Below are 72,089 nucleotides of genomic sequence, written 5' to 3' on the forward strand. Positions count from 1 at the left end.
GGAGTAGAAAGGAAAAATTCAAATAAACCAGCTTGTGCTCAAAAACCACGCTGTAGGCAATTGATGATGAGAGATTTTGCAACACAGGCAGGTAAGATGGGAAGCCTATGAGTGCAGTTCTGGAGATTCTGGAGTAATGACGAGAATGTGGGAGATGAGGAAGGAGAAAAATAGTTGTAACAACTAAATTTCTGAATTTAGTGGTGACATTATATAATGTTATTCACCAACATTAGAAGTATAAGTGAATAAAGGATAAAATGCCTATTTTCAAAGTTAGAGATATGTCCATTACATGAAATTAGACATTTATTTATATTCAATTTGATATCTTTGCTGTGTTCTGTCAGCTAGAGTTTTAATGGCAGAGGGAGGTGTTTTAAAATCTCTAAATGTGGTTATGGATTGTATATTTTTATTTGGAATTCTGATAATAGAAGTTTTATGCACTTTCATTCTTTGCTTTTAGTTACATATGAACTTAGAATCATTGCATCCAATTAATCCAAAATCCATTCACCAACTAATCTCACTAATTTTATTTTCTGTTATTTAAAAAATCCCTCTCTATTAGTCTACTTGAGCCACTGTCTCTTTGTTGTTCGCGGGATACGTCTAGCTCCTTGTTTAGACCCATTCTCTCCCGTCTTTCTAAACACTGTTTATTATCCACGACTTTCTGGAAGTGTCTTTTCAAATGTCAACTTATTGCAGAAATCTTTTCTCTGAAAACCTCATAGAAAACAGCATTTCACTACATCAAAATCCATTCACTTGGCATGTTTTACTTTATTATCTAGCTGTTATCAATGATTTATTTGTTTATTGTTTGTTGATCCTCATTAGAGTGTGAGCTTTATGACAACCAGAACTTAGTGTGCTTATTTTCTGTTGTATTCCTGGTGTCTCGCATGTTGTAAGTACTTAGTAAATATTTATTAAAGAACAAATCTGAATTAAATATTTTAACACTATCCGATAGCTCTCTTAAAGTGCATTTATAGGTTTTGTTTGAAATATATTTTGTACCGTATTAAAGTAACCCAGTGGTTCTCAACTAGGTGCATTTTGTAATCCAAGAGTCATTTTGTGATGCCTGGTGACATTTTTGCTTGCCAACACTTGGAGTGGGGGTGGTGCTATAGGTATCCAGTGCTTAGAGATCTGGGATAATGCTAAACAAGCTACAAGAACACCACTAAAAAACAAATAATTATTCAGTCCAGAGTATCAATAGTACCACTGTTGACAACCCCGATATAGTTAATACCACTTTCATTTTGATTAGAATTTTTGTATAATTTTACATTATTTTACTTTCACCCCTTTGCTATTTTATGATTTAATTGTAACTTTAAAAATAATTCCTAGATTTTTATTTCTATATTATAATTGAAAATTATTCCTTTTACATTCATTTGATATATTTGGACTATGTTTTATGTATTAATTACTTCTTTTTTGTTTTCTTATTTTCTGCATTTTTAAAGAGTTTTTTAGTGATTTGAATTACTTTGTATCAAATTACAATATACAGACAAAAATGCACATAAGTGTACAACTCATTAAATTTCCACAAATTGAATGCACGCATATGCCCAGTCCTCAGATAAAGAAAAAATATCAAAGGGCCACGGGAAAACTTATTTCTTGCCCTCTAAAAGTTCACTGAAACATCAACTGAAAAAAAAAAAAAAAAAGATTAATAAGAGAAAAGACACACGAATTTCTTAAGATGTATGAGAGTCATATGAAATATCAGAACTCCAAGAAATGGCCAGATAGTTGACATTTTTATACCATCTTGAAGTTACAGAAAGAATTGGGGCTGGGAGCAGAGCCAAATACGGGTTATGATAGTAAATCCCGTTGTGGGGGCAGGATACGATATGGGAGGAAGAGAAGAGGCGGCTTGGCTAGGAAACGTGGTCCTGTTATGTAGATAACGTGTTACAGGTAGCAACCGTCAGAGAAAATGGATGGTAAATGTTTTTGTCAGACCTTTAAAGATTATAGACTCAGATATTTTCTAGATCTAGACAGGGAAGGGCCTCAGAGAAAGCCCAGCTATTTCAATGCAGGTTCCCTACAGATGCAAATCTCTCCCACAAAAGACAACTTTGCAGGGCTACTTCTGTTTGCAGACCCTCGGAACAGGCATCGTATCAAAGAAGTATATTCTGGGATGAAATATTTTGGCTTCCTTCATCGCTATCATTCCAGAAGCCCCATCATGCTTCCTTCCAGTCTTTAGACACAAAAGGAATTACTTTTCAGGTTTCTAGCAGCACAGATGAGATTTATCATTGTTTGTACTTTAGATGAATAGATTTATAAGGCGTGTATCCTTCAAAGTCTGTTTTCTCTTAAATATTATGATTGTAACAGTCATCTTTATTCTTCCATGTGGTCATAAGTTGTCTATTCTTGTTGCTATATTGTATTTTACTTGTGAATATACTCCTGTTTACTTATTCAGTCTATGATTGCTGGGTGTGATGGCTAGTTTTAGGTGTTGACTGGATAAAGAAATCTCTAGAGAGCTAGTAAACCGTTATTTACCTGTGAAAGTGTTCCTGGAAGAGACAGGCCTGTGAGTCAGTGGACTGAGTGGGTAAGATCCACTTTGACTGCGACTCCAGAATGAACAAAAAGGCAGAGACGGGAAGAATTCTTGTTCTCTCTCATCCAGAGATGGGAACCTTCTTCTCCTGCCTTTGGGTATCAGAACTCCAGGTTCTCTGGCTTTCAGACTCTGGAACTCACACCAAAGCACCACTCTTCCACTCCCCTCATTCCTCCAACATCTACCCTGCTTTATGGCCTTTCACCTTGGACTTAGAGTGATACCATAAACCTCTGGTTCTGAGGCTTTTGAACTTGAACTGAGCCATGCTACAAGTTTCCCTGGTTCTCCAGCTTTTAGAAGCATATTGTGGGACTACTCAGCTTCCATAACCATGTAAGCCAATTTCGTTAATAAATCTCCTGTCTTCTTTCTATCTATCTATCTATCTATCTATCTATCTATCTATCTATCTATCATCCACCCATCCATCCATCCATCCATCCACCCACCCATCCATCTGTCCTAGGTTCTTTGGAGAACCCTGAATAATATGGTAGGCATTAGAGTAGTTAACACTTTGAGATCATTATGACCAGTACTACTACGAACATGAGTATGTATTATTTGATAAACCTATGTCCACATTTAATTTAAGGATAGACCTTGGGATGAAACACAGGTCACCCCTTGTCTGTGAGGGGTATGTTAGATGCCTCCAGTGGATGTCTGAAAGTAGGGATAGTACTTAACCCTATATATATTATTTTTTCTCCTGTATCTAACTACTTGTGATAAAATTTAATTTATCAAGTAGGTACAGTACTTTTGCATTTGGGGGTCATTATTAAATAAAATAAGAGGTAATTTAATACAAACACTTTGATATGGTGAAAGCTAGTCTGACAATGAGACATCTACTAAGTGACTCAAGATTCACCAGTGGGTAACATGGACATGTGGATATGCTGAACAAATGAATGATTCACGTCTCAGCTGGCAAACAGCAGAGCATCGTGAGATGTCATCATGATACTCAGAATGGTGTGTAACTTACCACACAAATTATTTACTTCTGGAATTTTCCATTGAATATATTTGGACTGTGGTTGACCGCAGGTCACTAAAACCTTGGAAAGTAAAACTGTAGATAAAGGAAGATCACTATACTGTCAAGTAACTTTCCAAAGTGGTTATATAAATGTCTAAAGGCATACATACACAGTAAAAAATGGATTGTACAAATGACAAACAGTATACAGAATTCTAGGTGGTCTGCATCCTGACTAACATTTGGCATTTTTCATCATTTTTTACATTGTATACATTCTGGTGCTTAGATTCATGTTACAATTGGCATTGTTGATGCCTAATGAAGTCAATACCTGTAGATATATTGTCTATTTTAATAATATTTCTTTTATCCAGATTACTATAACAATTAAATTTAATTTTTAAATTTTATTTATTTAAATTTCAACTTTTTATAGATACAGAGGGTACATCTGCAGACTTGTTGCTTGGGAATATTGCATAATGCTGAGCTTTGGGGTATGTATCCTGTCACCTAGGTAGTGAACATAGTACCTGATAGGTAGCTTTTTAACCCACACCCTCCCTCCTCTCACCTTGTAAATAGTCCAGAGGGTCTATTGTTCCCATTTTTATGCCCATGTGTAGTCAGTGTTCAACTCTCTCTTATGAGTGAGAACATCTTGGGTTTGGTTTTCTATTCCTTTGTTAATTTGCTTAGAGTAATAGCCTTCAATTCCATCCAAGTTGCTGCAAAGAATGTGATTTCATTCTTTTTTTATGGCTGCATAGTGTTTTGTAATATTTCATGTGAAATGTTTATCTTCCTTCTATTGGGATGTGTAATTTTTTTCTAATCAGTTGATTGGCATTCTTTGTATGTTCTTGTAACCACCCAGTGGATTTATCTTGTCCACTGCTCGGAAAAGCCAATGCACTGAGAACTGCAGGTTTTTGAAATAGAGAAAATGTTTAATAAATGTAGAGGCTGCTAAATGGGAGAATAGAGATTATTACTCAAATCAGCCTCCCTGAAATTTCAGGGACTAGGGTGTTTAAGGATAATTTGACATGCAGTGAGCTAAGGAATGTGAAATGCTGATTGGTTGTGTGAGAGATGAAATCATAGGGGCATCAAAACTGTCTTCTTCCTGTTTCCTGTTCCTGGGTGGGATTGCAGAAGTAGTTGAGCCAGTTTTCTGGTCTGGGTGATGTCAGCTGGCCCATCAGAATGCAGTGTCTGGAAAATATCTTGAACATCAGTCTTGGGTTTTACAATAGTAATGTTAACTGTAAGAGCAAGTGGGGAGGTTGGTAAACTTGTGACATGTGGCTACATGACTCCTAACCCATAATTTCTAATCTTGTGGCTAATTTGCTAGCTTTACAAAGTGTTCTGGTCCCCAGGCAAGGAGGGGTGTTGTTTAGAGAAGGGGCTGTTGTCTTTGTTTCAAAGGTAAACTATAAACTAAATTCTTCCTTTGGTTAGCTCAGCCTACACCTTGGAATGAACAAGGGCAGCTTGGAAGTTAAAGACAAGATGGAGTCAGTTAGGTCAGATCTCTTTCACTCTCATAATTTTTCTATATCATGCTTTCTCACTGTCATAATTTTTGCAAAGGTAACTTCATTCTGAATTTATCAAATATGTGTATTGTGAATGTCTTCTTTCTGTCCTTGAGTTGCCAATGAATTGGTTTTTAACTATTTTATTTATCCTATTTTTTTGATTTAGAGTATATGCATTCTATTTAAATTACTTTAATGATTACCCATAAAAATTTAATATACACAAAATTCTATAGTCAATAATTTTCTCTACACTGTTTTCAAAGGATATATGTTGTATATCTGTTCACTCACCTCATGAGAGGTATGCTATTTTTCCTAGTATTTTATTTATATCTTTGGTGTTTTAGCTCTACAAATTAGACATTAGTATATCATTACTTTATATTTTCAGTGTTACCTAAAATTCACTCACATATTGAATATTTTCTTGTTTCAATTCTTCTATGTTAAATTTGCTTTTTTCTAAACTATCTTTTATAGAACATTTAATCTCAAATTTACCATATATAAGAATAAAATGGAGGATTTAATAAAATACAGATTGTTGGGCACCAGCCTACAGTTCTGATTCAGTAGATCTGGAGTGAAGTCTGTTAATTTGCATTTCTAACGAGTTCCCAGGAGATGCAGATCCTGTTGATTTGGAGACCATATTTTGAGAACCACTGCTTTAGAAATTCTTTCAGTGAGAATCTGTTGATGGTAAATGTTCTAAGATGTTGTTACTTGCTTTTTTCTTTTACTTATAATTGTCTTCTGTGTCTAGCACAGTTTCCAAGACAATGTAGGCACTCAAATTTAAATATTAATTAAATGCTGAAACTGAGGTATGATGTAAAATTGATTTTTAAGTATAAAGGCCTCACAAAATAAGTGATTGGGGTTTTTAAATTCCTTGTGAGTTTATAACACTAAACTTAAGCCACAAAATATATGTTCAATATTTTGAAAACAGTTCTTTATGAATTTGCCTTAAAGAGAGAATGCATTCTAAGGAAGCATATAGATACTTTCTCATTCTGCATAGAATTACTTAAATATTTCATTTTTTCTTATGTTTATCTTAAAATCTCTTCTTGGTAATATTTTACATCAGTTATATTATAGAATTCAGAATGGTTAAAAGGTGGGAACAGATGCAGGGTGAATTTCTGGAGGCAGTGATAAATGGTGGAAACAGAACATGATCAACATCAGAGTAGAATATATAAATAATGTAGATATTCTTATGGATTGTTTTCATTAAAAACTAATTTAATTTTATATTAAGAACTACAGAGTTTATTTTATAAGTAGGATTTGCAGAACAATTTCTAAAAATGTTTTATATACATTATAAAAAAGTATGTTTGCAGGGATTTTTTTTTTTTTGGTGTGTAAATATTCCCTGAACTTCAAACTTTTAAAAATCCAAGTATACTAGGACCAAGGATAGAAATAAATATGAAAAGAGAAATAATGATACAATGAGAGTTTATTTTTAAAGGCACATATTAGAGTTACAGGTCAGGACTTTATGGATTTTAAGAATCTTCTGGAGGGACACAGGGGCTCATATCTCTAATTCCAGCACTTTGGGAGGCTGAAACAGGAGGATCACTGAGGCCAGGAGTTCAAAATCAGTCTGGGCAAGTCCCAGTATTTACAAAGAATTAAAAAATTAGCCAGGCACAGTGGTGTGCACCTGTAGTCTAAGCTAGTAGGGAGGCTGAGGAAGGACAATCACCTGAGCCTAGGAGGTCAAGGTCACAAGTGAGCCAACATCATGCTACTTCACTCCAGCCTGGGAGACAGAGCAAGACCCTGTCTCTCCTTCTAAAAAAAAGAAAAGAATCTTCTATTAGGTTATTAATAAGCTACCTGATTCAGAAACTATTGAGGAGAGGATAATTTTAACAAAGACAACCTCTTATGCTATCATAGTTTAGATATGTTCATGTAGTTATAGGCCAATTATTTATGTAGACTTTCTTTATTGCTATCACATGATAATTACTTTACTATCTACTGAAATTTCTGCATATTACATTGTTGTTATTCTTAATCAAATTAATTTTCAGCTCAGTGCATTTGAATATAGTCATAATTAATTATGAAAATTGCTATACATCACTTACAATTTACTAACTTGTTATGAAATTTTGTATAGTTATAGAGTAACTATTTTGTACTTTAGAAGAAAGAATTTCAAAATAACATAGCAATTTTTTTCTCATTTGTCATGGAAAACTATTTAGCAGTTAGTTAACATTATGCAATGAACAGTAAAGATGAAGTCATTCCAAATATTGTTGGAGTATTTAAAGAGAATTTATAAGAACACAGATAATTATAGTAGGATGAAGAAACTAATATAATGTGAGATTCAATAATTCAATGGCAAAAAGAAATGGTAGAGAAAAGTATGTGCCTTGTGTTTCTAACTGAACAGAATTAAAGATTTAACCCTGTTAGAAAGTCAGATATAACCAGGATCATAATAAGTATAAAATGGATCATTTAATGAATTTTACTCAATAGTTAATTCTTATTTTATCAGCATTTGTTTTGTACTGATATATTAACGAGAATTATTAGAAGAATTTATGGAGTTCTTAAATTTACAAAGGCTTTAGCTCTTTTATTATTTTCACTTATAGTATTTTATTTCAGTTGGAAAGTACATCTTATTATGGAATCATTAACTGTTGCAATTTTTTCCTTTTTCTTTTTCTGAATGTTTTAAGACTACTCTCACCAAAATATATACTAACCCTAAAGCAATCAATAAAATTTTGAATGTAACTATTGAAAAACTTGAGATTATAGTTGTGGATTTTTATATTTAAAAATATTATTTTATTTCATTAATGTTTTCTATGTGTCTCTAACAGAGGCAGTGGTTATCAGCCTACATAATAGTTGTTTTTGCTTTGTATTATACCCTTAGAATAGTCATTCAGATAAAGGCTTTAATAATATATTGTCTTCTTCCTTCACCTCCTTGTCTTCCTTTTCTTTCTCTCTCCTTCCTTCTCTTTCTCCTTTTCCTTCTGTTTGATTAATACTTCAGTTTGGATTTTTCTATTGACCTGACATATAGAGGCCATGTATGCAATCACCTCATATATAAAATAGTCTTCACCCAAATTTCTATAGGTAAGAGGAGTATAGGAGAATCTATAGCAAATTAAAAAGTGAAGATCTCTTTGTTGGTATATATTAAAAATCACCTTCTACAATTTAGTTTGTCAGATAAAATTTGGTAGTACCAAAACAAAAAACATATTTATGAAAGAAACCTACTGTGGTTAAAATATACTGTGATAATTTACTTTTAAAAATTGTTCTCTTTTTTGAGTTGGTACATAATTGTACATATTTATAGGGCAGAGTGTGATGTTTCAATACATGTATATGATATGTAATGTTCAAATCAGGGTAATTTGCATATCTATTACCTCAAACATTTATCATTTCTTTATAGTAAGAATATTCAAAATTTTCTCTTCTAGCTATTTTGAAATATCCAATATATCATTATTAACTGTAGTCACTCTACTGTACAATGAAACAATGAAACACTAGAACTTATTCCTTCCAAATGTGACTTTGTACTCAATGACAAACCGTTCCACATTCCTCCTCTCCCTCATTTCCTCACCAGCACATGGTAACCACTGTACTATTCTCTGTTTCTAGATCAACCTTCTTAGATTCCACGCATGAATGAGATCATGCAGTATTTATCTTTCTGTCCTTGGCTTATTCCACTTAACATAAAGTCATCCAGGCTCATCCATGTTGCCACAAATAACAGGATTTTGTCCTTTTTTAAAATGCTGAATGATATTTCAATGTGTACTTATACCACATTATCTTTATACATCCATATGTTGATGGACATTCAGGTTGACTATCCTAGCCATTGTGAATAATACTGCAATGAACATGGTAGAGAATATATTTCCTTGAAATATTGATTTCATATGCCTTGATTATATACCCAGTAACAGGATTGCTGGATCTTATGGTTGTTCTATGTTTAAGTGTTTTAGAAACTTCCATGATATTTTCCATAATGGTTGTACTAATTTACATCCCTCCCAACAGTGTATGGTTTTCTCTTTCTTCACATTCTCACCAGCATTGCATTTGTTATTTCTTGTCAGTTTGAAAATAGCCATTCTAACTGGGGTGAGACAGTAGTTCATCGTGGTTTTGATTTGCATTTTCCTGGTGATTAGAGATACAGAACATTTTCTCATATATCTGTTGGCTGGTTGTATGTCTTTTTTTGAGATATGTCTATTCAGATCTTTTACCCATTTCTAAGACAGATGATGATGATGATGATGATGATGATTTACTACTGGGTTTCTTGAATTTCTTATATATTCTGGGTATTAACATCTTGTCAGGTGCATAGTTTGTCAATATTTTCTCCCATTCTGTAGTTTGTCTCTTTGCTATGCTGATTGCTTCCTTTGCTATGCGGAAGCTTTTTAGTCTGATGTAATCCCATTTGTTTGCTTTTGTTGCTTATGCTTTTGATGTTTTATCCAAAAAATCCTTGCTCAGACCAATGTCATGAAGAGATTCCCCTACATTTTCTTATAGTGGTTTTATAGTTCCAAATTTTACATTTAAGCCTAATCCATTTTGAGTCGTTTTTAGTTGATTTTTGCAACTGGAGAGAGATCAAGGTCTAGTTTCATTCTTCTGTATGTAGATATCGAGTTTCCCATAGCCATTTATTAAAGAGACTCTTTCTTCATTCCCAATGTGTGTTTTTGGCACCTTTGTTGAAGATCAGTTGGCTGTAAGTGCATGGACTTATTTCTGTAATAATGTACTCTTTAAAATATCATTTATATTTCTTAATAGACATTGATGATTAATACAGTTCTATTAAGTACACCTTTCCTGAATCCTTACTATCTAATTGGCATTTTGGTAGGCACAGAAGATATAAAAATTAAATAAGACATATTACTTCAAGAAGTTTATATTTCAGTGAGGGAGAGTCAAAGATATAAGCAAAATGTCCTATTCAGTCCATGAATATGTTCCAAGGGCTTCCCTCTCCAAAGTCCTTTTCTTGATCACAGATCAATCTATGTGGTCTATTTCTATCCAACCTAATTTAAGTGTCTTGAAGGAGCTAAGCTTAACTTCACTTTACACTTTGTTATCTCTCAATAACCCCTTTAATCAATGACACTATGTTTTTCCCCTACATTGTTCTTAAAGTGGTAAAAATAAAATCACTAATAACATAGTAATTGCCAAAGTCAATAGCCATGTTTTGACCTTTATCTTCATGGACATTTTGCAGTGTTCCGTCACAGTTAATGATTACCTTCTTTCAGACACCCTTTCCTTTGTTACCGTTCTTGTTATTGTACCTGCCTAGCTCTCTTTTCATGAGTATGAAAATTCCCATTCAGTCTCCTTCATAGGGCACCTTTTCTCTGCCTTTTTCTCACATTTTGGTATTCTGAGTTTCATCCTGATTTCACAGTTCTTAGTAATTCTGTATGCCATAACTATGTGAATTTGCCTACTCAAATGGATGCAAGTTCCACACAAATAATAAAAAATTCAAATTTTTACCTCTGACCAGACTTCTTTTTGAGATTTTATTCTTAAGTACGATTTTATTTAAATGTCTACCTGTATCCCTAATAGCAATCTCCATCTAGCTCAACATATTCCAAATTCTTTCCTTCTTAATCGTATCCTATTTCCCTATTATTTATCTCAGTGGCATCGAGTTTTTAATCTAATCATTGAAGCTGGAAATCAAGAACCATCTCTAAGCTACAATATCCTTTTAAAAAAATCATCAAGCTATGCCTCGTTACTCACCGAATGTTTCTACACGTTTCAAGTCACTCCCGACAGAACCATTAATAACCATCTTGACCACTAAACCTCTTCAATATAAACATATTCTTGTTTCTTCATATTTATCCTCTGTGCTCTTGTCTATTTAAAATGCAAACTTGACAATATACCTGATAAAACCTTTTTTGCATAAAAGCCTTTTTCTATGTAGATTTAACACTATAGAATTCACATTCCTAACTATAAAGTTAACAATTATATGAATGTCCCTTTACTCTTCAGCCTCATATTTTGCCATTTCCAACCACACAGTGTTTAAGGGGAAAAACTCTATGCAAACTGTGTCTTTCCTTTGTTCCCACAGCACAACAACAATCAACACAGAAGAAGACTACTGTGACTGAACGTGTGTAGATTTTTCCCCATATGCCAAGCAACAGACATCAGCTGGATGTCCTCCCATCCCTCTCCAACACTATCTTTCTGGAGAAAGAGCTGGAGTTCCCACTTCAGACACTGCTCCACTTCAGACACCAGCGGCAAGTCCAGCCCTCCGGAACTTCTGACCAACTGGTTTCCAGTTGAAGTTTCTATGGCCCCCTCTTTGGGCTTAATTAATCTGCTTGACCAGCTCACAAAACTCAGGGAGACATGTTTGCCTTTTTATTATAAAGGATATTACAAAGGAGACAGATGAAACAGTGCTTAGGGCAAGGTATGGGGGAAGAGGTGCAAAGCTTCCACGCCCTACATAGAGAAGTCAGTCTCCAGTAACCTGCACTGTTCAGCTACCTGGAAGCTCTCTGAACCCAGTCTTCTTGGGTTTTTATGGAAGCTTCAAGACATCAGCTTCAAGGGTATCCTTCCTCCAGGGTATAGGGAGGACTTTTTCTGGGGAGGGTCTTAGAACCCACAATCACGAAGATGGGGAAATTAGAGTCCTGCCTTAAGGCAGGTGAATGGACTGCAGGAGAGATTCTGATTCCTGAGGCCTGTCCCTGAAGCCTAAAACATCCCCCATTCTAAGTAAAGACTTTAAGATGGGCTATTGCAGTTAAGAACTAGGAAATGTGCATAAAACCACTGCATATTGTAATACCACACAGAGACTCTGTCCTGTGTGGACAGGACATAAGCAAAACTAAATAGCTTATGGTTATACACCAAATATCCTTTTGACCCCTGGCTTTAATCCTGATGTTTTGTTTGCCAGGAGTTTGGTTTATTTCCACTTATCCATTTAGCTTCAGCAGAAGCAACAATGCAGTTCTACAGAATTTATTATCTAAGTCTTTCATGGTAGGTTCAGAGATACCTTTTCATCCATCTGTTAAATCATATTTGTACAGTGATCATTGTATTTAACCCATTAAATGTTGAAACAATGTTATTTAAAAATGGAAAAGTTTGGAATAGCAGAAATAGGAAATTACAGAACTTAATTCATATTTTCAGCACAAAGTGCAGATCTTCTGATAGATGTAACAGTCGTTAAATGAAAACAAACAAACAAATAAATAAATAAGGAGCAGGGAGGCATGTAACACAGGTGAAATAGAGCCTGGCATAGAATTAGGTCTGGGAAGACAGATTAGAGATTCACTATGCAGGATGAGGGAGCAGGAACAAAGACAGATTCAAATAAGAGAAAGACCATGGCCAATTTTGGTACCTGGAGATACTCAATAGAATTGAGGTTTAGAATATAACTTAGGAGCTAAAATTAAAGGAGATGAAGCAGCAAATAAAAGCAGAAGCAATGTCATGTAAGGCCTAGCATAACATTTTGAAATGTTACCCTTTACATATTGAAATATTACAAACAAAGAAACAACACAAAAGAGACGACAAATTGAAATTGGACAGGGGTCTCTCCAGTCACTTTCTAAGTCTGTATTTGAGTATATCTCAATTTAAAATAAGTCATTTTGTTAAATGTTAATAAGTCACATGATTTAAAAAAAGTAGACATGGTAAGAAGAGGGATGATTTACTAATACTGAAGGAGTGTAATTGACCTGAAGAGGAGAATGGCAAAGAATTCTTGCTAGGTTAGAGGATTAAATATGCTTTTCGTGTTGCTAAATATTAACAGTGCATTAAATAGTTTTTGGAGAATATATTCTATTTTGGACATACTGAGTTTGACTTGCTTGGAACATGCAGATTGGTGACAAAGATGAGAGTCAGCAAAATAATCTGGGTTGGAAATGGAAATTTGAGGCGTCAAAGCAGACAGATGGATGGATGAATAGATAGAGAGAGAGAGAGAGAGAGAGAGAGAGAGAGAGAGAGAGAGAGAGATAGTAAATTCACGAGAGTAAATGAAAGTACCAAAGGAGTATCTATCAGTGGGAATGAAAGAGCTAAGAATGGATTTCTTGATAACACCAATATTTAAAAGCCAAAAGATTAAATGTAGAAAATAGGTCAAACATGCAGAAAATAACAAAGAAATTGTGTTCAAGGTCCTCTCGGTGATGAGTGGCGTTTATATTTTCTGCTCATTGAGCACTCACCTCTTGAATGCAATAGTCAGTGGAGGTCATGATTTAAAAAATATAATTGTTATAACCCAATTCAGATGGGTTATAAAATCTGAATTATAACATAATTCAGATGTTATAAATATTATATAACATGTATTATATATAATATAATGTTTATATTATATATAATATAAATTATTATGATTTAAATAATAGAATATAACATTGATATTATTTATTATATAATATAAATATTATAATTTAAGTATAATATTTATATTTACTCCATTTATTTATAATATAAATAAAATATAAAATGACATAAATATAATTATATTATGTACTATATAATATAAATTTTATAATTTAAATAATATAAATATATTTATATTATATGTAATATAAATTATATAACATAATCTAGATGTTATAAATATAAATATTTTATATAATTTTAAAACATTATAAAAACACTAAAGAGTTTTTTTTTTAACTTAGAAATGCAGAAAGAAGAGTGTTAGCTACACCAACCAACCTCTCCACTGAGAACTATAAAAGCTAGATAAAATATATTTAAATCATTCTAAGTGATGACATTGAAAGACACCAAGGCAGGGAGAAATTGTGGATTCAATCATCAAGAAAAAGGAAAGCCCAGTGGAGTAATTCATTAATTTGACTTCATCCTCAAAGTAAAGTGAAATTTCTAAAAGCTGCAGCCAAAAGTTCAAAAAGATAAACAGAACTTTTGGAAAATAAAGCTGGAGTAGACGATAAATAAATAACTAAGAATTTTAGTCTCACCAAGAAAGAATTTTACTAAACACAGTAGGCTAACCAACCGATAGCATAAGAATAGCTACAACTTAGGAATAGGAGTATACCTCTTAGAAATGCATAACACATGGCCAAAAGGACACATAGAAGAATACCCATAGCAGCATTACTTTCAACAGTTCCAAACTGGAACAAGCTGAGTGGCCATTAAATTTGATATATTCACACAATACAAAATTTTGATATATTCTCACAATAAAATTCTGCACAAAACACAGCTACGTGCAAACACCAAGATTCACTTTATTTGTATATATTGGAGAAGTAACACATATCATAAGTCATGTCTTAATTTTTATAAAGTTTAAAAACTAGAAAAACTAATCCAGAGTGTTAGATGACGAGATAGATATTACCTTTGTGTTAACTTGATCCATATAGTGATTACATGAGTATATTTACTTTGTATATTTTTTTTGTGTGGGTTATTCTTTAATAATACAAAGTATATTAAAATTATACATTTTAGGCTCATTCTCTGTAAACTATTGGTGTTACTACTTGATGTCATATGTATCCTTGACTTTATATATATATTGCTCAAAAATTTCTTGAGCAAGACTCCACAAGCACAGACAACCAAAGCAAAAATGAACAAACGGGATCACATCAAGTTAAAAAGCTTCTAAACAGAAAAGGATAAAATCAACAAAGTGAAGAGACAAGCCACAGAATGGGAGAAAATATTAGCAAACTATTTGCTGACAAGCGATTAATTACCAGAATATATAAGGAGGCCAAACAACTCTATAGGAAAACAATAATTCAATCAAAAAATACCAGAAGATTTGAATAGACATTACTCAATAGAAGACATACAAATAGCAAACAGGCATGTGAAAAGGTGCTCAATAGCACTGATCATCAGAAAAATGCAAATCAAAACTACAATGAGATATCATCTCTCCCCAGTTATAATGACTTATATCCAAAGGACAAGTCATAGCAAATGCTGGCAAGGATGTGGAGAAAAGGGAACCCTTGTACACTGTTGGTGGGAATGTAAATTAGTACAATAGCTATGGAGAACAGTTTGGAGGTTCCTCAAAAAAAACTAAAAATAGAACTACCATATGATTTAGCAAACACGCTGCTGGGTACATACCCCAAAGGAAAGGAAAGCAGTGTATCAAAGAGGTCTGTACTCCTATGTTTGTTGCAGCACTGTTTACAATAGCTAAGATTTGGAAGCAATCTAAGTGTCCATTAACAGATAAACAGATAAAGAAAATGTTGTATATATATACAAGGAGTACTATTCAGCCATAAAGAATAATGAGATCCTGTCATTTGAAACAACATAGATGGAACTGCCGATAATTATGTTAAGTGAAATAAGCCAGGCACAGAATGACAAACATTTGCATGTTCTCACTTATTTGTGGTATCTAAAATCAAAATAACTGAACTCATAGACATAGTAAGGTGAAGCATAGTTATCAGATGTGGGGAATTTTAGATGGAACTTTGGGGGAAGGTGGGGAAAGTTAATGGGTACAAAAAATTAGAATGAATAATATATGCGATTTAATTGCACAACAGGGTGACTCTAATCAATAATTTAATTGTACATTTTAAAATAACTAAAAGTGTGTAATTTGATTGCTCATAAGACGAAAGATAAATGCTTGGGGGAATGGATAAAAAGCAAAAATCAAATTTAATAACCAAGCCTAAATGTAAAAGTGATTTCATAGCTCCAAAGCTTATCCCCCTTACCAAATATTAGGATTAAGCAAGTCACTATGTACTACAGTGACCAGGTCCTTTTCATAACTGCCAGGGATTCCTAGCCAGTCTTATTACAATGCTGGGTACTCGGAACCCACTGTTGGAAGGATGAACTGAGGACAGACCATTGACCTCAACTCTCTTGCATCGGTGCACTGGGCCTCCACAACACCTACACGTAACCCAGTAGCATCGCAGCAGGGGGCCCAGGTCAAGGCCCACAGGCCATGCGCTTTTCCTGCTTTCTCATTGCAATTTCACTGCAAATTTCAGAGTCTTTGCTGCTTCTAATGTTTTCTGTCCCCTTACCCCCCAGAAAGAACTGCATGTTGAACAGGTGGCAGAAACCTAACATGTCCAAACTCAATTGCGAATTTTCTCAGTAAACCTTTCCATGTTATAGTCTTCCTCATTGTAATAAATCAAATCTCATTGTGTCAGGTACTTAGATTTAAAAAACATTATTTTTTTCTTGTATATTCTCTTACAACTCTTCCCTTAGTATAATTTCAAGCTACACTGACTTTCTCGCTGTTTCCAAAACAGACCAATGACCCCCTGTCTTCAGGATCTTTGTATTTCCTATTTCCTCTTCTCTTATCCTAGATATCTTCATGACTTACTCCCTTGCCTCCTTCCGGTCTCCATTTCAAATGACACTTAATCTGTTAGACTGTTCCTGGAAACAAGTTTAAACTACAGCTAATTCTCCCACACTTCCTAACCCCTTCTCCTGTTACAGTTATTTTCTCAACAGGTACCACTATTTAACATTCTATGCACTGTGTTTGTTTATTGTCTGCCTTTTTATTGGAATTGGAATGTAGACTACACGAAAGGAAAGGTTTTTTTCTTATAATCCATAATATATGTCTATTGTTTACAACAGTGCATGGCACATGAAATATGGTTAATAAATATTTACTGAATAAAATATACTGACTTTAATGATTCTATTCTTTCATTTTCCTTTTTCCCCAATCCCATTTTGTATTCTAATTTTTTTTTCATTGTTCATCTATATGATTTTTCTTTTTTGCCTTCTTGATTAGAGGAAAGCATTAACAACTTCTTAGTGGTGGTAGTATATTGTACTCAAATTATCTCCTTTTTAAAACTAGGTTTAAGGTGCCTGGTTCAAGGAGATTATTGTTTGCTCATGTGTCAATTTTTGCAATAAGATATTTTTAATCGTATGAATCCATTCTACAGAACTAATAATTTATTCAATACAATGCCTGTACATGCTTAATAAATGCTGTTTTATGAGTAAACAATAGAACATTTTAATAATATTTTCATTTACCCCAAATTTATAACAGAAAATAGAATAATTACTCTTCTCCTTTATTATAAATACTGCTCAAATATTTGGGGTTACTTGTATCTTATTTTTCCCATATTTAATTTCTTATACCTTTGAACATAAATTAAACCTTAAAACTTAAATCGTGTTTGCTATTGTCTTTATTCCTTCTTTTTGAATAGTTCTGATGGTGAGGTTTTTACAAACTGCTCATAGTATATGGAGTCTCAATAGTTACTTAATGCACTGATAATAGGAAGTTCTCCTTAATATCCAGCATGTGTTTATTTATAATATTAATATTTACAAGAAAATAACAGCAGCAACATGTAGAATATATTTGGTTCCAGTTCAGAGTTACACATACAAATGCTCCAAAATGCACCATAAATGGAAGACTGAGTTCCTTTTTAAAAAGCTTAATGGTGAAAGACTTGGAATTGAAGGAAGCATGAGAGGCATAAATGGGAGTCTTCAATGGGGCAGAGCAGGGATGAATTAATTGGACATTCACATTCATAATGGAGAATTAACACAGGTCAAAAATTATTATGTTTCAGAGAAGGAAGAGTAAAATCTAGACAGTTATTACTGCTTTATGGACACCAATTCTTGACCTGTGGGCTAGAGCACATGCTATTATTTCTTTCTGAATTACAGTGAGGTTAGAATGTATGTATAATGAATCATGAGGAATCTTTTTAACGATTTTTAAATACATCTAAATAACAAGTAGTACAAATTTACTAAAGAATGTGTTCCATCATTAAAGACTCTTGCAGAACAATCCTATGTGGATTATATTTAAGACAATTGTAATTTGTTGAAATTAATCCTCTCATTCAGGGGAGATGAAAGATGTTATAAAGGTCCTTTTTTTCTGTTTAATTAGTCCTCGTTCCAAATCCTCCACATAGCCCTGAAAAATCTATTTGTACATTAGTAAAATCCAATAAAATTAAGGGGTGGAGATGAGGGATGGGAGGAACTAAAACCTGTAAAGAATAGGCATTAGGAGAGTAGATAATAGAGTCATGGATCTTTCTAAAAGTCACTGTGTTTTGGCGGAGAGGATGTTTTGGAGAGGAAGTGGCATACAGCCAGTCCTGACTTTCAGGTTAAGGGTGGTAGATATGTGCTTATACAGCTATCTATTAAGCCTTTAAAAAGTATAATGTTAATAAGTTTTGTTAACTCTTTCCTTATCTTTCACCTTTTAAAACATGCAGCTAAATTACCAACACCTTGGACATAAGGGTGACAATGCATGCTAACTTTTTTTCTTTTGTTATTCACAATGGAGCATATATCATCAATAGCAGAAACTAAATATCTCATGAATCATGAATGCTACACTAGATGGCCCTGAATCTTAATTTAAAGCAGATACTAAGCATTTTTCCTTTCATCTTACATAATTAAAATTTGTAAAGAAGAACAGTATTTGGAAATCATTCTTGTATTTTACATTTCTTACATTATCAGATCTTGCAGGTTAGTTTCCCAGGAACCAGAAGCCATCCTCTAGAGAACTGGCTGCTGCCGATTTTATTAATTTTACTTATCCTAGGGAAGTAGAATATAATGCAATGCATTACTCTACAAGATTTGTTGTAAAGAACATTTAGAATTTTCAGCATAAGTTTTTATTCCAGACACATCTTCATAAGTCCTTCCATTTTTCCAAGGGCAAAGAGTGCCTCGTATTTATGATGTTTTGCATGCTTTAGAACTCAGCTGTAAGAAATCTATTTCTTTTCAAGGAAAAAGCAAAAGAAGAGAGTGATTAGGAGATACACTGAATAAATGCAGCGGCAAAATATTCCACCAAGGACTGCATATCCTATAGAGGAAATGAGAGAGGAGGCAGAGAGAGAGAGAGTCACAGAGACACAGAAAGAGAGAGAGAGAGAGAGAGAGAGAGAGAGAGAGAGAAATAAAGAATAAAATAGATATTTGTGCTGAAAATACTGAAGATTAATTAATCTTGTATACATGAAATTTTCTAAGAGAATAGGTCGTAAGTACTCTCATTACAAAAGAAGTGGTAACTGTGAGAGGTGATGGATATGTTATTCAGTTTGACTGTGTTAATCATTTACAATGCATATCAAAGCATTACCTTGTTTACTTTAAATAAATACAATGTGTATATGTCAATTATACCTTATAAAGCTGGGAGAAAATTTAAAAAGAAGATACCTCTCTCCAAAGACAGAGTAAGAACTGTACCTTTTGGATAAAAGCATAGACTTTATAGGATTAAATATGTATTCAGGTTTCACAAAAGCAAAATATTTCTCTATGTCTCGATTGAAACAATTTCTAAATTTCGAATATAGAAAGCATTTGTCTCTGTGCCATCACCACTGAATATTGATTTTTTGGTAATGTTTGACAAAAATCAACTAGAAGAACAAAAGCTATCTACATCTACACCTTGACCACAATTATGATCTCATAATTCTAATACAATTTCTTTAAATTTTGTGTATACAAAAATCAGAACGAAAATGTAAAATTCATTTGGAAATACTTGTTATCTATAAATACAACCAGTTATTTTTTAAGTAAAATAACATGTAATTTTTAAAGTGTCTTAAAGCTTCTCCAATCTAGTTTGCCTTCCACTTGGTTCAAATATAACAAAAAAAAAAAAATTGTATCATACCCTAAATGAATATTTACGAAACATCAGTGGCGAGTCAAGTTAAAGTATGAGTGAAGAATCCTGGGAATGGTACAGTCTGCATGACGGAATGAACAGATTACAGAGCTAAACTGTATTAGAAGGCAATTTTGTCCAGTAGGAGGCTTGGGCTGAAAAACCTGCTTATTTGTTTATGAAGTCGTCTCCAATGTCACTGAAATTTGCCATAAGTATTTCCAAGCCTCTTTAGGCTTCTAGTTGCTCTTGAGAGCAACATCTGTGGTCTTGAGAACATGGAGAAGTTCAATTGTCACAGAAGGGAAAAATCACTGAATTATTCTACAAATGGAATCAGTTTATTAGGACTTCAACTATTGGAAAGAAAGTGATTGAGGGCTAACACAACAGGTTTTAAGCTGTTAGTTAAAAATATTAAAGTTAGAACTTCCTAGTCCGATTCTGATACTAACCAAATTTATGTTTAAGAAGTTAAAGGAATTGTTGCAGTATTTTCTTAGCACCCAAAGATAGAGTCAAAAAAGTGTAGGCAAGATGTTACAAGCATTGATAATCACTGTCTTTTGGGAGGTGATGGATAATAGAAAGTTGAGCAGAATTAACATAATGATGAAATTAAAGTTCATTACTTGATGTAAAAAAATGTATAAAACTCTGATTACTACATATATTTATTAAGCACTTTTTAATATTTGCATATGCACTCTCAAATACTCATAGCTCTGGTATAGGTTCCATCTTGGCATTTTTTAATCAAGTATTTGCACAAACAATGATAATGAAAATGACCATTTAGAGAATACCAATCACATGCAAATCACTGCATTAGAAGCTTTTCTTATTTTGAATTCTCACAATTATCTGAGTGGAGCATCTGAATCTCCACTTAATACATGATGAAGCCAAGTCTCAGACTGCTTAACTTACTCAATTTTATAAAACCAAAGAGTGACTAAGAAGCTCTCTAAACTTATGTTGATATGAGTCCAAAACCTATTCTTTGTATACAAAAGAGCATTGTTTTATAAATAAACAAACAAGTACATCTGTCTTTATTTGCTTTTTACTTTATGGCAAGGATAGGCATGGGAAGCTATTTATACTATGTTTCCTCCTGGTTAGATAACAAAATATTTACTTTTATTTACATTCTAGCAACCTCTCATTTGCTGCCCTCTCATATTGGTCTACGCTTCTGTGAGGAAAATAACTGTTAAGTTGCTATTTACTTAAGTGTTTGCTAGCACAGAAATATTATCATGCCTATTTGAGGCTGTAGCAACATGCTGGTAAGATGTATTGATAAGAAATAAAGCCAGAATATCATTAAAAAAACTTAGTAGTCTATTTGTGTTGTCATATTTCTATACTTTACATTTTAACAGTGCAATACACAGTGCAACAATTCCTTTAATTTCTTAAACATAAATTTGGTTAGTATCGGAATCAGACTAGGAAATTCTAACTTTAATATTTTGAACTGTGTAGTATCTTTTCTTTATAGTTCCTACGTGAACTATTATCTACATGTTATTGCAGCATGTGGAAGTCAAAATACACCCATATTAGGTGACCACCTAACATCATGAGAGGATTTGGGGAATTTAGAGCTCAAGGCACATGTATTTTACTAAGTAGAGGATATTCAAGGTGATTTTTTAAAGGTAGACTTAAAACTTGAAAGAAAATGCACTGCAAGATATGGGGTTATGTTCTTAATATAACTATAGGACATAGCTGATACCTAGTGATGTAATTTCACACTATCAGTAGAACAGGACAAAATGATATTGACATATGAAAAATACTTAAGGTCAAAAAATTTTTAAAAAGATATCTGAGATGTAGCCGTTATTTTAGAGACAATCGTTAATATTTGGTAGCAAGACCATGCAAATTGAATTATCTTTAAACACCTGAACACTGCAATACCTACAAACAAAATCTAAAATAATAAGTTTATAATTGAATACCATAATTAAAAAGCAGTATAAAAAGAAGTATAAAATATGACATGGTTTTAGATGAAATTACCTTCTAAATAATATAACAAATGAACTTAAAATGTCTAAAGACAATAGCTAAACCAAATGATAGCCTGGTGGCATAAAGTAACAGCAATTAAAACATAGCTTTAGGCCGGGCGCGGTGGCTCAAGCCTGTAATCCCAGCACTTTGGGAGGCCGAGGCGGGCGGATCACAAGGTCAGGAGATCGAGACCACAGTGAAACCCCGTCTCTACTAAAAATACAAAAAATTAGCTGGGCGCGGTGGCGGGCGCCTGTAGTCCCAGCTACTCAGGAGGCTGAGGCAGGAGAATGGCGGGAACCCGGGAGGCGGAGCTTGCAGTGAGCCGAGATCGCGCCACTGCACTCCAGCCTGGGCAACAGCGTGAGACTCCATCTCAAAAAAAAAAAAAAAATAGCTTTAATATAAAATTTTAATATGATTTTATTTCTATTATTTAAAATGAATTGAAAACATGTCAGAAATATCTATTTTATTTTTGAAAATTTATTTTTGCATTTTTATTTCAGGCAATGCTGTTTATACAACAAATAAAAATAAAGTATTTGTTGCTGTAGGCAATTCATTCTGTGGTGGATAACATCCGTGCTACCTGATGTGGGGCCTGAGGCCCCGCATGATCTTACCCCTCTTGGTAGTTCTAGTTTCATTTTCTATTACGTATCAGGTTATATGTTTAAATCGCAAGCATTCTGTTAGACTATATCAAACAATTATACTTTTATCTACCTGTTTCTCCTCCCTGTTACACCATATTAATAGTAATTCAATAAATTCCTACCCTGTCTTGCAATTGGTGTCTTCTGGCTTGTGAGGGCAAAGCATTCCTTATTTATGTCTTTTTTTTTTTTCCCCCAAGTGTAAACCGTAGTTTCTGCTTCAGTGTGAGTGCATCATAAAATTTTTGTAATATTCACATTCTGTGATGCTGCATGATGTTCTGGAATATTCTGAAATGCCATAGTTTGGGAGAAAAATAATGTTTAAATGACCACTACAAAGTATCTTTTTTTTTTTTCTTTTTTTTTTTTTACCGTGAGCAATTTCACTAAAAAAGTTCCAGGAAAGTGCCTCTATATTTGCATTACAGGAACCTGCTAAACTCCTGAAGTTGAATCAAAACTATGTGCATATGTGTAACTGATTTAAAAAGATATTTAATAGTTTTTATCAGATTCTAAAAAGAATTATTATACAAAAGAGTTCCAAAAGCCATGGACACATTTCCCTGACGATTTATCGTGTCTGCTGAATTACCTGATGTCACATATATTATAATTCTCACCTCTCCAATCCTTCTACCTATAAACCGCTCAGAGTCTTACATCCCTACAACAAATGATTAGCAAATTCTTAAGTTAGATAATAAGTAAATAAGGCAGAAAAGAGTAAAAATATTAAAAGTAAAATATGAACATATTGTTAATGATATGAAAGGGTTGTTCTTGTAAATAATGGGTATGGTTTTCTCTGTTTACTGAACTCTGTTTTATAAAATTAATCCCACTAAATGAGAATTTTATAAGATGAAAGAGTAATGCTACAAATTTATAAAATTTCTTTGGCAATTAGTGAATTTAATGAATACATTTGTTTTCTCTTACCTGTGCTAAATGGAATAAGAAAGTTTAGAACGTATCCCATTAAAACATTAAAATTTTTTGAAGCACCATGTTTGTTAAAAAGTGGACTTCAGAGATAAAGAAAACAGCAGTCATAAGTGGTCCCATAACTACTGTGTTCATATACTTTTGTTAATCTATGTGATCATCAATATTAATTTGTTTGCAAATTAGTTTATACTATTTCTGTTATTGAAAGGATATAATTTATTTAAATCTTATTTTCAAAATGAAGTATGAGAATAACATAATTGTTACTTCTACAAAACTGTCAACTTATTTTTTTTTTTTTTTTTTTTTTTTTTTGAGACGGAGTCTCGCTCTGTCGCCCAGGCTGGAGTGCAGTGGCGCTATCTCGGCTCACCGCAAGCTCCGCCTCCCGGGTTTACGCCATTCTCCTGCCTCAGCCTCCCGAGTAGCTGGGACTACAGGCGCCCGCCACCTCGCCCGGCTAATTTTTTTCTATTTTTAGTAGAGACGGGGTTTCATTGTGTTAGCCAGGATGGTCTCGATCTCCTGACCTCGTGATCCGCCCGTCTCGGCCTCCCAAAGTGCTGGGATTACAGGCTTGAGCCACCGCGCCCGGCCAACTGTCAACTTATTTTAAAAGACTTAGTAAAAATATATTTCTAAAATTATTTGTATTTACCTTGATGAGAAAAAATCAAGTGTAAATATTAAGGGGAATTATAAAAACCTAGAATTACTTTTCTTTCCATTCTACCAAGAGTTAACCAAGATGTTGTATATGCCTTAACAATTCTCAAACATATTTTGATGCCACTAATACATATTTTGATGCCACTAATATATGTCTACTGCAAAAATATACTATTTTTTATAACTCTCCAATTTTGAACAAGTGTCTGATATGCCATGTTTAAGTTTTTACCTTAGATTTTTATAACTATCATCATGTTTATAGGCTTATGAATAAATATTGAAACCATAATTTTGGTTTATTTATTTTGGCTACTTTTGGTAACCAAAAGTGAATTGGTGTTTACTTTTAAAAATATGCCACGCCGGGTGCGGTGGCCCAAGCCTGTAATCCCAGCACTTTGGGAGGCCGAGACGGGCGGATCACGAGGTCAGGAGATCGAGACCATCCTGACTAACACGGTGAAACCCCCGTCTCTACTAAAAAAATACAAAAACTAGCCGGGTGAGGTGGCGGGCGCCTGTAGACCTAGCTACTTGGGAGGCTGAGGCAGGAGAATGGCGTGAACCCGGGAGGCGGAGCTTGCAGTGAGCTGAGATCCGGCCACTGCACTCCAGCCTGGGCGACAGAGCAAGACTCCGTTTCAAAAAAAAAAAAAATAATAAATAAATAAAAAAATAAATAAATAAATAAATAAAAATAAATATATGTCAATCAGCATTAACCATCTTTCTATCAGAATCATATTTCTCCATTAATTTCTATTTCTTTCAAGTATTATTGTTTTATAATAATCTACATAAAATTTCTGAAAACATTTTGCTAGATTCATTCAAGCCTCTTCTCTTCAAAGCAATACAAGCACACTGTTACATTTAAATATTCCAGATCTACTTTGTTGGTTGTAGGTATGTAACTTTGTTTCTCTGATCTCTATTCTGTTCCATTGATCTATACTTTTTTTTTTTTTTTTTTTTTTTTTGAAACAGAGTATCACTCTATGGCCCAGGATCTCAGCTTACTGCAACCTCCTCTCATGCCTTCAGGCAATTCTCCTGCCTCAGCCTCCTGAGTAGCTAGGATTAAAGTTGCACACCACCACACTTGGCTAATTTTTGTATTTTCCGTAGAGATGGGGTTTTACCATGTTGGCCTGGCTGGTCTCGAACTCTTGACCTTAAGTGATCCACCCACCTCAGCCCCACAAAGCATATGTTTATTTTTATACCAGTACCACGTTGCTTTGTTTACTGCAGCAGTGTAGTATAATTTGAAGTCAGGCAATGTAATGCCTCTGGTTTTGTTCTTTTGCTCAGAATTGCTTTGACTATTTGAGCTCTTTTTTGATTTAGGTGAATTTTAGGATTTTTTTTTTTTTTTCCAATTCTGTAAAGAATGATGTTGGTAGTTTGACAGGACATAGCACTGAATCTGTAGGTTGCTTTGAGCAGTATGGTCACTTTAAGGATATTGATTCTGCTGATCCATGAGCATAGATGTTTTCTATTTGTTTATGTCAGCTATGATTTCTTCCATCAGTGTTCAGAGGTCTCATATCTCCTTGGTTAAATATATTTCTAGGTGGTGTTGTTGCCAATATAAATACATATATGTATATATAGGTCTATACACACACACACACACACACACACACACCCACCATGGGATACTACTCAGCCATAAAGAATGAAATCATGTCTTTTGCATGTCTTTTGCAGTAACGCAAATAGAACTGGAGACCATTATCTTTAGTGAAATGACTCAGAAACAGAAAATCTAAAACAGCATGTTCTCAATTATAAGTGGGAACTAAATAATGAGTACACATGGACATACAGAGTAGAAAATAGACATTGGAAACTCCAGAAAGTGGAAGGGTGGGAGGCAGGTTAGGGATGAAATACTAGCTTTCGGATACAATGTACAGTATTCTGGTGATGGGTACACTAAAATCCCAGAGTTTACCACTATGCAAAACGTCTGTGTAATGTAGCTGCACTTGTACTCCTAAATCCATAGAAATAAAAAAATCAACTAAAAGTAAATATTACACATTTATAACAAAGTGTCACAATTTTCTGTCTACTCCTTTTTAATAATAATTTCTCTTCCATTGAGGAAAACATTTTTACATTTAAAATTTACTCTTTCAGTATGTATTCAATGTTAATGAATTTAAAATTCTACTAGTTTGTGCTTTTCTCTTACATTTTAAATATAACTTACTGCGTTTCTCCTTACTCTATTGTGCAAACCCATGCCTAAATTCTAACAAAAATTTAACACAATTTTTGGATAATACTCAATATCAATATATTTATGTATATATTGTGTACAGCTGAACCGTTATAATATGTGACTTTCTGTCAAAATTTTTAATCTTTCTGAATTATCTGAGGCTTGCTTTGTATGCTGTCTCTCTAACTGATCTTCGTATCTCCTGACAAACTTTAAACAGTTAATTGCATCATGTAATCTATTAATTTAATGTTTGATTGTTTTTTGTTGTTGTTTTTTCCCTAGAAACCTCACTCTCGAAGCCTCTGAATTCTTGTTCTAACTTAGGCTCAGTGTTAAGTATTCCTACTACACATATCTTATTGTGGGACTTTGCTTAACTCTCCATTGTAAGGGTTTATTTCACTTCTCTCCTGTGTTGGGTGCCCTGTTTTCTGCATTTCCATGTCCTTCATTGACTTTACATCCTCATTTCAATAGTCCACGTCATCCTGTTTCTGGAAAAATTTTTGGAAAATGTTATATGTAATGTATAAACTTTATATGATGTAGTATAATATACAATAATATATTTTACTCTCCTACTTCTGAATAAAGTTTGTTTAGAATTCTAAATTAGAAACATTCTTTTCCCTCAGAATAGCTCCATTGTCTCATTTTCCTTAGATATGGAAGCTTGTTTACTTAGAGAATTTTTTTCTCCAATAGTTATTTTAAAATAGCTTTTATTTTTCATAATTTTAAATAATTCTTTTTGAATAATTCAGGGATTCAAAAAGTTATAAAATAGTATAGCAAATAAACATTAACTTAAGATATTATGCAAAAATATTGTAGCTGTACTGCTATGCCACAATGAGATTGCTGATCAAAGAGTACATCTCCCATTGATGAAATTAGACATTGCTAAACTGCTCTTATTTTCCTAATTTGGTATACGAGAGTTGCTTTCATTCTACATTCCTCCAAACACTTAATTTTGCTAGATATGAAAATTCTCCCAATATCAAGAGCAGAGATCATGTTCCATTGCTGTCTTCATTTGCATTTTTCTGATCGAGTTAGCACATCCTTTATTATGTTTCATGCACTTTCCTCTTTTCTGTGCAGCACTTTTAGTGTCCTCATATTAATAGAGCCAAACTCAGCTTCTAGATGTGAGGCATAGATGACGCTGATGTCTGTCCCATTGACATTTAGAATATTTTCTTCATTTCTACTATGCACAGATTCATTTTGTTTCTTTAGCTCAATTATGTGTTTGGGGCACAGAAAAATACACATACATACACATGAACAAATATAAATACATTTATACACACATACATATACTCATATTACATATACAATATTTCTGTCATTTGTCAGTTTTCTAAACCACGTTGAATCAAGTATATGTTTTTTCAATAGTCAAATACAGATTTAAATATTTATTTTTATTTGATTAAAAATCAAATTGTAAGTATTTGAATTTATAAAAGTTGAAGCTATCTAGTATAATTTATGAATGTTTTAAATCACCTAAAATTATTTTGATTTTTTCACTTGTAACACCTATTAACTCATAAAATTAGAGTTGCTATGTTTAGCTAATGAAAACACAGGATACCAGTTAAAATGGAATTTCAGATAAACAATTTTTATTTACTGTAAACATTTTCTAACTGTGTCCAGATTTAACTGGGCATATTTATCCTGTATATTTCATGGCAAAGTTAATAAATCTTATTCATAGTAAATTTTTTGGCAAATATTATAAACATGTTTTTAACAGTTTCTTGAATGTTGCTTCTCTGGTGGATTTTTCTTCTCTCCTGTTATTTTCTAGTTTAGCAAAATCAGCAATTCAAAGGGAAATGTATGCTTTTGAGTGGCAGTAGCCATCCCAGATGATTACAACATGTGACTGCAATGAGGGTAGTATCATATGATGCCTAAGAGATTGCTGGGTTGAATTTTGTCCTCAATATTTAATAACTCTGTGAATGTAGGCATACTACATAACCTCTCTGTGCCTTAGGTTCTTCTTGTGGAAATGAATTTGTATGTGTATTACATATAAAATACATGGCTCAAAAAAAGTGTCCCAGCAGGCTGAGGTGAGAGGATTGCTCGAGTCAAAGGGTTAAGTCCACGGTAGGCCACATAGCAAAACTCCAGCTTAAAAAAAAAGTATATAAATAGTAGTTAGTGCATAAATATTACCCTACTATTAGCTATTTTTACATTCTTTTGAAATTATTTTTTTAAATCTACAAATATGTATATATCTTTAAAATTATTAGAATGAGAATAGGAATCACTTAGTGATTCTTGGCTTGCCAGCTTAAATATAATACATGAGAGGGCACTGAGACAAGCCATCAGATTGTCGATTTTAGACATAAGTAGAATAAGAAAGTTTGCAAGCAGCGTGTTATTGGAGAGAGACTTATTATGAACCTAATTGATATTCATCTGTGATAGGATGACTTTGTATCTGGATAGAGAAACACCAAAATATAACCAATAAAATCTTCCATTTTATATTGAGATTTCATCTTATATTTTCATAACTGGTTAAGAGCATACAGTTGAAATTGAAATATTATTCTGTCAGATTCACTGCCTAGAGAACACCATTCAGAGGTTCTTTGCCAGTAGCTCCCTGACAAGTCAAAAGACTGGTATCATTTAATTACTGTACTCCCTTCTGGATTCATTTTTACAATATCACTTAAGCCCACATAATACCTTAACTAGTGAAACTTACGACTACTTAGGCGCAAAGTTTGGGAAACACCAGTCTCCAATAAATTTTGTTGGAAAAAAATCTGAGTTTTAATTGAACCACACAATGAGTATTGATGAGATATGCAGAGTTATCATTTGGAAAGCTAGTTAGAGTAGACCCTGTGCAATTTTCCTACAGGTATGAAACAGAGAACATAGACAAAAACTCACAATGTTGTTGAAAACCAGGACAGGCTGTCAATGTATGTTCAAAATGTAACAAAAATTTTTACTGTGAAACAAATTCAGCTAGATAAAGAAAATGGGTAATGACATTTCCAACCTGTATTTTCTCTCTGGTTCTGTCTTTTTGTTTTGTTTTGGTTTGGTTTGGTTGCATTTTGTTTGGGTTTGATTTCCCAAATCTAGAGACAGGATATCCCTGAAAACAAAAGGAGAAAATGCCAATTTATGCTGATGAAAAAGGCTTATGTTTTTCTGGGCAAAAATCAACCTTAAAAAAGCTGAGCTGCTGTTATTTGGTGCAGGCTGCTGGGTGAAGGTGGTGTCTCCTCTTTCCTTTTTGTATTTTCTGAATGATACAGAAAAATTTATTGGATGAGCTACTAGACTAGCCGTTGCCCTAATCCAATATCCACAGACACTATCACAGTACATTTACAATCACTACCCCTGTTTGAGCTGCTTTTCTGTAGGCAGACTTTCCCCCTATTTCTCAGCACGTATTGTGATAACATTTAAAGGTTGATATTCTATCTTAATTAAAATAAAAGGAAATATATTTGAGGGAAAGTTCCAGCTAGGCAGAATCTGCTTATAACTGGCTCAGAAGAGAAATAAACAAACACATAAAATTCAGTAGGATCCTGAAATTAAGTGTAGACAGTGAGAATAGAATACATATTTTCACATTTGTTTCCCCAAAGCTCTTTCTTTTCTAGTACAGAAAGTAAAATATGTGATTTATGATCGAAATATGTAGTATAAAATATGAAACTAATAATGCAATAATCAATTACTCTTCTGTATTTTATATTCTACTCTCTCCTTTCTATTTATTTATAATATTGGTGCCTGCTCATCCAATCTCATTTTCTCACTATTGTTCTTGTCCCCATTGTTCTTGCTTTTGATCTCAATGAGTATTTTTTTTTAATTTTATGTTTTAATTGTAAATTGAAAAATTATAGTAAATATTTATTGTAAATATTTAAGGGGTACAAAACAATATTTTGACTTATTAACACAATCTCAAATCATTAAATGAAGCTGATTGACATATCCATCACCTTAAATACTTATGACTTTTTGTTGTGACAAAATATGAAATGTACTCTCTTAGCAAATTTGAAATGTACAATATGTTATCATCTACCACATTCTCCATGTGGTCCAATAGATCTCATGGGAAAAAGTCCTTATTTCTTCAGTCTAATTGACCCTTATCTTCCCTTTCCCCTATACCCCTCCAGCCTCTGGTAAACACTTAGAAAATGTAACATATCAAGTACATGTATTTGCAATTCACATTAATTTTTCAGACTCCTATTGATAAATATTGGCCTGTTTGTGGTCTAGGATTATACAGTTTTTTGGGGAAATAAGCAATGGATCAACCTTTTCGCCTAAGTAACAAAATTCTCCCATTCATAAACTTTCAATTTCAGATTAATTTTATTTTTCTATTTTTTAAAAAAACACATAACATATGAACACATATTTATGAGATTTGTACATTTTATATTTTACCTTTTTGTAAAACAAAACCATATGTATGTAGTTACAAGGGTGAGTTTTGGAAATTTCTATTTTTTTCTAATAATATTTTTGCCTTTTTTGTAATATATAATAGAAAAAAGTATGTTTTTCTGGGCAAAATTGTAAAGTGAATTATATAAAATAATATCTGATAATACTTGTTTTATAGAGTACAGGACTTTTATACAGTCTCTTTTTTCAGCAAACTCTTTTATACAGAATGGGACTTAAGATGATCAAATATTATCTGTGAATGTGAATATTCAGGCTCTTTTATAACGAAAGTAAGATATGAAACAAATATGTGTGTGCATGTGTGTAAATACACATGCACTTAGAATGCTTGCTTAATTTTAGATCACCCTTTCACAAATTCATTAGGTTCTCTGAGAGATATTTTTTATATCTATTCAAGGCAATTTAACATAAATAACTTTGACATGAACAAATTGTTTGTTCTTCAAATATGTCATTGAAAAGCTTTTTTTGCAACACCATCTAAAAACAAGTGTAGCCACTGAAGACTAAAAATGTAATGACAAAGTAATATCTATCTATGGCTCCTCTCTTCTTCTGAAATAAAGTAATGATTATGTATTTGGCAAACATGTGCCGAAGTGTTTCAAAAAGGACATTTGAAAATAACAAAAGGTCTACACAAAATTTATAATGGAGAAAAATATTTGTGGAAATGCTATATAATTCACTTTGCAATATAAAAATTTTTCAAACTTTCTAATTGTTAGCTCTCCATCTTTCCAGTTGTGTGATAGTTGGTGGGTTACTGATTGACCCTTTCAAATCTTAGTTTCTGCTTGTGAATGATGAAAAGTAATAATGAAAATTACTTCATAAATGTGATTTAAAGTGAACTGAGAAAAAGAACTGAGCAAATTTCTGACTTGTAAATTATCCAGTATATGTTCATGTTTATTTTATTTTTAGTTTTTTATTCTTTTATTTATTTATTTATTTTAAATAAACTTTTATTTTAAGTTCTGGTGTATATGTGCAGTCTTTTTACATAGGTAAACATATACCATGGTGGTTTGTAGCACAGATCAACTCATCATGCATGTTTTAAGCCCAGCACCTATTAGCTGTTCTTCCTGATGCACCCCCTCCCCTTCCCCTGACAGACCCCAATGTGTGTTGTTCCCCAGCCATGCGTCCATGTGTCCTCATCGTTCAGCTCCCACTTGTAAGTGAGAATATGCTGTGTTTCGTTTTCTGTTCCTGCATTAGTTTGCTAAGAATAATGGCTTCCAGCTCCATCCATGACCCGGCAAAGACATGATCTTGTTCCTTCTTATGGTTGCATAGTATTCCATGGTGTATATGTACCACATTTTCTTTATCCAGTCTATCACTGATGGGCATTTAGGTTGATTGCATGTCTTTGTTATTGTGAATAGTGGAGCAATGAACTTACACATAGATGTATCTTTAAAACAGAATGATTTATATTCCTTTGGGTGTATAGCCAGTAATGGGATTGCTGGGTCAAATGGTATTTCTGCTTCTAGATCTCTGAGTAATTCTCATACTGTCTTCCACAATGGTTGAACTAATTTACATTCCCACCAACAATGCAGAAGCATACCTTTTTCTCTGCAACCTCACCAGCACCTATTGTTTCCTGACTTTTTAATAATCACCATTCTGACTGGCATGTGATGGTATCTCATTGTGGTTTTGACTTGGATTTCTCTAATGATCAGTGATTTTGAGATTTTTTTTCATATGTTTCTTAGCCACATGAATGTCTTCTTTTGAAAAGTGTCTGTGAATATCCTTTGCCCACATTTTAATGGGGTTGCTTGTCTTTTCCTTGTAAATTTGTTTAAGTTGCCTGTAGACTCTGGATATTAGACCTTTGTCAGATAGATTGCAAAAATTTTCTCCCATTCTGTAGGTTTTCTGTTCACTCTGATAATGGTTCATTTTGCTGTGCAGAAGCTTTTTAGTTTGTTTAGACCCAATTTGTTAAATTTTGCTTTTGTTACAATACCTTTTGGCATTTTAGTAATGAAATCTCTGCCAATGCCTATGTCTTAAATGGTATTGCCTAGATTTTCATCTAGGGTTTTTATAGTTTTGGGTTTTACATTTAAGTCTATAATCTATCTTGAGTTAATTTTTGTATAAGGTATAAAGAAGGGGTCCAGGTTTTATTTTCTGCATATGGCTAACCAGTTCTCCCAGCACCATTTATTAAATAGGGAGTCTTTTCCTCATTGCTTGTTTTTGTCAGGTTTGCCAAAGATCAGTTGGTGGTAGGTGCAGTCTTATTTCTGAGTTCACTATTCTCTTCCATTGGGCTATGTGTACCAGTATCATGCTGTTTTGGTTACTTTAGTCTTGTAGTACAGATTGAAGTCAGGGAGCATGACTCCTCCAGTGTGGTTCTTTTTGCTTAGGATTGTCCTGGGTATTCAGGCTCTGTTTTGGTTCCATATGAATTTGAAAGTCGTTTTTTTTTCTAATTCTGTGAAGAATATCATTGGTAGTTTAGTGGGAATAGCATTGAATCTATAAATTACTTTGGGCAGTATGGCCGTTTTCACAATATTGATTCTTCCCATCCATGAAATAAAAAATATAATTGAGTCCCATCATCATATCATGAAAATGGTTTTAAGAGAAAACTAGTAGCCGGGCGCAGTGGCTCATGCCTGTAATCTCATCACTTTGGGAGGCTAAGATGGGCAGATCACATAAGGTCTGGAGTTCAAGACCAGCCTGGCCAACATATAGACACCCTGTCTCTACTAACAATACAAAAAAAAAAAAATAGCTTGGCATGGTGGTGACCACCTATAGTCCCAGCTGTCAGGAGGCTGAGACAGGATAATTGCTTGAACCTGGGAGGTAGAGGTTTCAGTGAGCTGAGATCTCACCACTGCACTCCAGCCTGGGTGACACAGTGAGACCTCGTCTCAAACAAACAAACAAACAACAAACAAAGAAGAGAAAACTAGCTAGATGAATATTATTGCTTCCTATTTTCAACCAGTAAATAGTTGCCACTGATAAATTGACAGCCATGAGTCTGTCAAGAATGCTTATGAAATATTATATAATACCACATGCCTGTTCACAGAGGGAAAAATTCTAGGAAGCAACCTATGGGTACTTCTTGATTTCATGATGCAAGACAAGCACAAAAGCATCACTCATGACACTGAGAGCACTGGACAATGCACCCTTGAAAAATCTTTGCTTCCTTCATCAAGCGCCATCTTTCTTCAGCAGTCAAAAATGCCTGTGTACTCAAGACCAGCCTGGCCAACATGGTGAAACCCCATCTCTACGAAAAATACAAAATTAGCTGGACTTGGTGACTCACGCCTGTAATCCCAGCTACTCAGGAGGCTGAGGCAGGAGAATCACTTGAACCCGGGAGTTGGAGGTTGCAGCGAGCCTAGATCATGCCACTGTACTCCAGCCTGGGCGACCGAGACTCCATCTAAAAAAAAAAAAAAAAAAAAAACAAAAACCTGTGTACATGATGTCAGTTCCTTTATGCCCTGACTGTATCACCATTCAGCAGTGAACAGTGTCAAATGGATAGGAAATCAACCCTGCAACGACAATGACAGGCTATGCAATCATCCAGCTGATGATGATGTGAGTACTCTTGGAATCCGGAAGCAATCCCTTGGCAGTGTCACAGATACTGAAGTAGGCAGCTGGGTAGATGATCATCCCCTGCACAGACATGGTAAAGCCTTGGCACAGGCCTTTAATCCTATTAGATTTGTAGATATTAACCAGACAGTCACCAAGGCTTCTGAATTCCCTTTCAGCCCCAGCTTTACCCACATCCGCTGGTAGATGGGTACAGGCAAAATCAAAAGGGTACACAAAACGCGAGAATGTGGCTCCAGCACACTGCCTGATGCCAGGTTCCTTGCAACATAGTGCCAAAAGTGCATCCTCTGGTCCACACTACCCAGGAAGATCTGCTGGTATTTATCTTTGAAGGCAAAGTTGAGAGCCTGGGTGGGGAAGTATCTGATCACGTTGGCCAGGTTACAACGCCAGAAGGACAGGACTCTCTTCTCCTTGGGAATATGGACCATGCAGTCTATAATGCACTTGTATTGCTTATGTGTGGTAATTTCCTTGCTGGCATGCTGCACCTGCAGCAGCAGCTTGCACCACTTAATGGGTGCGACTGCTGCCTTAGAGATGGCTTCTACCACCCCACCTTCCAGGAAGTCGCTGTTGAAGGAGGACACAGCATCATCTGTCATGTTGAAAGGAAAGGGCAGGCAGGCTGCTGTGAGATTGGATGGGCCAGGAACTCTTTAATTTCAGGGCTTTGGGGCCTCATGTTATTTCAGAAAGTAAGCTTGCTATTTATGGGGCACATCTACGAGTTTCCAGAAAAATTATGGAACTGCGATTCTCCTGAAATATTAAGATTTGTAGTGTTAGTATATTATCTTTTTCCCTTTTAAGTTGTGGTAATAAAATATGGTCCTTAAAAGCCTGCCTTTTTGATATCTGTTGTGACATGTTTGATTGCCTAACATGCGACCAATTTTATTTAAGGATTCTTTTGTATTTAAAAAGTATGTGTATTCTGAAGTTGCGGCATGCTATTCTAAATATATTGATTAGATCAAGCTTGTGAATTTTTCTATTCAAGGCTTTTGAATGTTTTCGACTTTTCTCTGTTATTAAAAATTTGAAAGATTCGGTTAAATTTTTCTGTTTATTTGGAAATCTTTACTTATGGTTCTGTCAGCTTTTATTTTCCTTTTAGTAAAAAAAAAAAATCAAAACTGTGTTTTTACATGTACACAAGTTTAAAATCACGGTATTTCTCTTTTTTTCACTTGAAGTGACGTACTTATACATGGTAATAATTTTTCATGTTAAATATCTATTTTCCTAATATTAATATGACCACTTCAGTTTTCTTTTTGTTTATATTTATCTAAAACTTTACTTCTAATCCTTCCATGTGTGAGCTTAATATGAATCTCATGTAAATAACTATATTTCTTATAGCTAATCTTGCAGACTTTATTTTGTTGGTTTTATTTTATCCCTTTCTATTTATTGTAACTAGTTATAAAATTGGATTATTTCCACAACATTATTTTGTGATTTCTATAAGTCTTGATATTTTGCTTCTTTTTCTTGCCTTTCTTGCCTTATTTCATACTGATTGAGATATATTGTTTTCTCCATTTTATTTTTTTTTTCACTCTACTCTTTTGGAGATAACATCCTGAATTTCTGTTGTCTTAGTTCTTTGGAGATTTTAAGATGAATATTAAATTTGTCAAAGTCTAAAATTAATCTGGGCCAGGCGCGGTGGCTCACGCCTGTAATCCCAGCACTTTGGGAGGCCGAGACCGGTGGATTGCTTGAGCTCGAGAGTTCGCGACGAGTGAAACCCTATCTCTACTAAAAATACAAAAAATTAGCCGGGTGTGGTGGCATGCACCTGTAGTCCCAGCTACTCAGGAGGCTGAGGCAGGACAATCGCTTGAACCCTGGAGGCGGAGGTTGCAGTGAGCTGAGATCGCGCCACTGCACTCCAGCCTCACGACAGCACGAGACTCCGTCTCAAAAATAAAAATAAGAAATAAAAAAAAGACTTATTTTAGAATACTTATATATTTATGTCACAGAGAGAAAGGTTGCCAGACTGAGTGCTCCAAGCAAGAAACATGGAAAATCTAGTGGAGAATTACAGGGCTGGCAGCACTCAAAGAGCTACCACATAATTTATGCAGTAGGTCCTCTTACAACATTATTTATTATAACACTGATGAAATAAAAATTAATTTCCAGCTGGGCCACTCTCTGTGTGGGGTCTGCACATTCTTCTCGTGTCCAGGTGGGTTTTTTTCCAGTTATTCCAGTTTCCTTCCACATCCCCCAGCTGTGCACATCAACTTAGCTGTCTTGTCTAAGTGGTCCTAGTCTCAGTGACTGTTGGTGTGTGTGAGTTTGCCCTGTGATGGGATAATGGCATGTTCAGGACTGGCTCCTTCTTTCTGCCCTGAGCTGCCAGGAGATGCTCTGGCCACCTGGGATGCTGAACTGAAATATGCAATAATAATTATCTTGTTTCTATTAATCTTTCTTAAATTTATGCATAGCTCCAATTTGTTTCAGCATTTAATATTAGAAGTGTTTTGGCGTTTATTTAGAAGTCCGATGATGTTTTTGTGACCAGAAATATATTGTAGGAACTTAAGACTTGCTGATATCAATTAGCCTATGCTAAATCGGTTTCATTATACGTTGCTCCATTTAAAGTTTCAGTTTCTAAGACCTATGGACTACATAAGTAAGAATTTATTCTCTTTTTTCCCCAGCAAATTTACTTGCCTAGACAAAGAGGTTAGTCTCAAGATTGTTTCTTATGTTCAAAAAATATACACTTAAAATCTGCAAGTGGTGTAATGCATAAAGGACTGAAGAAAAGACAGACTTGTTACATATATTCCAGTGTAGGGGATAATGAAATATAAATACATAATGATATAATAAATTTTAACTAAAAGTCATACAATAAATAAGTGAGATATGAGTGATTGTGGAAGTATTTTAGATAAAATGGGAAAAGATCTTTTTGAAAAGGTTAACATTTTAGCAACAACCTTAATGTATTAGAAACAATAAGCAGTGGAAACAAAAGTTGACCAACAATAACAGCAAAACGACTCACAAAAAATACAAGTAAATAAATAAATACATAATGTAAAACAATTCTAGATTATCAATATTTGCTCTTTAAAAACATGATTTTAGAAATCACTAGCTTAATAAAGCAAAGCAAAATAAAACGAAGCATAAACACGTTAAAGCTTAAATTAAATAAAAATGTAAACCACACATAGCAGAAAGTAAAAATAACTTAAGAAAGTATATTACATAGCACTATGTAGTTTAATACATTTGAATATTTGATGAAATAAAACATTTTATAAGACTAATTGAATTATTAAGCAATATCTTAATAAACTTAATAAATAATAGGTTAATAAATAATTTTCTTCAACATACAATTGATGCAGGATATTTTCTTTACCCCTTCTTGGGACTTGTGACAGAGGTGTCTCCTCTACTCAGCCTACCCCTGTCTATCCCTTGCAGGAGGAAGCCTGCTAGCAAATGAGTGCAGTAACCTGAGCGAATGCTTTGGGGTTTTGGCAGGAACAAACCCCATTTACTCAGCTCACCAAGCTCAACCCCTTGTTGGAGGGAGCACATAGGTGAGGGAGTGTACAATCTTACTGACCATTTTTGTGTGTGGGCAGGAGCAAACTCGGTGTGGGCCACACGGCAATGACCTTGTGGGGGTCCCTGCAACCCCTGAAGCCACAGAAATCATGTTACAATGTTCTTTCTGCTCTGCTCTCCACAGATGGCTTAAGTGTTAATAGCTCATGGGAGGGCAAAGAGCCAGTGTGAAAGCCTTTTTTTGGGTATCAGCACTTATGGCTCCCTAGCTCTTGTCCTGCGTCTAGGAAAAGGGAGTTTGCACAAACAAATAGAAGACTGGTGAATGTGGAGGATTTTATTGAACAATGAAAGTGGCTCTCAGTGGGAAGGAGAGCTAGAAAGGGGATGAGACAGGCAGGTAGTCTTCCCAAGTCTAGCAGTCTCTGGCTGGACACTTCTTCATCAAGCCATCCCTCTGAAGTCAAGTCATTTCTCTCTAATGTCCAGCTGCTTCTCTGCTTCTCTCCGACTGAGTCTGGGGTCTTTATAGGGACTGGATGAGGGATGGGGCAGGCTGTGTGTAGTTTAGGAAAAGACAATATTTGAGCAGGAAAACAGGGGTAGAAGTTCTCACTTTAGACCATGGGTTTCAGGCTTTTTGGTTTGAAGGTGGGGTTTTGCCAGAGATCCGACCCTGTCTGCCTAGAATTTCTCTGCCTCCTGTCACTATCGCAATAACCAATTAGGTAATATAAAAAATTGATTAATAAAAATAAATAAATATATATATCAGTATGAGAATATTAGGAAGAAAACTTCACTGCCTATGTAAAAAAAATTTACAACTGTGATTGAAGAACTTTTTAAATGAAAATGGAGAGATGTGTCTCCCCAAAGAGCAGTTATTTCTTTAGTTCACCATCTCTGTTGTATTTTTGCATGTCACTCATCAAAGTGTGAGTAATAATCTGTGGGTGCTATGGTTTATCATGATTCTTTCTTATCTTTTTCTATATTCTGAATGTTTATCTTGGGTATTCCTTTCACATTAAAAATATTTCCAACTAAACAATCAAGCAACTGTCACTTACTAACGGAGCTGATACCTAAATAATTTAGAAAATTGTTTTAAATATTTTTTCTTAATATCTAAGGGAGGAAGCATATTTTTTTCTATATTAATATGGTTTTTAGTTTGCTTTTCTTTTTATTTTGATTCATAAATTCTCATAACAATGTCTCTTAATTTATTAATGTACTTTCTCCTTTCATTGCAAATATAATGAACAATTATTTACATTTGCTTGAGTCTTTCTTTTTTTCTACTCCGTAGGTCACTTTATTTGAGCTACTGTTGAATACCACTATTTTCCCTCCATAGAGTTCCTATAACATGGGAGCCAGGCCACACATGTGCCTTCCTCTTGAAAACAGACTAATTTAGAAAGGGTGTGTAAATTACCTTAAAAAATGTGTAACGGTATTCTAAATTTCTAAGGTGCATTTCTATTTTCATTTGCCTTCATTGATTTCTTAAAAAAAAAACTGAATTATTTGGTAATGCAAATATAAAATTCTTACATTTAAGTTTGTAGTTTAATTTTTGACTTCTCACAATTGAGAATAACTATATTCTTGTAACAAAAATGATTTTTAAACGAAAGTGTAAGGACCATTTTTTAACCCTGAAAAACATTTAAAAATAATACAATGGAGATATTTGTTAATATTTATTTACACAATAACCCAATATTTTTCTAAGTTAAAAAATAAATCTATGTGCATTGAGTCTTTTGAAACAGTAGAAATAATATAGAGAAAATAATTACTCATGATGCTCTCTCTACTTGAAATAGTTTGTAAGCATAGTTACACATTTTCCCAGTCAATTCTTTTCTATACTTTTGTGTACATTTTTCCTAAACTTGTAAAACAATTTAAAAAGGTTTTATACTTTTTGTTTTTTCTATACTTGTTTGTATATTTTTACTTTTAGAACAGTGAGCTAATTATATTTAAAAGGCTTTCCAAACTCTCCTTTTTCCTTTGGCAGATATCATATTATTCTTTTTTATTTATTTTTTTAATTCTTTTGTCTTATTCTTTTTTCTTTCCTCCACTGTCCACAAAGGGAATCTAGATTTGTCCCGTCCTCCATACTTTTGATATTGCTAAACAACAAAAACAGCTAAGGGATTTGGAAACCACTCTGATTGGAGGTTAGAGGTTAGAGAGATTAAATGAGAGGGAGAGACAGCGAGTGAGGAGAGGAGAAAAAAAGAAAAGGAGAGAGAGGGAGAAAGAGGAGAAAGAAGTGGGGGAAAGAGGAAGAAGAGGAAGAGAAATTAGGTTGAAAATTGGCTTCTTGAGGATTATAATCAGGCTCAGAGAAACAATAGTTTAATTGAAATGTTTGCAGAAAGTAACTCAAATTAATCAACATGACTTTAAAGATAAAATGTTAGAGTTAGAAGTGCTGAAAATCTTCAATGATCCATTTGCTTCTGAAAACATACAAATTGAACTGTCTTCACCCGTTCAGTGCAAAACTTCGACATCCACAGCACCATGCTTTGCATTTCTTAACCACGCACATAGTGATCTCCTGGTTCTTATATTGGGTAATTAATAAATAATTAATAAATACACCCACAGTTTTTAGTGACATGCTTAAAATATAATTGGTGTTGAAGGAGCAAATACTAGCGTGTCTTAGAAGACATGTAGTTTTATGATTTATGTATTTAAAATTCAGTCCTTGGAACTTTTCTATTTTGGGGGGTACTTTTTTATTTTTATCACTATTAAAATAACTTCAGTCATTTTTATTTTATTTTATTTTTTTGAGACGGAGTGGAGCCTGTTGCCAGGCTGGAGTACAGTGGCGCGACCTCGGCTCACTGCAACCTCTACCTCCCAGGTTCAAGCCATTCTCCTGCCTCAGCCTCCCTAGTAGCTGTGTCTACAGGTGCCTGCCACCATGCCTGGCTAATTTTTGTATTTTTAGTAGAGACAGGGTTTCACCATATTGGCCAGGATGGTCTTGATCTCTTGACCTCGTGATCGGCCTGCCTTAGTCTCTCAAAGTGCTGGGATTACAGGCATAAGCCACTTCGCCCAGATAACTTCAGTCATATTTTTAAAAATTGATTATTTTTATTAATATCATTAAAATTTTTAGAATTTTTTTGAAATAATTATTTCTTATTTTAAAAATAAATATAAAGATACTATTAAAATATTTCACTACTCAAATATTTACTTCAAAACACGAGCATCATATGCTAGGAAAACGTGAAAGAAAAAGCTGGGAAATATATTGTAATGATGAGTTTTAATACTGAGTTGTGCAAGACTCCAGCATCTACTTTAACTAAGTGCTGTTTTTTGTAATCATATAATCTTCCATATCATTATATTAATGCATTATTACTAAATATGTTTTTATTGTTTTAAAAATCTCCAGAAATTAAATATTTATAACTCGTATATCAGCATAAATTTCAATGCAGCATAAATCACAGAAGTAAATCAAACTATGATTTAACACTATACATCTATGTGCTGGTAGTATAATTTTAGAAATACACAAATATATCTACAAAATAAATAGCATTATAAGCAAATAATTTTCAAAACATTTTAATCTACAAATAATTAAATCATTGTATGGAAGAATTTTTAAAACATCTTTTCTCAATCTTCTTCTTCAAAAAATTAGTTTCTCCCTGTAGTCATAAGTGTACTGTGTCATCCAAGACAGAAATCGCCTCTCTAATTTTACATATATCTCATTTTAAGTTATACTTAGACTTGTAATTTCCATATCTTAAACATCGATCTATAGTTTAAATATTTTAGATTTGTGTTCCTAATCTAGAAATTGAATTGATTGAAACCTTAAGATGTTACGTTATATTATATTATATTATATTATATTATATCATATTATATTATATTATATCATATTATACTATAGTTAGCACCACATCTTCACACTAATTCTGATTCTTTGCATATATTTTTCTAATATATAAAACATTTTTCATTACTTGTAATGTATATCAATTAAAAATTTATATAAATGTTTCATTACTGATAATTTACATAAACGTACTTACATGTATTTATGTTCTTGAAAAAACTAACCAATTGGTTGTTTAAAGATATTTTTTATCTTCCCTAAAAAAAAAAGAAAATTCTGTTTATTATGTAACACTGTGGTAATGGTAATTGTTTCTCCACTAACAACAGATGAAATGACAAGAGACATTTCATTCTCTGCCACAGAAGAGCAATTTCAGAAAACTGTATGTTTGACAGTTCCTCATCTTATTCTTATTATAGCCTCACAAGTACCAAGTAGGTGTTACACATATAGTAGGTGCACAAATGCTTTAAAATAAAATAAATTGATATTGACCCTGCGTTTTGAGAGACATAGTCATGGAATAAGGGAAAATAGCATGTAGTTTCCTTCTGTATTCACTTTTTCATTATTGATAGATAACTAAGATAGAAAACAAATTTAAATATATTCGATATATCAAGTGGTAAAGGGTGATGTTTAGAAAAGTGAATCAGGACAAAGGGAGAAAGTTTGATAAAAGGCTTTTATACATGTGCCTTATGAATGTGTATGTGTTTGTATATGTATAGATGATATATTATTTAACATTACTGTGATGTCTCTATTATAAAAATAGCTTCTCTGTTTTTATACTATCCTCTTATCCTTTCTAATTCCCATCTGGGAAGAGGTCAAGCATTCGTTTGAGAAATAGCCAATGGTTCTAAATTTCTAACCTGCTAAGAAACATTCAGATTCTGAAAACTTGAAATCTCACCCAAAGGTGTAGTTTAAGGGCAATAGTTAGATTTATATGCTTTTGGATTTCTTTTGAATGTATCACCAAGGCATAATACACTTTACTAAGGTCTGTAATGCTTCCAAATACTGGTGTTATGTGTAGCTTCAGGTCATATTTTCTATTACAGGAGATATGAGAGTACAAAAATTGCATTGCATAGTGCATCAATAAAAGAACACTGTGAGCTTTATCTTATCTTACAGAAATTTCCAATTTGAAATGTGCGTTTTGTTGTGAAAATGCTTTAAAAGTTCACAGTACTTTCTGGCTCTACTGTCTGAGTTATACCAAAGCCATTTGAGCGAAAGCTTTTGTTCTGGTTGAAGAGTTATGAACCAAAGTGGTGCTCTGCTAAAGGGGACACAGAGGGGTGTTGGGCTAAGAGCACACTGCTGCCGATAAACCAAAAGCAACTCTTGAAAGCATTCTGGTAAGAGATGCAATGAAAAAGTATACCAATTTTCACTGTAATACTGTTTTTCCAAGAAGAAAACAATAAAATAATTTATTATAAAATCTCCTAGCTTACTTCCTCAGATGCCATCTTTTAAAGAAAATTTCTATCAGTATTGTCAAAACAGCATATTTTATGGGGCTATTTACTTCACACTGAGAAGAACACTAAAAAGAATGCCACACATCTGTTTTATTTTTTTCTTACCTCTTATCAGTACCAGCTTGGAAATAATTTTATCTATTCTTTACTTTCTTGCTGTTGCCTCTATATAGCCTATTGGAATAATATTAATTCTAGTTGATAGCATATTGTTTTCCCTAGGTCATGCAAAGGTCTCCACTAGTAAGACAGATGTTTGTTGAAATATTAATGAAAATAACCCTAGAGATTATTTCATTTTACCTAATAAGAGAAATTGAATTATAAAATGAATCCAAAAATAATTAGGGAAATGTAGTATTATTAGGAGGAAATAAAAATAAGCTAATAGGAAACAAGAGGAATGTTTCAGTGTTGTCTTGAAGTGAATCAGTGTTACAGCCCCAAAGCAAGGACATGTTGGATATATTCATTAAATAAACTAATCCCATGTCATAACCAGGAATTTGTAGGATTTATTTACTCTTACAATGCCTGGAGTATCAGTCACAGGCAATTAAATATACAAGTAAATGTGCAAACAAATTAATTTATTAATATCTTCAGACATGCACATAGCTTTACTATGTTAGTGACCTAGAATTTGAAAAAGTGAATAAATCTCTTCAAGATTCGAATTTTTATACTTCATATATAATTTTAATTCAATTCTATAACTTATGTGTATTTTTTTTTAGATTATATTTTACCCAAATGCCCAAAACCATATAACTCTGGAAATTTTTCCTACATGCTTGCTATTTGCTGTTTAGAATCTATATGGTTTACACTAAACATTTGCTGCTGCCTCTTGTCAGAATATTCTAGTCCTGGGTTCTTTTTAGCCTTTATCACAGAAAATATGTATGTTTATAAAAAAAGACAATTAAAATTAAGTAAAATAGTATACATGGGAAACATTTGGATTTAATACCACTGAAATAATTAAACACCATGCTATTTTCAATTGCTTGTTTGCATTAGTTCCTACTTCTGTAGGCACATCCCCATCTTTAAATCTCTAGCAACAAGTATACAAAAGTATAAAAGTAATATGAACCATCACTGCCTGAAAGTCAACAGTAAATAGATCAGCATTTAATTGAAGAATGTGCATTCTAATTCTGTCACCCAGTGACCATGGGAAAATAATAGCACTAGTTTTTGTTTTATTTTCTTAAGTATTTTCTTTACATATTTTCTTACATTTCTTAAAACAATAATAAAATATAATCAAGGATTAAATTTAAACTCAGCACAGGAAAAGTGTTCAGAAAAGGTGAATTAGTTATCATCACTCCTTCATTACAAAAGTAACAGCTATATATTGAATTGTGCCCCTTCCAAAAAAAAAAAAAAAATATATATATATATATATATATGTGTGTGTGTGTGTGTGTGTGTGTATAAGCCCTAACCTCCAAGGGAATGTTATTTGTCTATATATCCTATAAGGAGGTAATTAAGGTTAAATGAGGTCAGAATGGTGGGGTCCTGAATATTGATAATAGAACTGGTGTCCTTATAATAATAGATACCAGAGAGCATGTTCCTTCTCTCTTCGCGTGTCCACAATGTAGGTCATGTGTGCACATGGCAAAATGGCAGCTGTCTACCAGCAACTCACTGAAAACTGACTGTGCTGGGATCCTGATCTCAGAATTCCAGCATTGAAAAGTATGAGAGAATAAATGTCTGTTGTTGATATCATCCAATCTATGGTGTTTGTTAGGGCAACCTGAGCAGCCTAAGACAGTAATACAAAAAACACACAAGCAATACTGTGTGCTCACAGTTATTTTTCAATGAAGAGAGATTTGCATTATTTGTTACTTTTTTGACCTATCAAAGAAAACAAGCTATAAGTATGTATTCATTAAGACTTTACAACTACTATTACATGTGTAGTTCTTGGCCCTGACGCTGGACAAGTGATGCTACCATGACCTGGGGTGAATTGAAACTAAGTTCTAGGATTCTGAATTCATCAGCAGAATTAAACTATGTATTTAAACAACCACCTAAGAGAATATACTGGAACTGATAGTTGAAGTTTTAATGAATCTCTAAATAACAGCCCTCTTTACTGTCCATGCTTGGAATAAATTGAGAATTAAACACAGAAGTCAGACAGATGGAGACCAAATTGTCAGCTTTCGTGCTGATAAAAAAATAGATCAACGGGGTAAAGGACATGGCTTAGATACACAGCCAAATGGACTTGAGAATCCTCCCTAGAACTGGGCCAACTTGTTTACCCAGTTATTAGGAAAACAGGAAAACCGCAGGCTGCTCCACCAGAGCATGACCAACAAGCTTACCACAGGTTGAGAAAACAGGCCAGCACCCATCTGTTTGTAAGGCAGACTTCCTCCAAAGGGGAGTGTTCTTCCAAACTCATGAGTCAGATAGCTCATTACTTCTACCATGGGAAAATACAAGTGAAGAGCCTAGAAAGGGAGGGCGCAAGGAGTACTCCTCCAGATAAAAAATCCTCCCATAGAGAAACCTGAGTGGGGATGATTATTTTTCTTAAGGACAGTGTCGTGTGGTGAGGAGGATGCACTTAAACTTGGAGAGATTGCGTCTGCCTGGCTCACTCTACAAGTGCTCTGCACATTTGAAGCTTCACCTGCTTTTAGAAGTTCCTTAATTCTGCTTCTATTTCCCTCTTCCTAACTGTGGTTAAGCGACTCCTTGAAATAAGTATTTGTCTTCATCATCCAGGCTGACAGTGTTTTACGTGACTATTCCATCCTTGTATTGGAACTCTTTGTGGACAGAGATTGTGGCAATCTCTTTTATTGACTAGTGCAGTGCCTAGTGCATAGGCACTAAATAAATGTCTGTTGAATTTAATTTGGTGTTTTATTAAAACTACCTTTCTTTAAAAAGTACTAAGCAGAGATTAAGAACATGTGGAATTGGGACCACATTCAATAAAACATTCACTACCTAATTTTTTTTGTAGTGCAATGTGGATTTCATGACTGCCATTGCCTCTGCCTCAGCTCAAGGTTTGACTGTTTAATTCTGTCATAAACATTATCCTGTGTGCTGCATGAGTCACACAGTCTTAGACATTTCAAGTACGTTTTTTTTTTTTCTTCTTTCTGACAAATCTATGAAAGCAAATACAGCAGGTGAAGAATGAAGTATGCTGAGTTAACGCTTCGGTAATAAACTGGCCCATCAGCGTCTTTAGTCCAAGAGGCAAACAGAATTTTTAACCCTCTTGAGAATTGTTAGTGATATTTGAAATTGGTTATGTAAAATTTTGTATGTTACCTTATAAATAAATCTGAATTCAATATACAATTTGGGAAGAAATGGTAATGTTGTCAAGGTCAGAAATAGCAGCTGAAATTACAAAATTCTTTAGAATAATGCTTTTCTTTTACATTATCTTGAGCGTAGGACACTTTACACTTTAACAGTCTCACCTGAAGTGGTTTAATATAATTTACTAGTCCCTACAACCATAAAGAGGCATAACTAACATTAAAGGTATCCGTTTCAGGCTAATTATTCACTGTTGTTTTTTAAATATTGCTTCTCATCTTAATGTATAATTATGATAATTTTACTCAGAGTGGTGCCAGTCTCTATACAAATTCAGATTTTGAGCAGGGTCAACAGTTACATTTCCTTTTCTCAGTTTAGTTTGTTCTATTAGTTCCTGAAGAAAACATATGAATGTTGTTTTAAAATTTAATCTCTTTTTGGAGAAAATAATAAGGATAACGCAATTTAGCTAATTCCCATTTCTACATTTTTTAGTCATTTTCTCCAAGAAAAATAAAATGTCACTACCTATTAGGATAATAAAGCATAAGCATAAATAATTTATTATATTTTCAGAGTGAATTTTAGTATTTACAACCACTTATATGTTAAAAATTGATAAATATATATCACATAAGGAAAAATAATATTGATTTTGTGATGTATTCAGAATAAGATTTTCCATTTTTCCACATTGAAACATGCTAATATACTGCTTTCCTCAGTCTTCAATTTCTTTAGAGTCACATGAGAATGAGATCGTAAAGGTAAATTGGGTTGTCCAAGATCAGTATGCTTGTATATTAAGTACCTAAAATATAGGGTATAAATGCCATAAAATTATGGAGAGTTCTACAAAATAAAGTAACCCACAATTGAACAGAGATACACACTTTTTCAGAGCTGGAGTTTTCCATTAATTTATGGTAAATGCTTATGCTGAATAGAAGTTTTGGCAGTTAAAAGGTGCTCAACAAATATCTGTTTGGTTAAATCTCACTAATTTTAAGCATAAAATACTGAAAATCTGTGTACAATGTACAAGTTGTATGTTGATTAGTATTTTCTATGTAATTTTCAGTGAATTACTCCAATGGAAAAAAAAATTATCCCAAAATACAGTCAAATCATATATAAGAACACTAGGCTTGCTTCAAAGAGCATACCCCATACAAAAAATACAGAGTAAAAATCACATACGTGTATGGGTATATATGCAGTCTTTACTCACTGGGTCTAAGAATATTTTGATATGAAAGGTGAAGAGCAGAAACAAAATTATCTCTGACTAAAACAAATCAACCATGGAAAGTATCACTTTTAAGACAACTGGATGTAGAAAACTAGAAAATCACAGAATCTTGGACTCGTAAGGTAACTGAGAATGCAGTCTCTTTGTCATCATTCATTGTGTGATGTGTGAGAACTGAAGCCTCTGGGTCCATTGACAACCAATTTAAGCGGCGTCTGGAGTCTGTCAGTGTCTGTCTAAGGTCAACTTTACCGAGAGAAGTGGCATGCTATAACCATTGGATAAATTAAGATGGCAAAACCTAAAACCCCTAGTCAATCTTAACAGTACTGAGAGAGACAGAGACATTCTGTGACTCCTGATGTAGTGCAAGAGGAAGTACACATCATTGCCCATTAAATGAGCTGAGCCAATAAATCAAAACTGATCTCACCAAGCCTCCAGCTCTAAAAGTTTAAAAGGAATACGAGGAAAAGGGGGTCGCATTAAGTCACATCATAGAGAAACAACTAACCAAATCTAGCATGTGGAGGATTCATCAGAACAGATATCCTGAATTCTTTATTAAATATAATTCCAGGAAAAATAAATAGTAGGTGGAACCTATATATTTAAAAAAGGGAATGAGAGGCAAACATATATGAGCATTGTTTGTTAGGGATTCCAGCAAACCAACAGTAAAAACACACTTAGGAGACAAGTGGAGAAATTTGAATTCTGGTTGGATATTTAATGATATCAATAAACTATTGTTATATTTCTTAAGAGTGATAAATTAATTATTCTTCATATCCTTTGCCCACTTTTTGATGGGGTTGAGAAGACATGCATACAGCCAACAGACACATGAAAAAATGCTCGTCATCACTGGCCATCAGAGAAATGCAAATCAAAACCACAATGAGATTCCATCTCACACCAGTTAGAATGGCAATCATTAAAAAGTCAGGAAACAACAGGTGCTGGAGAGGATGTGGAGAAATAGGAACACTTTTACACTGTTGGTGGGATTGTAAACTAGTTCAACCATTATGGAAAACAGTATGGCGATTCCTCAAGGATCTAGAGAAGTACCATATGACCCAGCCATCCCATTACTGAGTATATACCCAAAGGATTATAAATCATGCTGCTATAAAGACACATGCACACGTGTGTTCATTGTGGCACTATTCACAATAGCAAGACTTGGAATCAACCCAAATGTCCATCAGTGACAGACTGGATTAAGAAAATGTGGCACATATACACCATGGAATACTATGCAGCCATCAAAAAGGATGAGTTTGGGTCCTTTGTAGGGACATGGATGCAGCTGGAAACCATCATTCTCAGCAAACTATGGCAAGAACAGAAAACCAAACACTGCATATTCTCACTCATAGGTGGGAACTGAACAGTGAGATCACTTGGACTCAGGAAGGGGAACATCACACACCAGGGCCTATTATGGAGAGGGGGGAGGGGGGAGGGATTGCCCTGGGAGTTATACCTGATGTAAATGATGAGTTGATGGGTGCTGATGAGTTGATGGGTGCAGCACACCAACGTGGCACAAGTATACATACGTAACAAACCTGCACATTGTGCGCATGTACCCTAGAACTTAAAGTATAGTAATAAAAAAAAATTAGGAAAAAAATAGATTAACTATTCTTACATTTTAAAATTCGGAACATTCTTGAGAGTACATAGTCAAATATTTATAGGCATGATTCTCTACCCTTATAACCCTAAAAATTATTCAATATTTTATTTGTTTCAGAGATTATTTTTATTTATCATTGTTGCAAATCTTTTCATATCCAAATGTTCACTAAGGCTGGTAGGTAATCTTAACCACATTTAGAAGTTGGCTATGGTGTTGCTAATGGGCATCCTAAGATGAATTTGACTAAAGCCAATGATTCAAAGATTTTAAATATTTTTTTAAGTTATTGCCAGATTAGTGGTATTCTATTGATTTTTAAATTCTATTTATTTTTAAATTCTATTTATTTTAAAATTGAATAAATACATTCTATTTATTTTTAAATTGAAGAAACAATTTGATAGTCGTTTTTCCAACAGGAGTTGAAGAAGGAATCTCTGTGAGAGTTTTCAGCTCGGAACTCTGGTCAAAATCCTTAGCAATGTTTAGCACTGTCTTTGTATAGGTTGAAATGTGACCTCCATTAATTATCAGACAATAAAATTCATGCAGTGAAATAATGCAGCTACATTTATCAAGGATAAATTAACAAAGTTGTGAATTTTATATCCTGTGTGGGTGGTAAGCAAAAATTTGAGGAATAATAGCAAGTGCTCATGATTTAAAGTCTCAAATCAGAGATCACATGCTAAATATACTATCTGGAGGTAAAAATGCCCTTCAAACCCAGGTATTTATGTAATTGTGGGTGCTTTTCTAACTCAGTATATATTTAACAGGATAAAATTAATATCAATTTCAAGTTGGTCATAGTTCATGGAAGGGCAAATCTTTATCACTTTGTATTTAATTATCATTTCTGACTTATTCAAGCCCTTTGTTCTCCTGCTTCTTTTTTGGTGGCAATATGTCCCTAATAATTATCATGTCTGTCTGATGATTTTCTTAAAAATGAAAAAGAGCTAAGGCACAAAGTAAACTTGATTATTGTTCTAGTAAAAGTTGTATGAGGTCAAAAATAAAAGAATTAGATAAAATTAGGATTTAATGACTTCAACAATCCTTTCAATTTTTTCATTTTTTTTAGGTATCACAATTACTATAGTTTTTAGAGAGAGCAATTCTCTTTATGGGAGTGTAGCACAGGGTAATAGGGGCCATTACAGTCAGGGTAGACGGGTGCTTGCTCTGCAATTCACTGTGTTCAATTTACAGTGTTATTAAATTTTCTGAAGTCTCAGTTGCCTTATTTGTTACATAAGTGCAAAAATGATTATTTCACAATACTTTTGTAAGAAGTAAATAACTTCTTGTTTGTAGCATACCTGGTTTCTGTCATGTGTTATAACAGGTAAGAGACAGTACCTGCATTTGAGTCCTCATTCTGACATAGATTTTTCATAGCCTTGCAACAGTTGCAAAATATGCCTCTGCCTCAGTTTCCTTACATATAAAATTAGGTTTATAATTGTATATACTTTCTGGAGTTGTGATAACATTAGCTGAGTTAATACAAGTAAAATTCTTAAAATAATGTCCAAAACATAGTCATAATCAGGAAACACAAATTATTATAATTATAGGTATTGGCAATCAATAAATATTTATTTTCATCTAATTCCCCTTGTCTTAAAAACTAAAAGTTTTGAAAACAAGAATGGTCACTAGTGGTTCATCCTCTACTCTTCCAGTTTAGTGCCAGCAAATACCACTAATAAGTCAAAAAAAAAAGAGAGAGAGAGAGAAAAGAAAAAAAAAAAGCTATATTCCTGAGCAACATGATTGAATGTATAGGGTTTTCCTAGAATAAATTATTTTCACTTTAAATATAAGTAGTTCTGCTATTTTTGCATTTTTCAATATTGAGGGTTAGGCATATCAACATAGTTTTCAAAAAATTTTGGTAAGATTATAATAATCTCTAATTGTAATGTAAGTGAATGATTGTCTCAGGTGGACTTATCAATTACGTTCTATGCTTTGTCAAAGACAACTTGGATCTGGATGAAAGTATTGTACCAAGAAGTGCATTTATCATAAAGAGAATTGGCAGTAGCATAAACAGCTTTAAACGGCCCTATGCTATGGAAACCCTCGAAAATCCCCCATAAAGCAGCTGGTTCAACTTGGGAAGAGGCTGGCTGTATCAGCAACTGGCTGTAATTCTACTGGGAAGACCTATCCATTTAGAGAGGCTTCCTAACCACCTGTGAAGTCTCGTAGAATTACATTTCCAATAGCTGATGAAATATTCATAAGATACTGCTGGGAACAATGGCTATTTCTTGAAATTACCATTCTAGATATGGTCACACATAATTACTAAAATAAATACAATCATTGCTATTCTATTCCATCAAATATGTAGTTTTCTTTATAAGTGCATTTCTTTTGAAATATGATTATTTAATTCAGAAATAAATAACTGTAATCAGTGCAGGATGGTCTTATCCATTTACCTTTTAAAACTATGTAAAAATAATGTAGAAAAACGAAAGAAATGATAGAGAAAAAGTAGACAAATTTTCTGACCAAAAAAAGACATGCTTAACACATTGAAAACAGAAGCAAACATATTGGGAAAGTATATGAAGTTATTATAACATTTAAAATATAAACATGATAAAAACAGCCAAGGCATCCCTGAAGTATGCTTTAGCTTAAAATGCACAGCCTTCACCTTATGTTTCCTGCCCACCTCTCCATACTCATCCTTCCTCACATCCTTCTTCTCAAGCTCTGTGTTAGCCATGCGTGATTCCTTCTGGAGCTGAACGCATTACTTTCGAAATTGAGTGCAAAAACAATCCTACCTCACCACTAAGTCCCATCCCTTCACCAAGCAGTTTTGAAATCACTTTATCCAGGCCTCTGAGAAATGAGATATTTATCTCTCTCTCTTTGCTCTTACCATACACAGCACTCAATCACAGTACTCTGTGACTGCTTTTAATTACCTGTTGACTTCCCCTCCACGGTTAGAGACAATGCTTATGTATTAACAGCGACCAATGCAGAGTAAATACTCAGTAATTGTGAAAAAAATCAAAATCTCAATCTAAAAAATGGGCTAAGAATGTTGACAGTTTCCAGAAAAAGAATACAGATTGAAAAAATAGCAAACAGAAACCTGGATACACATTCCAGCTCACCAAAGTAACATAAATGAAACAATGTATAAATATATTAATATTATAAACATATAACATTTTGCCAATTAAAATAACATTTTAGACTATATTTAAAATGTGCCAATTAAAATAGCAAACATTAAAAAAATTATAATATCAAAAATCAAATATTCAAAGAAATGGGCCTTGTCATACCATGTGAAAGAGAGTACAAATTATTACAATCCCTTTTCACAAAAAATGGGGCAAATGTGACACAATACTTTTTATTTAAACCTAGGTTTAGAAAATAACTTGGAATTCAGGAATAGCATTTTAAAAAAGAAAGATATTAAATCTAAAATAATATGAAGTAGATATTTAGAATCATTTCTATTGTCGCCTTACAGTAAAACAGTTATTAAAACTAAGGTTTATCTACAGAATAAATATCTTTTTTTTAAAAAGTAAGTTTTGTGGAGATAATAGATAATTTTAATGCTGTAATAACAGAAAAAATATGACATATTTATATTACGTAATCAGACATGTACACGTAGTGAAAGGAGCCAAAAATCTGTGGAAATGAATTTCAAATATATACCAAAATTTATAAAATGTTGCATCAACTGACATGTTCTTCTCCCATTCCAATCAGTTCACAACTGACATCCCTCTGATTGGAGAAAATTCTCACTGAATAAGAAGGCTAGGAACATGGGCTCCAGAGAAAGAGAGCTTGGGCTTGAGACCTAGCTATGACATTTAATTGTCACAGGATCTTCAGCGACTGACTTAACTTAAATATTTCTTGGTCTCCTTATCAGTAAAATCATGATGCGATCAAGTCCTGCCTTAGCTGCCTTTTTTTTTTTTTTTTCAATTTTTATTTTAATTTCAAGGGTACATTTGCAGGTTTATTACATAGGTAAACTTGTGTCATGGAGGATTGTGGTACAGATTATTTCATCACCCAGGTATTAAACCTAGTACCCATCAGTTATTTTTCCTTATCCTCTCCCTCCTCCCAACCTCCACCCTCCCAAACTCCCCAGTGTGTCTTGTTCCCCTCTATGTCCATGTGTTCTCATCATTTAGCTCCCACTTATAAGTGAGAATACGCAGTATTTGGTTTTCTGTTCCTGTGTTAGTTTGCTATGGATAATGGCCTTCAGCCCCAACCATGTCCTGCAAAGGACACGATCTTAGCTGCCTTAAAATGTTAGGAGGTTTAAATATCTTGATACCTTCAAAGCACATACAAAAATATCTCATACAGAGCATGTGCTTAAGTGATGTTATTACTATTATTATGGTTTTATATTGTTATAACCATTTCTTATAAGTTTTTGTTACTGGCCGGGCGTGGTGGCTCACGCCTGTAATCTCAGCACTTTGGGAGGCTGAGGCAGGCAGATCACGAGGTCCGGAGTTCGAGACCATCCTGGCTAACACAGTGAAACCTCGTCTCCACTAAAAATACAGAAAAATTAGCCAGGCGTGGTGGCGGGCACCTGTAGTCCCAGCTACTCGGGAGGCTGAGGCAGGAGAATGACGTGAACCCAGTAGGTGGAGCTTGCAGTGAGCCGAGATCGCACCACTGCACTCCAGCCTGGGCAACAGAGCGAGACTCCGTTCAAAAAAAAAAAAAAAAAAAATGTTACTGTCTGGCTTGGGAAATGTCCTTGCTTAGCTGATTTTAATAGTGCCTTTTACTTCTCCTATCACTGCATTTACAACAGCTTAGTACCCTAAATTCAGTAAGGGCATAGTCTTTGTCTATCTTGTTCATTATTACATTTCCAGTGTGAAGAAAATTTCCTCATACGTGGAAGACTTAATAAATATTTGCTGAGTTAAATAATTAATGTTTGAACCTAACGTAAAACCTTTATCCTTTTTTATTAGCATTCCCTTAATCCCAGGAGATTTTCCTCATCTTCATATCAAACTTGACTCAGTATTTCTTGATGTGGTTGACTTTCTGTAAAATGACAATTTGTTTTTCAGAGGGCCTGTTATCAAAACAAATGTAGCTAAATAACTTTTTCTATATCCAGGAAGTAAAACCTCATTGAAATTATAAGCTACATGAGAGCAGGGGATTTGTCTTCTGTTTTCTTTGTATTGTCTCATAAATCCTCTATGAATAGTTTACATATAATAAATTTTTAAAATATTAAATATTAAAACAGCATCTCATAAGAAAAGTGTCTACCTTTAAACTAGAACCTATTTGCAATTATATCTTCTCATATCTAAAGGGATACATTTATAAAAATGATGTCTGTGGCTGTAATCTCTCTTGTTGTTCAATTAAACATAGGAAATCTTTAATAATAACACACACATTTGACTTGAGATAGAATATGAGTGGTTTTGTAACCTGGTAGTTTTTATGAAAATAGTTACTGAAAACACTGTAACTATCCAACTAGCCATCTTTTTTTTTTTTTTTTTTTTTTTTAATGGAGACCATTAGGTTAAACAAATTCACAAAGTATTTGGTCAAAAGTTTATTATGAGTCATGTGATTAATTGGTGATGTGCTTTATCTGCTGTCATTTTATATGTTGATGTTCATTACAACTCAGAGTTTATAGCATATTTTTATATTTAAATTATTCCAATTCTAGGCTACTCCCTTTAAAGAAATTTTAATCACTTGGTGGTACTTTTCATAAAGTATCACATAAAATAATATAAAAAATATATATTTGGAAGATTTCAATAACATTTGCAGTTTAAACTATGTGTTCAGCAGACATCTTAAAGAGATACTATTTCAAATCATATTAACATAGTGACTATTATACAATATGTTAGCATAAGGAATGGGCACATGTAAAGCTGGAGAGTGTGTGTAAATTTTTAACATTTGAACATGTGGCCAACTTACAAAAATAACTTAAACCTTTTTGACATCTTATCATTCTGAAACAGTTCCCGGTCTTTTACAAGGACATTAAAATTAAAATTTATTTATTTTTTCCTGCAGAGTTAATAATTAGCCAATGTCAGGGAACAAAAATAGTGAGAACTCATCAATTTTTATTGCTGTTTTGAAAAAAGGAAGGGGAAATACTCATTCTGTCATGAGCCACTGAATATTGCCATTTGATGGTGCTAAAATAGCTGCGAATGTAGAAGTAAGTATCTCTCCATACCACTGCTGGTCCTATTTTAGGAATTTAGGAAAATATATTAGATCTTTCTTCATAAAATGAGAAGTTATGGAATCTGTATACATCCAGATGTTAACTCAGTATCCAAACTTCTCTTCATTCTAGCATCAAAATTTTAAATATTAAATACCACAATAAATAATCAAATTTATCATATTCAAATGTGTACTACTTGATAAATTGGTGTACTTAGCATACAGATCTCTAGGATGATTTGAATGAATAGATTAATTATTTCTAGTAACATATTTCGCTTGTTGGATGACATCCAATGAGAGTATGTGTCCTCAATATTATAAAATAATGGGGAAGTTGAGCTCAGACTTCCTTATTTGCTGATTGTGCTGGCCCTCTACATATTGAAGTACCATATAAAGACTCTTAGGAATAATAAAGTCAGTTCCCAACTTACTCCTAGCTCATTTCTCTACTTTATTATTCTTGTGACCAATTTGTTGCTCCCTGAAACATTCATCTCCCCACAATCTTTAAGACTTGCTCCATACTCCTGTTTCTAATATCTTTCTCTAGCAGCCCCCTCCCCCTTTTTTTCCTTTTTGTTCTCTGCAGGCTTAATTACTAATGTATCTACCACAGATTTTCTGTTAACTGGAACATTTGCATATCCCCTTTGATTTTATAATTCTTGAAGCTTTATATGCTGCTAAACTAAGTTCCTCAGAATACTCATCATTGAATACTCTTGTTAACATGTCTTAAAACAACTAAAATGAATTTAATACAAATTAACTTTTCATAAAATTATTATATATAGATACCTTATACATTGCCAAAACAGTGTTTATGGCATTTATTTATCATGCAACTTTAATTCGATCAGGGACACATTTTCCTCAAGGTTTTCTCTCTCTTAGATGATATGGTACGCTGAAAGATGACTCATGGAAAAATACCCATATCCTAATTCAGGAGCCTGTTACTATGTTACTTTGCATGGCAAAGGGACTTTACAAATGTGATTTAATTATGGGCTTTCAGTTAAGCAGACTACCTTGATTTATACAGGTATACCACAGTTATCAGTTTCCCAGCTGAGCCTGCCTGAAACCCTAACCTTGACCAAAACAATGATCATAACTGATGAGAGAGCCTGAAGCAGGACACCTACCCATCTAAACAATCTCAGGATTCCTGACCACAGAAACTATATGATAGTAAATGTCCTTTATTTTAAGCTGTTAAGTTTGTGGTTATACTTTAAATAGCAATTAATAACTAATAAATGTGGGGATACAATAACTCAATGAAGGAAATAATTTGTTATTTTCCCATAACTTTCAGGTTCCTTTCAAATTTTTTGGCTTAACAGTCAGGAATGAATGTTCCTCCACTTCTGATTCCAAATTTGCTATATTAATTTTGAAGTATTTTCAATTATCAGAAAGCACAGTTATTTCATGCCTCTGTGCTTTCATATATTTTGTTTTAGAAAAGCTTTTACAAAAATGCTATGCCTTTATCAAAATGGTTAACTTCTATTTAGTGTCCAATATGTATCACAAGCCTTCTATTTCTGAGAATACTTCTCTGACTACCCAGACCTACTGAAAAATCCATGTTCTGCGTTGACAGCACAGGCAAATTCTTTGTTATAGCACTAATTCTACTGTATACAAATGGTTTACACATCTTTCTCCTACATCCATCTCTAAGATGTAGGATAGTAGCCACATCTTAACCGACTTCATCCCCTGTGAATGTCCTAACAACAAATTAAAGATTAAACATTATTTTTATATAGAGACAAGCAACAGTGTTTAGTAGTAAGACTCCAATAATTTAGTTTCAAAGAAATACTTCCAAAAAAGAACATTTCTTCTCAAATGTATCTGCCACTCTTTGTCAATTCCTTTTTTGGGAACGCTGTCCTTTCTGAATGAAATTCATTAGATATTTTTTTTCTGATAAATTATTGTAAACATTATCAAACACAAGGAAAGGTTGAAAGTATTTTATAGTGCATACTCATACAACCAACACCTAGATCCTACTATTAATTTTTCAAATCTATACATGTATCCTCACCTGCCATTTACCCCTGAATCCATATTATTTTTTGATACATTGTAAGTAAATTACAGGCATTGGGATAGTTTCTGCTGAATATGTCAGCGTGCATATAATTAATTTGTGTTGCCACTCTTTGTTTAGTCAGTACTTTCGAGGAAAAATTTATATACAATAAAATGTGTATCAAAATATTCGCTTAAATGCATATTAAAATGCTATTAAAATATAAAATACTGCCAACACACTAGAATGTTTTTCTATGTCTTTTTGCAGTGAGTTCCCTCCCCTTACCCTGGAAACAAACATTGCTTTTTAATTTTTTCTAACATACACTAGTTTTGCTTGTGTTACCCTTTTATATAAATATAACACAATATGTACTCTTTTCTGTTAGACTTCTTTTACTTAGCATAACAACTTTGAAATTCATCTAAGTTATTGTGTACATAAGCAATTTATTTCTTTTCATCTCTGAGTGATATATTATTTTATGTATATACTAGTTTACCAATTATCCAATTTATCAATTACACTTGTCTTGAATTGAGTTTTGCATATTATGAATATATCTCCTATGAAAACTCATGTGAAAGCATTTTTGTGGATATTTCATTTTTTCTTGGGTAAATACACAGGTATGATCGTGCTAGGTCATAGAGTAGGTATATATTTAGTTTATTAGAAAGGCTACATCTTTTCCTACGGTTGTCCCATTTTAGAGTCTCCAGATGAAATTATCAATGTTACAGTTGCTTCACATCCTTCTATTTTTGCAAACATTTTATATTGCCAGTTTTTTTTTTAAAGTTATTCTGTTGGGGAGGGTATCTCATGGTGGTTTTAATACATATTTCTCTAAGATTAATATAGTTGTTTGTTTTAATATGTTTATTGGATGTTCATATATTTTACTATATGAAACATCTGTTTAAAACTTCTGCCCTTCTATTTCTTTTAAATTCAGTTGCAGAAGTACATTAAACAGCCTTTATATAGTTCTCTGTCAGATGCATGTTCTGTAAATGCCTTCTTTCAGTGTTTACTTTGTATTCTTTTAATGGTGTTTTCTGATGTAGAGATATTTTTAGTTTTAATGAAAACAAATTTGGCTTTTTTTATGTGTATTTTTTTTCTGTGTCTGAAGAAAACATTGCCTTCTCCCAAGTCACAACGTATTTTCCTATGTGTTTTTTAATAGTTTTGCCGGGCGCGGTGGCTCACTCCTGTAATCCCAGCACTTTGGGAGGCTGAGGCGGGCGGATCACGAGGTCAGGAGATCGAGACCATCCTGGCTAACACAGTGAAACCCCGTCTCTACTAAAAATATAAAAAATTAGTCGGGCGTGGTGGCGGGCGCCTGTAGTCCCAGCTACTCCGGAGGCTGAAGCAGGAGAATGGCGTGAACCCGGGAGGCGGAGCTTGCAGCGAGCTGAGATCGCACCACTGCACTCCAGCCTGGGCTACAGAGCCAGACTCTGTCTCAAACAAACAAACAAACAAACAAACAAACAAAAACAAACAAACAAAAAACAAACCTTTATAGTGTTAGTTAATGTGTTTAAGTTTATGATCCATCTTGAGCTAATTTTTATGTTTAGAATGAGGTAGGGGTCAAGTTTCATGTTTTTCCTTAATAATATACGTACATTCCAGCTAAATTGTTTGAAAATAATTTTCCCAGTAGGTTACATTTTTTTTTGTTAAAGAAAATCATATGTATCCATTCATTTTTAATATACACTTAAGATATCATTTTGCGGGATGTATTATATAGCATTCCCAAAATATCTTAGCTGTGGACTTCTGTGTTTTCATAGGTGTTGCTCATCTCTAGTATATCTCTGATTAGTATCCATTACATTATTTTTAACATAACTATTTCATTCACTATTAAATCATCTCCATGCAGGGAGAAAAAAATTCGTGTTAATTTTGTTGTAGCCATAATATATAATTCTAATTATGCTCAACACAGACATGCATTTTATTTTGAATAAATGAATGGAGAAATGGTAAGTTAAAGTACTGTTTTATCCATTGGGATTTAAATATACTCATCGTTTACAAAAGAGAATTTTTATATCTTCATTCTTAAAAATAAGGAATATGTGTATATACCTATTAGGCGGAAGTCAATTGTATCATAACAAAATAAGTATGTACAACCTTGCATGTTCTTTACAGCTTCTTTTGGAAATTAAATAAAAATGAATTAGACCAGCTGCAGTGGCTCACGCCTGTAATCCCAGCACTTTGGGAGGCCCAGGCGGGTGGATCACGAGGTCAGGAGATGGAGACCATCCTGGCTAACACAGTGAAACCCTGTCTCTATTAAAAATACAAAAAATTAGCTGGCGTGGTGGCGGGCACCTGTAGTCCCAGCTACTCGGGAGGCTGAGGCAGGAGAATCCCGTGAACCTGGGAGGCGGAGCTTGCAGTGAGCCGAGATAGCGCCAGTACACTCCAGCCTGGGCGACAGAGCAAGACTTTGTCTCAAAAAAAAAAAAAAAAAAAAAAAAAAAAAAAAAAAAAAAAAAAAATTGATAATAAATAAATAAAGATAAATGAAGAATGTTCAATAATAGCATATGTTCAAAACTTGCTAATTTGACAGACATAGAGTTATGTACTGATAATACAGATATACCGTCCTTGCAAAAGGTCGTGATCTAGTGAACTATATGTTATTATTGGGGTTTATTATTGTTATTTAATTAACCATAAGTTTCAAATAAGTCATTAGCTTTTTGAGAAAGTGTTTGTCACCACTTGCTTAGTTATTCAGAGTATATATATTTTTTCTTTTTACATAATATCGTTTGCTCTTTATGGAGGCTGAAAGTGTGATATATAATAAAGTGATAAGTACAAAAATGGTGAGTCTTCAATATGGGGCAAAATGTTAATACAAAGAAAATGAAACCACATCATTTTTCTCCTTTTACTATGTTCCTGATGGCTTGTAAATAGCAATTTCATCATTTTGGCTATTTAACATTCACATTTTTATCAAGTGGCATTTGTTTCTTTCATATATGAGGAGTAATTACTTGTTATGTAACTGACAAATTTGAAAGAAAGGACCTGAACATATATGATTTAATTCTTTCAGCCTGTTTCGAATGTCTACCTAAAAAACAAAATCAATGCTTTTGAAGGTTTTGTTGTTATTATTATTATTTTTGTGCTTACTAAGACAGACTCTGTAGGTAGAGTCAGACTTCATTACCTTGGGGAGATCAGTGATAAGTTCAATTTAGAATGTGATGAAGAGATTAGTTATCCTCTTAAAAACCACATTCTACAAACTACCTTTGCTACTCATTAAATGGACATATTTATTGACCTTTATCTCATTTTGATGCATGTTTCTAATAAGATTTCTAATTCAGAAGAAAGGGCCAACACAATACTTTCAACAAGTCCTGCAAGATAAGCAATATAATTAATAAGATTTTTAAGAAAGCATTAAAAAATACTAATACTAATGTGCCCCATACTGAGGGCTCACCATTTTTGTGCTTATTGCTTTATTATATATCACATTTCAGCCCCCAGAAAGATCAAACAATATTATGTAAAAAGAAAATAAAAGATTATACTCTGAATAACTTAAATATGTTGAAGAACTAACCAGGTAACTTAGGATATAGTTAGTAAGTAACATTAGATTTATTTTTAATTTTAATCAATACCTAGATTATATTATACACATATCGGAGTCTGAGAGTTCTTGTTGAAATTCACAACAGAAGTATATAAATGTTCTCCTCATGTTGTTCTTTATCGTTTTCTCAATCTGTTTCACAAGTTAAGTGAGCGCCTACACACAGGTTTTCTATGTATGCCACTTGGATGGAAATGTTTCAATTGACTTTGTATTATAATTACGAGTAAATATGAACATATTCTAGATCAACGGGGAAGAATTTAATGATGGACATGATATACAATTTTAAATACATCTATTGGAAGCTTGTTTTCATCCCTTTGATGTCATTCAATTAACTGATATAATATTGAATTTTATTTATTTGGTTTTGTTTCTTTGCTTGATCTTTAATAGTATTTAAACACATTATTTTAATAGAAAAATAATAGTTGTACATAATTATGATGTATTGATATACGTATACATTGCAGCAAGAGCAAATCAAGCTAACTAACATATCCATCACCTCACCTACATATTATGTTTTGTGGTGAGTATGGTAGACATCTACGTGTAGCAATTTTGAAATATAAATATATTATTAACCATGGTAATCATGCTGTGCTCTAAAATGTATTTTCTATCTAGGAGAACTTTGAGCCTTTTGACCAGCATCTCCTCTTTCCCTATTCCCTGCCCACCTAGTCTCTGGTCACCATATTCTATTTTCTGCTTTTATGAGTTCAACATTTTGAGTAAAATCATGCAGGATTTATCTTTCTGCGCCTGGCTTATTTCACATACCAGAATGTCTTTCGGGTTCACCCATGTTGTTGAAATGACAGACTTTATTTTTTAAAAGTTGTGTGTATATACATTTTCTTCATCTGTTCACTCACTGATGGTTATTTTGATTTCCATATCTTGGCTATTGTGAAAAATGCTGAAATAAACATAGCAGTGTTTTCTTGAATTGTACTGCAACATTTTTAAGATCTATAGATCTGTAAGAGAGTTCTTAAAAATACTTTAAAATAAATCTGTACATTATTCAAGTTTGAAAAACACTGTTCTAGAAATTATAATCTACTCCTTCCAATCATCAAATTTTATTAATATAATTGTTTTTATTTTTTTAGAGGTAACTAATGTCTAATCTTTGTATCTCAATTGGAGTATGTTAGGATATAGCATCATTATAATTTCTCTAGATGCTTTTACATAGAAGACATACTTATATAATGTTCAGTTGTTGGTTTGAATGACAACTTCTGCAAAACTCTCACCCTTTCTCCACACAGCCACTGATGAAATAGAAGAAAAACAATCCACAATGATTTTTATATGATTTTACTGTGTTAAAAGGGATTCGTTTTACAAATGCAATATATGAATTATAAAGAATCTTCCCACAATTGCCTCTGATGGTGAAAGCTTTTTGTATATGTGTGTAAAGAAGGAATGGTAGGATTTTAAAATACATAAAATATTACTATATAGTTTTACAACAGATATTTAATACTCTCAATCTCCTATCAAATTCAAAATGACCTAGCATTAATAGCAAATACCTTTGAAATATATCTTAATCACTATGATTTTACTTTTACACTCTATATTTTTATACTGCCTAAAATCGACTTTTTATTTCACTGCTTGAATATCTTTAAGCCAAACTGATTTTATTTGCTAAGAAAAATGGTTAGACGAAGTTATCAAAGAACATTGATATTTTTCCACTGACTGACAATCCATGTAACAGTTGCTCAGAGAGCTTTTCTTACTCCCAATTTTACAGCTGCCAATCAATGAGGAAATCAACCTAAATAGGTTAATTTATCAGTGCTGTTTTCGATAGAAGTTAGATATCCTCCATTTGTTGAGCTTACATTGCCTTCTGAAACAAGGATTTTAGGACTGTTCTCATATAGTGACTTAGAAAAAAGCCTGAATAATAAATAAGAAAATGAAAGTTTATTCCATATAGCAAATAAACTACCAAATAAGTTTAAAACACACACAAAAAATGCTGAAAATCTTATCAACAAAGAAGATTATTTAAGAACCAGATATTTCTTACCTGTTTACATAATGGACATCTGTAAGCTTTGGTCTTGCTATCAGTAAATATAAGGTGTTTAAAATCACTTATATTTTAAAAACAAGAAGAGTTTACTTAGATGAAACTTTTTATATTAAAAAGGAGTTTTTGCTTGAACTATGCTTAGAAATGTTGTACCTCTAAATAAATTTCTACTTACATGAAACATATGATATAAACTGTTTTTAAAAACAGTTTTCATTTTAATATGAGAAAGACTTATTTTTCCTTAAGAAAGATTTCTGGTCCCGGCACGGTGGCTCGTGCCTAATCCCAGCACTTTGGGAGGATGAAGTGGGTGGATCCCCTGAGGTCGGGGGTTCGAGATCAGCCTGACCAACATGGAGAAACTCCGTCTCTACTAAAAAATACAAAAATAGCTGGCACATGCCTGTAATCCCAGCTACTCGGGAGGCTGAGGCAGGAGAATCGCTTGAACCTTGGAAGCGGAGGTTGTGGTGAGCTGAGATCACTCCATTGCACTACAACCTGGGCAAGAAGAACAAAACTCCATCTCAAAAAAAAAAAAAAAAAAAAAAGAAAGAAAGAAAAAGAAAAAGAAAGATTTCCTTTTGCTTATTAGCATTTGACTTAAAGAAAATAATAAAATTGAATATTCATAAAGTTTAGAATATTACATTCTACGTATTTATCTTCAAGTATCCCATCTAAACACAATATAATATTTGAATATCTTTATTATATCCACAAATAATCATTCATAATTTGATTAGATCTACAGGGACAAGAATCTAACCTATATTCTCATGAAGTTTACTGATGTTTGAACAATTCTGTTGGAAAAAAGATTAGTTTTGAGTCTCTTGTAGCTTTCCTCCATTAATTCTTGTTCTATCCTCTGAATCCTTACCAAAAAAAAAAAATTAATAAAGTGGCCTTCCATATGATAGCCTTCAGTATAAATGTAGACTACTATCAAGAATTCTTAGTTTTACCATCTCTGTGTCTTTGAACCATGCTATATAGCTCTTAATTTCCATCTTATTTTTGTTTTATTTCCCTTTGTAATTTTATAGTTTTTTAGAATTGCATACTAGAACTGAATTCAGTTTTCTAGGATAAGGAAACATACAATGGTGTGATTTGTGTTCCTTAATTCTCCATGAACTACCCGAAATTACGAGCTAGTATAGTCATGAAGATTTCTTCTGGGGATAAAGTAGATAACTTGAACTAGGCTCCAAAACCTCATAAGCTCCCCAAGTCTGCCCAATTATCAAGAAAGTAATCACTAACTTTCAGATACTCAAATAGTAAAAAAGAAAGATAACTATGAACATGTTTTCTTTCATAAATCCTACATTATCAATGTAACATTTTTAAAGGAAATTAGACTTTAAAAATTATTTGTACAAACACAGCTAATCCTAATTATTGGGAAATTCCATATTTGCTATTGAAAGATATTTGTGCTCCCCAAATCAGTACTCATGGTGCTTTCACTTCACGTTATTTATGGACATGAGTAGAGCAGTGAAAATTTGCATCATCCAATATTCAGGTTTGCAATAGAGGCTGAATAAGGTGATGTCCTCTCTTTTTGTTTCAGCTCTCTTCCCTAGAATAAACTATTTTACATATATACATACACACACACACACACACACACACACACACGCATGCGCACATATGCACACATATATGATATAACACTCTTAAACAATTATCACACATTATTTTACCTCCTTTTTTTCAGTGATTGCTGTTTAGGAACAAAGCATAATACCTTGGCATTATTTCTATGACATCTTAGCCCATTGTTTCAGTGTATCAAAAACTTTTTAGAACAAAAACTTATATCTCCTATTGTATGTTTATTCAATTGATTAAAAGCCCATGTAAATATTGTGGCCATACATTCTAGTCATGTTTTAAAAATGTCATGACAAATATTATCAGTTTGTCTGAAATATACACCACTTATTTCAAAACTGTTTATTGACATTCTATTTGAAAGCATTTTGCCATCGATTTTGAGGATATAAAGAAAAATAATGCCAGGGAGTTTGTTTTTTGTTTTTTTGTTTGTTTAGTTGGTTTTTAATCAGAGTATTTTGCAGAGAAGTTGAATGAACTAGGTAGGAAGAGATGCATCAATGTATAATGAAAAAAAAGGAGTACACATTTTATAGTCAGAAGACCAAATTCAAGTGCCAGTTATGTAACTTACTAGCTGTATGATTTTGGTCAAATTAATTTAATGTTTGTGAGCTTCAGGTTTTTCAGTTATATAATGAGAAAAATAAAATCTGCCTAACACAGCTGTAATCATGATCAAATGAACTCATATTAGGAGAAAGTGTCTAAAGTACTAGCAAAATATAACTGTTGTATTTTGTATTTTCATACAATATTAAGATTTTTGTTTTATTATATATTTAAAGAGTAAAACATGTTTTTAAATATGCATACACATAGTGAAATAAAATGTTTTTTAAATATGCATCTACATAGTGAAATGATTCCTATAGTCATGAAAATTAATGTGGTCATTATGTCATATAGTTACCTCACTTCTTTTTGTGTCAAGAGCACAAAATATCTACTCTTTTAGCAAAAATTTGGACTATAATCTTTATTATTAACTATAGCACTCACATTGTACATTAGATACGTAAGGTTATTTATCCTACATATCTACAACTTTTTACCCTTGTGCAAAATATCCTCATTTCATCTTTCATTTTCCCACCCCTAATAACCACCATTTTTTTTCTATCTCTGTGAATTTCCCTTTATGTTTTTCTTTTTTAAAAAAAAATTCCACTTATAAGTGAGATCATGCATTGTTTTTCTCTCTGTGCCTCTTTTAACATGTCTTGCAGATTCACCTGTAGTTTTTCAAATGGCAAGATATCCTTTTTTTAGGCAGAGTAATATTCCTTTGTATATATATATACCACATTTTCTTTGTGCTTTCATCCATCAACAAACACTTGTAGTCAGTTGTTTCCATAGCTTGGCTAATGCAAATAATGCTGCAATAAACAGGAGACTGCAAATATCTTCAGGAGGTGGTAATTTCATTTCCTTTGGGTATATACCCAGAAGTGGACTGCTGAATCATATGGCAGTTGGATTTGTACTTTTTAGAGGAAACTTAATACTGTTTCTGTAATAATGGCACCATTTAACATTTCCACCAACATTGTAGAGTTCCAATTTCTCCATATGCTTGCCAACACTTATTTTGTGTTTTTGATAATAGCTTTACTTAACAGGTATGAGGCGATATGTCATTGTGGTTATGACTTGCATTTCCCTGGTGATTAGTGATATTGAACATCTTTTTATATACCTGTGAGCCAATTATATGTCTTTGGAGAAATGTCCATTCAAATTATTTGCACATCTTAAAAATTAGTTTACTGTGTTTTTTCCTTACTGAGTCATAAGAGTTCCTTAAAATATTAACTCTTTATCAAATATATGATTTGCAATAATTTTCTCGCAATCTGTAAGTTGTCTTTTCATTCTGGTGATTGTTTTCTTTGTTGTCCAGAACCCTCCTTAGTTTGATGAATTCTCATTCATTTATTTTTGGCTTTGTAGTATGAGCTCTTGGTGCAATATCTAAAAAGTCTACCAAGGTGAATGTCAAAGATCTTTTCTCCTGTATTTTCTCCTAAGAGTTGTGTAGCTTCAGTTTTTACAGTTAGGTCTTTTATTAAGTTTGATTTGATTTTTGTGTATGATCTAAGACATGGGTCCAATTTAATTGTTTTGCATATAATCTATTTTTCTCAGTATCATTTATTCAAGAGAGACTCTCCTTTCCTCATTGTGTCGTCTTGGTGCATTGGTCAATCATTAGTTGTTTGTATGTGCCTCAGTTTATGTCTGGGCTATGTATTCTATTCCATTGGTCTTTGTACCTGTTTTTATGCCTGTAAAATACCCTTTTGATTACAACAGCTTTGTAATATAATTTGAAATCAGAAAGTGCGATGGCTACAATTTTGTTTTATTTTTTTCAGTATCACTCTGTCTATCAGGGTCATTTGTGGTTCCACAGAAATTTTAGATTTTCTTTACTATTTTTATGAAGAATGCTGTTGTAATTTTGGTAAAAATTGAATTGAATTTTGCTATTGCTTTGAGTAGTATAAACCATTTAACATAATTTTTTTCAATTTGTAAATGTGGGAAATTTTATTTATTTGTGTCTTCAATTATTTTCATTCAAACTGTATAGTTTTCAGTGTATAGATTTTTCATCTCATTTAAATTATTTGTAAGTATTTTTCATGCTATTGTAAATGCGATTACTTTATTTTGTTTTATTTTTATTTTTTGAATAAGTCCTTATTTACACAAAAAATGCAACTAATTTTTGTAGGTTGATCCTGCAACTTTATTGAATTTATGTATTGGTTCTAACAGTTTTATTATTTACTCTTGGGAGTTTTCTTTTTTTTCTTTGTTTTTGCTTTTGTTTTTGAGATGGAGTCTCCCCCTGTTACCATGCTGGAGTGCAGTGGTGCCATCTTGGCTCACTGCAATCTCCACCTCCTGGGTTCAAGCAATTCTCCTGCCCTAGTCTCCCAAATAGCTGGGACTACAGGTGCTCACCACCATGCCCAGCTAATTTTTCTATTTTTAGTAGAGATAGGGTTTCACCGTGTTGGCCAGGATGATCTCCATCACTTGACCTCATAATCCACCCACCTTGGCCTCCAAAAGTTCTTGGATTACAGGCATGAGTCACCATGCCTGGTCTGGAGTTTTCTATATATGAAATTGTATCATCAGCAAGTAAAGATAATTTTATATTTGTTCGCCTTTTTTTGTTTGTTTATTTGTTTGATGGCTCTTGCTATTACTTCCAGTACTGTGTTGAATAAAAGTGATGAAAGTGGGCATCCTTGCATTGTACTGGATTGTAGAAGAAAAGCTTTTAGTTTTTTCTCATTGATTTTGATGTTAGTTGTAAGATTTTCATAAATGGTCTTTATTATGTTGGGAACATTTCTTTCTCTACCTAAATATTTATAGTTTTTGTAAAGAAACATTGCTGGACTTTATCAAATGTCTTCTTTGCATTTAGATTATCATGTAATTTTTCTCTTTCATTTTGTTAATGTGATGTACCACGTTGTTTATTTGCATATGTTAAATCAGTTCTGCGTGCCTGGGATAAATTCCACTTGATCACGGTGTAGAATTATTTTGATATATTGTTGAATTTGGTTTGCCAGTACTTTATTGAGGATATCTGCACCTATGTTCATCAGAAATACTGGCTTATAATTTTCATATCTTGCAATGTCTTTTTCTGGCTTTGGTGTTGTATTAATGCAACGCTGGCCTCATCAGATGTGGTTGGAATTATTTTCTCTAGCTCTATATTTTAGAAGCGTTTAAAAAGGAATAGTATCAATTATTTTCTGAATGTTTGGTGAAATTTAGAGGGAAAAGCATCTGGTCATGGGCTTTTTTATGTTGAGAGGTTTCTAATGACCAGTGCAATCTCTGTTTGTTGTTGGTCTCGTCAGGCTTTCTATTTCTCCCTGAGGCAATCTCAATGAGTTTGTATTTTTCTAAGAATTTATTAACTTTATCTAGTTTATTCAATTTGTTGTATTTTAATTGTTTGTGATAGTCGCTTATGATCATTTTTATTTCTTAGGCATCCATTACAATGTCTCCACTTACATTTTATATTTTATTTGTTTTAGTCTTCTCTCAGTTTTACTTAGTCTGGCTTATAATTTGTCATTTTGTTTAGAAAAACAATGTCAGTTTTATTGATTTTTTTTTCCTACAGTTTTTCTATTTTTTATTTGTTTCTGATCTGATCTTTGTTTTTTCCCTCCTTCTGCTAACTTTGGCTTTACTTTGTTTCACTTTGTTAAGTTCTTGAATGTGTGATATTGGGCTACTTGAGATCTTTCTTCCTTTTTAAGTTTTTAAAGGGTATTGCTGTAAATTTCCCTCTTAAAATTGCTTTTTCTATATCTTACAGGTGTTGGCATATTTTGTTTTCATTGTCATTTGTCTCAAAATATATTTTATTTCTCTTTTGATTTCTTCTTTGACCCGTTAGTAGTTTGGATAATACTGTTTAATTTCCACATAGTTGTTAATTTTCCAAAATTTCTCCTGTTATTAATTTCTAGTTTGATAACATTGTGGTTGAAAACAATGTGTGATATGATTCCAGTCTTCTTAAATATGTTAAGACTTGTTGTGTAGCCTAATATATGGACTATGTTGGAGAATATTTCATGTGCATTACAGAAGAATGTGTATTCTACTGCTATTAGATTAAATATTCTAATATATGTGTTAAGTCTATTTAGTCTAAAGTGTGGTTCAAGTTCAATATTTTCTGCCTGGTTGATCAATCCACTGTTGAAAGTCAAATATTACTACTTATTTTAAAAAGGCAAGGTTACACATATCTTGAATATTTTAAAATCATATATTTTTAAAGATAGAGATATAATTTTGTTTTAGTATCAGAAAAGTTATGTCGACTTAGATAATTACATATGGTTAAAAATAGTGATGTATCCATTACTAGAGACTGCATAGGAGATACAACCTTGATTGGAAAAACAAATTTCCAAGTTTTATTTTGGACACAGAGTTTAGTTTTTCCATAAAGGAAAGTAAAACAATGTAATAGTAAGTTGGAATATTTAGGGTTTCATTTATAATATTATGGGTATTATGTTCATCTTTGTTAATAATTTTGTAGGCCATAGAGTGAATATAAATTTTAAAATTGAGTTATATAATGACAAATCTAGGAAGTCTGTAGGGTGGACTAAAATGATACGATACTGAAGGATAGAAAATAAAATATATTAGTTCAAGGATGAGGGAAATCTATACTGAATTAAAATGGTAGTAACAAATGAAAACAAGACTTTAAAAAATTCAAAAGATTGTATCTTTAAATTTTCTTCATTTGATTTTAAAATTATAAAAGGAATTCATGCATATTTTAACAATTAAAATTTAACATGGAATGTAGAGTTGCAAAGTAAATTTTCTTCCTGGTTTCTTCCTCAAACACTCACACACACAGATATACACTCGACAGTCTCATATCCTCAAGGTAATCAATTTTTGACAACCTAGTGTATAACTTTATATTCTATTATTTCTATATAAGTAAAGATATAAAGACACTTGTGTCCATATATTGAGGATTATTTGACTTGTCTTTTTTCAAAAGAGAATTATACTATATATATTGATGTTTTAGATGACTTTATTAGAGCTTGGTAATGGATTTGATAATAGATGACTTGAGAGAGGAAAGTAGATCAAGGACAATAGGAATTTTCAGCCTAAGTAGGTAAAAATAGATCCTTGCAAAGAGAAGAAAAAATGTGAGAAAGAAGTACTTTTTGGCAGGAAGGGGTAGTTTAACAATACATAGTCATTTTAGTATGTGTTCCTAAAATACATGATTCGAATTAATATAATGGGTATATTAAGAATATATCTTCATATGTTTGTCTTCAGAAAAACCAATACCAGGTTTTAAGCCTCATTTATTTTATTTACTAAGCATTTATTTAACAATCTCTGTGTCAAAGATACGCTTGTTGCCAGCATGATGCTTACTTTCTCTTGGTGAGAAACAAAATGTACAAACAAAAAAGAGAAACAAATAAATAGAATAAGTGATATTCAAAGGTGATAACTGACATGTGTATTAGTAAACCAGGAAATATAAAGAGGGTGAAAGGATGCAGATAGGAGAGGTTGCAACTGAGTTGAAGTCTAAACAATTCAGTGGAAGCCAGTCTTTTCTTGTACATGCCTCTGAGTATCGGTGACTATTGTGTTTGTGCGTGTGTAATCATATATATGTATGTAATTATTACACACCTGAGGCTGCGTAAACAAATTACCACAAACTCGCTGACTTAAAATAGTAGAAGGTTATCTTACAGTTCTAGAGGCCAAAATCTGGCAGGACCATTCTCTATCAGAGGTTTCTGTGGGAGAACTCATTCTTTGCCTCTCACCTTCTGATGGCACAAAACGTTTCTTGACATGTAGCTGCATCACTTCAATCTCTACCTCTGTTGTTCCATTACCTTGTGTTCTC

General features: G+C 33.2%; 1 pseudogene; it reads right to left on the reverse strand.

The window, feature by feature from the left end:
* Positions 1 to 11,374: 11,374 nt before the first annotated feature.
* LOC105485620 (ADP/ATP translocase 2-like) lies at positions 11,375 to 35,329 on the reverse strand (annotated as a pseudogene).
* Positions 35,330 to 72,089: the final 36,760 nt, after the last annotated feature.

This window comes from Macaca nemestrina, chromosome 16, assembly GCF_043159975.1.
Source record: "Macaca nemestrina isolate mMacNem1 chromosome 16, mMacNem.hap1, whole genome shotgun sequence".
In the NCBI taxonomy this organism is placed as follows: Eukaryota; Metazoa; Chordata; class Mammalia; order Primates; family Cercopithecidae; genus Macaca; species Macaca nemestrina.